The sequence below is a fragment of the Sapajus apella genome, unplaced genomic scaffold (assembly GCF_009761245.1).
Source record: "Sapajus apella isolate SASKATOON/1434 unplaced genomic scaffold, GSC_monkey_1.0 scaffold67, whole genome shotgun sequence".
Classification (NCBI taxonomy): Eukaryota; Metazoa; Chordata; class Mammalia; order Primates; family Cebidae; genus Sapajus; species Sapajus apella.
The window spans coordinates 1,763,512-1,835,600 of NW_022437007.1; the positions used below are offsets into that span (position 1 = coordinate 1,763,512).

Below are 72,089 nucleotides of genomic sequence, written 5' to 3' on the forward strand. Positions count from 1 at the left end.
ATTGCAGTGGGCCGAGATAGCGTTCCTGCACTCCAGCCTGGCAATGGAGCAAGATTCTGTCTCAAAAAAAAAAAAAAAAAGGAACATTCTTTGTAGTCCCCAGGCTAACGTTTGGGCTGGAGGTAAAAGTGAGTTATCTATCAACACTGGTGTTACTAGTAAACTGAGATCGCCTTGAATTTGGTTATTTAAGGAGAAGGAACCAGTGTTGCTTTCTAACTTTAAGATGCCATTTGCCTCTCTTTTCTGAGGAGTGTTATTGCCTTTCCTGAGTTATTCAACTAAGAAAGACTTCGTGTGAGCAGTTGGACAAGGTTTCCAGATGAGTTCCCTTTGTTCTTAAGGACATGAAACAAATGGGTAATGTGTACTTTGGAAGTACAGTGCAAAAGAGTCTTACAAGAGGTGGAGTTTCTGTAAAATTCAGGTCTGGGCCATCCTCTATAACTTGTGATATGATTGGGAGAAATATGTTTTTCACTTGCTCCTCTGGATAAGTTGCACTGGACTGAGTGACTAGGGTAATTTTAGCGTTAACATTGGCTAAATCTTCTAATAATAGAGGTAATACTTCAGCTGACGGTGAGTCTAAAGTACAGATATAACATGAAGTTAGGTTGACTGCCAAGGCTAGGCGCTGAATCTGTTGGGTTATAGGGTTTAGGAGATAACCTGCACTATTAAGTGGAGGAAGAAAAGTTTTAGCAACAAGGCCCTCATATCTGTCTTTTTCCTGTCATTATTAGACCTGCTATAAAGGTGATAGGCAGAATATTAGAGCAAGTAGAATTATTTGTCCGGAATTCCACTGTGCAGGTGCCACAGCATATAGTCCCACTGCAAACAGCAGAGTGAGTATACGAATTCCTACAATTGTAATGTAGTAAATTATTCAAAATTTATTCACCAGGATATAGAATGTCCCCCTGTGAATCTATGAAGCTACATATGTAATCCCACAGACAGTCGAAATCTCCCTGTGAAGAAGGAGAGGCCACAAACAGACCTCTCTAACACTGAACAGGGACAAAGTGTTAATTTATTCGGCCGGGAGCTGTGGCAGGTGAAAATACCTTAACAACTGAGCTCCCCGTCAAAGAAAATCCTTGCCCTTTTAAAGGCTTACAATTCTAGAAATTACGTGTGAAAGCGTCTTGATCCATGAAGTGGGTGAGGGGTACATGACTAGGTGGGGGTTTGATCATGTTTAAGCAAAAACAATGCCTTCCGGAAAGATTCCTCCACTCCATGCCTGCGATCTATAGGAGTGCGATTAAGGGTGGTGCCCAGTCTGCCAGCCTTTACTTCTCCTATTGAAATGTGATTTAGAAGTCTAGGGGGAAGTGGTCTTAGAAGCTTAAGAGGATTAAGGGTCTCCTTCCTCACCTGCAGGTGTGCGTCAAATGGGAGTTCTAATATCTGGTGGCAAATCTCAAAGGGAAAGATGGAAGTAACTGACAGTATCTGGGAGGGCGAAGGAGGGGCTAAGTAGAATGAGTGGTCCTCACTCAGTTAGTTTTGGTGATTCTCAGCTTTAGATCCTTTATTTCTTCACAGCAATATTGAGGGCGTTCTGAGCTGTCAGGGACTTCTTCTTCAGGTCTCCAAGACTTGACTGGATTGTGATGTCTCCAGGTGTCATCTGTAACTTTTACTGTAACTTTTTACTGTCACTGTAATGATTCCTGTAACTTTTAGACAGGGCGGAGAGAAGAACAGGGTAAGGTCCCTCCCAACTTGGGCTTAAAGATGGAGAGAGAGAGGAAAGAGCCTTCATGAGTCCTAAATCTCCTGGGTCAAATAAACGTGGTCCTATTTTCTGGTGTTGGGACCCCGCTAGTTGGTTAATTCCTGTTGGGAGTGAGCTAGGAAGGTTACATACTTAACCAATTCAGAGATTCCTTGGTCTAATAGGAAATCATTTGTAAGGAAAAGTTGTCTATACACCATTTCAAAAGGGCTCAGGCCTGACTTTGAAGGGGTATTTCTTACCTGTAGTAAAGCTATGGGAAGAAAACTGACTCAAGGAAGGTGAGTTTCCTGGGACAGTTTTCTGAGGTGTCTTTTGATAACGTTTTTTCCTCTGCCTTCTCTGAGGACTGGGGGATCCAAGCACAGTGGAGATATACTGTATGCCTAGTGGCCTTTAGAGCCCCTCGGTGACAGCTGTTTTAAATGACGGGCTGTTGTCACTTTGGAGATACTTAGGTAGGCCAAAGCAGGGAGTTATTTCATTAACGAGAACTTTTATTAGCTCAGAGGCTTTTTCTGTACAGCATGGAAATGCTTCTACCCAATTAGTGAAAGCATCTACCCATGTCGGGAGGTTTTGGATGCCCTTTGTCTTTGGCATGTGGGGGAAGTCTATTTGCCAGTCCTCCCCTGGATAGCTTTCTATTCTTTGGGTTTAAGGATGGAGGAGCCGTTTGTTGAGGGAATTATTTTTAAGACAGACTTTTCAAGCATTAGCAACCTGTTTGACTGTTTTCAGTAACTTATCTCCTGAAAACAATCTCTGGGCTGATAGGTTTTATCCTTTCCCAAGTGAAAAGTCTGGTGAAGTGTTTTAATGACTTTTCATTGTCTAGGGCTGACAAGCGGAATTTGCCATCCTCTGGCTGTAGCCATCCTGAAGGCTGGAAAATGTACCCCCAAGAAGTGGCCCACTCTATCTCTTCAGAGGAGTACTGAGGCTTAAAGCATTCCCAGACTAAAGGGGCTTTGAGAGTGTTGATGCCCTGAGGCTTTCTTGCTGCGACTTGGCTGCCTGATTAGCTAACTTGTTTCGGCTGTTTCATCTGTTTCCTTCTAATGGCTTTTACAATGCATCACTGCTGTCTCTCAAGAAAGGAAAATTGAGGATAATAACCTGTTAACTTCGGGATGGTATTTTATAGGGGACCTATTAGCAGTTAGAAAGTGCCTCTCCTTCCAGATGGTAGCATGAGCATGGAGAGAGAACTAAGAAAGCATACTTGTAATCAGTGTAAATGTTGGTTACCTTTCCCTTGATTAATTCAAGTGCTCTTGTAAGAGCTGTCAGCTCAGCTAGTTGAGCGCTTGTGCCTGGAGAGAGATGTGCACTTTCAATAACATTATTCCGAGTGACTACTGCGTATCCTGCCTACTGACTCTGTTCCACAAAGAACTCTCAACCATGAGGAGGGTCCAGTCTGGATTTTCTAGGTGAGTCTCCCTGAGATCCGCCCTGGCTGCATAGCTCTGTACCACAATTTGTTCACCATCATGCTCAGATTCCCCAGTTTCTCCGAGGAGGAAAATAGCTGGATTTAGGCAGGAGCAAGTTCTTAGCTGAGCTGCTGACCCTTCTAACAGCAGAGCCTGATATTTAAGAAGCCGGCTCTCTGTTAGCTAAAGGCTTCCCCTAGAGGACAGCAATCCTGCTACATTATGTGGGGTGTATACAGTTAAGCCATTTCCCAGGGTTAATTTGGTGGCTACCAGTAGGTCAACTGCTGCGAATGCTTGAAGACATGCCGGCCATCCCTGGCTGATAATCAGGCTCCTTACTCAGGTAGCCCACTGGCTGTTGAGCTGGTCCCCCGGCTTGAGTTAATTCTCCCAAGGCCATTCCTTTCTCTGACACATAAAGATTGAGGCCCCTCCCTACAGTAAGGCTGAGGGCTGGTCCTTAAGTAAGGTTTGCTTTAATTGGTTAAAGGCCTTTTGGACTTCAGGTTCCCAGGTTAGAAAGTGAGTTTTAGCTGCTTGTTTCTTTCATGAGATGATATAGAGGTCGGGCTATCTCACCATTTCCAGGTATCCATAGTCCGCAATATCATGCAATGCCTAAAAATCCTATTAGGTGCCTGAGGGTCTTGGGGAGGGGGAAGGAGGAAATGGGCTTAACCCTTTCTTTCTCTAATGCTCTGGTTTCCTCAGACAGCACCAAACCCAGGTACTTTCCTGAAGTCTGGCAAAGCTGGGCCTTAGGTTTTGAAACCTTGTATCCTCTGTCAGCTAAGAAATTAAGAAGGGCTGCATGATATTCCATGGTGTATATGTGCCACATTTTCCCTGTCCAGTCTATCATCGATGGGCATTTGGGTTGGTTCCAGGTCTTTGCTATTGTAAACAGTGCTGCAATGAACATTCGTGTGCTAGGGAGAGATAGCAAGGGGAGAGATGCCAGATGTAGGTGATGGGGAGGAAGGCAGCAAATCACACTGTCACGTGTGTACCTATGCAACAATCTTGCATGTTCTTCACATGTACCCCAAAACCTAAAATGCAATAAAATAAATAAATGGGGGGAAAAAAGGAGAAATGGAAATTGCAGAAAAGTTCAGAGGAAAAAGAAAAAATAAAATAAAAAGAAGGGCTTCAGTGGCTTCTTGGGAATCTTCCTAAATTGGGGCACAGAGCAGAAGGTCATTTACATATTGGTAGACCCTGGCCTGAGGATGGGAAAACTTAGAGAGGTCCTTTGACAGCACCCATCCAAACAGGTGAGGACTGCCTCGAAATCCCTGAGGTAGCCCCATCCAGGTTAACTGGGCAGTTTGGCCGGAGGGATCCTCAAAGGCAAACAGGTATTGGGAGTCAGGCTGTAACGGTGTGGAGAAAAGGGCATCCTTTAAATCTAGGACTGTAAGCCATTTTGTTCCCTCAGGTATTTAGGTTATCAAGGTGTAGGGATTAGGGATTACCAGATGAATCAGGACTGTGGCTTTAATGAGGCAGAGGTCCTGAACTAGTCTTCATTCCCCATTGGGTTTTTGCACTCTTAGCATCGAGGTATTTCAAGGACTGTTACAGGGTTTGAGGAGGCTTTGCGTTTTCAGGTTATTAATAATGGTTTCGAGACCTTTCCTAGCCTCTGGCTTTAGAGGACAGCGTCTCTGTTTAGGAAAAGAAGTGGGATTTTTAAGGTAGATCTAAACCGGCCTAGGAGTTTTAGCTCCACCTATTCTTCCTGAGTTGCTCACACTTCTGGGTTAATATTGGATTCCATTAGGGGAAGACAAAAGGTTTGTCCCGGGCGTGAAGATGATGGTCCCATGGAGGCTAAAATGTCTCTACCTAATAAAAGAGTGGGACTTTCAGGCATGATCAAGAAGTCATGTGTAAATAACAAGTCCCTCCAACTATAACTAAGGGGTTCAAAGAAAAATCCGGTTAGAGTCTTTCCTGAGACACCCACCATGGTTGTGCTATGGGAAGAGGGGAGGCCTGGATTGGAGAGGAGAACAGAAAGACTTGCTCTAGTGTCCAGGAGGAGGTCCACCCTCCTCCCTTCCATTTCCAGAATCACCCGGGGCTCCTGAGCAGTAATGGCAGTTTGAGCTGCTGGAGCCAGGGGTTTGACCTCAGGACCTGTCATTCCTGCCGGACCATCTGTGAGATTGGTTCTGGACTCAGTGACCTCCATCTACGGGGCAGTCCCATCTCCAGTGTTCCCCACCACAGGTTGGACAGGGTTGAGGTGGCTTTCTTTGGTTGTTTGGGCATTCCTCATTAAAATGCCCTAGTTTGCCACACCAGTAGCAGTTAGTGGATGCTCCTCAGGGATCCTAGACTTTGCAAGCCTGCAAGGCAGCCACTAGGGCCCCAGTCTTTCTCTTACGCATTCTCTCTTTCTCCAGGGTCTCCTCCTGGTTCCTACTGTAAAAGACTGAGGTGGCCACATTCAGGAGGTCTTCTAAGGTGCTATCTGGTCCTATAGCCTGTTTCTGTGGTTTCCTTCTAATATCAGAAGCTCCCTGTGTAATAAACTTATCCTTTAGAATGAGCTGTCCCTCAAATGAATCAGGGGACAAAGAAGTATGTTTTACTAGTGCCTCTCTCAGCCTTTCCATGAAAGCTGAGGGATTCTCATCTGGCTTGTGGTCTATCATGGACAACTAAGAGGAATTAAGTGGTTTATCCCTCTTTCTTCTAAGGCCCTCTAATACACACATTCCTTTTCCATCCACCTATAAGGTCACAGGGATTCCAATCAGGATTGTCAAGAGCATAGCCTCTCTTCATACTGGTAATGGTTGTTCTGTTATTTCCTCACCTTCCATACCTCCCCTTTTCCTTTTTGGCCTACTATGAGAGACACGTTGTTCATCTCCGAACTTCTCTGCTGCCTGCAGAGATGCCTCATTTTCAGCTGCAGTGAGGGTTTGGCTTAGAAGCAGCATAACATCCCTCCATGTGAGGTCAAACACTTGAGTTAAATGTTGGAAGACCTCCACATGCCTATCAGGGTCATCAGAAAATTGGCCCAAATCTCCCTTTATTTGCCTAAGGTCCTGCAATGAGAAGGGAACTTACAGCCTAGTGGTGTCCCTTCCATTTGGTGTTTTTCGTAGGGATAAGAGTGAAGGCAGGGCAGTGGAGAGCTTTGGAGATGTCAGAGCTGGAGGAGCTGATGGCACAGTCACAGGGTGCCCCGGATAAGGGAGACAGAAAGAACTCATGGGGCACTTAGAAGTTACCTCCAATGGCTCCTTAAAAACTTGCTTTTCTGACTTAGGGGAACTATTCTCTACAGAGTTGCCCAATACGGCTACCAAGAGGACTTAGTTGATTATGCAAGCTTGCAAAGGTCTGAGTTGTCTTTCTTTGCAAGGCAAAAAAAGCTTGTACATAGGGGACCTTGGACCACTTGCCCTCCCATCTACAAACAAGATCTAATTGTTGGATAAGATTAAAACAAAGACTCCTACAGCCACCCAGGTCTGTTTATTTCCAAGATGGTAAGAAGGCCATGCCCTTGTGCAAAAGAAAATGAGCTGCTTTTCCTTCAGTCTCAAGGTCAAAGAAATTCAAGTGCTTCAGAATGCACTCTGGAGGAGTGCAGGCCAAAGACGGCTTGTTACCCACATAGAAAAGCGACAAGAGGCATCCCTCAGTCTCCCTGTTCTTTTCAGTGTAACGCAGGGTAGAGAAGAAAGACAGTGGGAGCATCCCCCCCAACTGTTCTCCCTCCTTAGTTCTTGGGTCCTGACACCATATGTGCCACCCATGGTTGCAGGTATGATCATCAAACCATGGTACCAGAGGAGCTAAGCAATGGAGCTAGTCATGCTACCCCACGTGACCTTTGTCCTCTGCTTTGTGATTACCCTTTGACCTCTTAGATTTGCGTGATCTGCGTGACTCCTTGATGGATGTGTCTTGGGAGAGACTATGTAACAGTTGCCTTTGGGCAAGGCCTCTTAATGGAGGGAGTATACAGGATTGAGCTTTATAATCTGCTATTATGGACCAGACTAGAGAATTTATTCTTAGGTAGTGGTTCCAGTTAACTTTGAGACACAAAATCCCCGTTCTATTTAGATGCCATTCTAGTTGCTGGCAGAACACGTGTCTCAAGAGAACATACGGGTAAAATGGTGGCCTTCCTAATAATGGAGACAGTATTGAAACTAAAATTTGTTTTGGAGGACATTTTTCTCCTCACTGCTAAAAGCAGAGTTCTCCCACTTACAGAGGGGGCATAAAGTTTTGTCTCTAGCAGAGGGACACAAAAAGGAGAACTGGAAAATCTCCGTCTTTAGAAAGTCACAAAAACAGCAATCCTTTGATCTGCATTCCTGGTTTCTAAGGTGGTTACTAAGCCTCCTAATTGAATTATTTTCCAGGGCTGTAAAAACTCCCGGGCATTGTATACAGAGAGGATGGGAGACATGGTGACTCTGGAAAAAAGAAGGAGGAAAGTATGATTTGCAGTAGGAAAGCTTGGAGATCCTATGAGCCGATACCTAGTTGGGCAGTTGGGGGCTGGGGTCAGCCCAGAAGCTTTTAGATAACACCAGGGTGTAGCCCTGGCCAGAAATTTTCAGTTGCTCCAGGACCTTTTCCAGCTCCACATGATGGCCAGGTTCTCCATGAAAGGAAACAAGTTTGGAACAGGGCCAACATTCCCAGCACCCAAAGGACAGTAGGGAATTGACTAAGTCCTCCCCAGCAAGCCTCTCCTCTGAGTCTTCAAGACCAGCAGCTTGCCCTGGTGGCTCCTTAATCAGCTGTCAGATGCCTGGGTTTTTGATAGTTCTCCTTAATCAGCTGTCAGATGCCTGGGTTTTTGATAATTCTTTGAGAGAATAAAAACTGAGGATGAGAAGCCTCAGAAATGAAAGTATAGAGTCCGCTCCTACTCTCACCCTTCCGATGATTTTACCTTCAAATCCCAACGGGCCCCCAAGTATAAAATGGCCTTGTTGTCTGGGGTAGATACCAAGGTTTGTGGTCTCACAGCTGAGGAAATCAAGAACGTAGATGCACACACACGGTGAGATTGGAGCAGGAGTTTATTAGGCAAAAGAAAAGAACAGTTCTGTGTCACAGAGAGGGGTCCTGAACAGGCTGCTGAGTTGTAGTAAAAAAGGTCAGGGTTTTATAAATGGACTATGAGGAGGGTGTGTCTTATCTTCCTAGGGCCCGAAGAACTGGTTAGAATCAAGTATACTATCTGTATAGAGCAGAGTCCCTATCAGCCCCCACTCCATTGTTTGATCATGTAGGCACACTCTTAGTTTATCTGCTCTGTGCTGTTTTTTGGTGTGTGCTAAAAAGGAGGGAAGAGTTTCTGTGCCTGCTCCCAGGCACCTTCTTGCAGCTACAGGTATCTTCCCTGTGCATACTTCCAGCTTTCCTATCTTAGTGTGCCTAAATGAAAAGGGATGTGCTTATTGAGGCCCACTGTTTTTACTTGGGCCCATCGTACGTGTGTGAAGTTTGGTGATTACCTAGGAAACTCCCTGCTCTGTGCCTGAGTTGCTTATCTGTGTGGTACAGCCTGATCTTCCAGGCTGCTCTTTGTTAGAAAAGAAGTGATTTTTTTCTTAACTGCTTGAGGTTAAAAAGGGAGCTATTTCTGTGCTGCTCTTTGTTAGAAGGAAGTTTTCTGCCAGGGACTCACCCTATCTACCTAAATAATTTCTATCTTCTGTAATACAAAGATACTGGACCAAGTATGCCTAGTTCCTTTTCCCCAGTTCACCAGTCAGATAAGTCACTCTCTTATGAGCTGAGAGGACACTAGATGGCAAGAAGTGCCTAGTCTCTAGTCTATAATTTCTGTCCATACTCTCAAATGAGTCCAGTACAGTACAATGTCAGTCCCTTTTGGACTAAAATAGCACTTATACCTCTCTTTTCCCTACTACATTAGTTTGCAATGCAAAAATATAACCTTAACTTAAATTAGTGCTGCAGGATATATATATAGGAATAGCAACTCATCTAAACAGTCACATAACCTGCTTTTAATGATTTTGTGATATATATCAGAAAATCTCATTTTTTTGGGGGGGACAGAGTCTTACTTTGTCGCAGGCGCCAGGCTGGAGTCCGCCTCCTGGGTTCAAGCGATTCTCCTGTCTCAGCCTCCCGAGTAGCTGGGACTACAGGTGCACGTCATCATGCCCAGCTAATTTTTTTGTGTGTTTTTAGTAGAGACGGGGTTTCACCATGTTGGCCAGGATGGTCACGATCTCTTGACCTCGTGATCCGCCCACCTCAGGCTCCCAAAGTGCTGGTATTACAGGCTTGAGCCACGCGCCCGGCCAAAATCTCATCATTTTTATCTAGCAAGTGCATTGTTAAGTTTCTAGAAATGGAAATATGTCTATTCACGTGTTTTTAAACTTTGAAATAGGCTAAGATCAATCAGCGACATCTATAGAAATATATTTTAGTTTTACAAGCTCCCTTTGAAATGTTAATATACCATTTAACTTGTAATTTAAAAGGTAAATTCTCTCATAATGTTAATAGTGACTCTGTAAGCTACACAGTATTTTAAGTATTTTTTATTATTCAGTCTTAGGTTAAAGATCTCAGGCTAAGTTTAGCAGCTGTTAGAAATAATGCAGTCAAGAGGAAGCCTATGAAAGTAGTTAAATTCAGGACATTTTGAAACAACCACTCAGAAAAATTACCATTTGTGAAACACTGACCTACTTCAAAGCTAGGTATAGGTACCACTATCACTATGTTGAAACACAGATACATTCCCACCACACGATCAAAAAATTTTTATTTAAAAACAGTATCCTTTCTTAGGTATCATAAGATTAATTTAAATTGAAATAACTTAGGTATTATCTGTACCTTTATCTGTTAAGTCATATTCCTTACTCTGACTGTCCCACTGAGCTTTATTATTTCTTTCTTTCATTCATCCATTGAAAAATCCTTATAGGATTTATTATGTTTCCAGGCACTTAGAGAAACAGCTGTGAGTTAGACAAAGATCCTGGGTACCTGAGAATTGCTTGTTTGTTTTTGTTTGAGACGTTGTTTCACTCTTGTTGCCCAGGCCGGAGTGCAATGGTGCCATCTTGGCTCACCACAACCTCCACCTCCCAGATTCGAGACGCCCCTGCCCCAGTCTCCCGAGTAGCTGGGATTACAGGCATGCGCCACCACACCCAGATAATTTTCTGTTTTTAGTAGAGGTGGAGTTTCTCCACGTTGGTCAGGCTGGTCTTGAACTCCTAACCTCAGGTGATCCGCCCGCCTTGGCCTCCCAAAGTGCTGGGATTACAGGCACGAGCCACCGCGCCCAGCCTACCTGAGACTTAATTTTATGGAAAAACAGATAATGAACAGGTAAATATAGTTTCCTGGGAAGATAAATACTATTTAAATAAAAACAGTGATCAATAAGCTAAAAAGTAATTAGCACTGGGGGTACTCTTAGATTGAGTGGTCTGAAAAGGTGTCTCTTAGGTGTAGTGTTTGAGTAGAAACGTAAATGAGTAAAAAAGCCATGTTAATATGATGAGAAGAGAGAACAGCAACGTGAAAATGCCAGATGTGAAGAATTAACATGGTGAGTTGAAGGGAGCTCAAGACCAGTGATCAGGGGCACAAGGGTGAGAAGATGGTAAAAGATAGATACCGGAGAGGTAAGTAGTGGCCAGATCAGGTAGAGTTTTGAAAGCCAAAGCAGGGAGTCTAAATTTTATTCTAAGTGTGCTTACAAATATTTAAGAGTTTTAAGCAGGAAATTACAATGATGTTATTTATTCTCCCCTGTGAAGGTCTCCTATTTTCTCAGATTAACAAATTCATGGTTCTTTTTGAAAGTCCAGCTTAAATACCACATACATTGTAAAGCCTTCTGTGATGTTCATGGGGGGGGTGGTTGAGGGGTCCTGTTTAACCAGCTTTCCTAGGGGTGACTTCTCCCATTCAGTTCTATTCAAGTCAAAGATGAGTCTTAGAGACTGTATGATGCTTAAGTAGCTGATTCTGGCATCACTCTTATAAGATAGTCAGTGGGAAGAGGCTAGGGGCATAGACCAGATACAGTCAGGGCTCAGATGATCAAGAGAGTCTCCAACCAGAGACCATTCTCAGAATTCAGGAGATCCTTCCCCCTTTTTAAAACCTGTATTCAGCTTGGTCAGTTATCAGGTGTTTCTCTCATAAAAGGAGTTGAAGCTATTCTTACGAGGGTAAGCTTTGTTTTATACATCAAAGTTGCGTCTATGCTGAAGCAGCCTTATCTCCTGGAAATCCCTGGGCCAGGGGTGGAAATCTTCAGGGCCAGTTTGTGTCATATTGATAAATACATTTAGTATCAGCCCCTCAAGATACCTGAGTGAGCCTTATGGCCATAATTAATCTTAAAGCCATGATATATCTCTTGTAGTATATTTTCCTTAATTTTCCAAGTATCTTATCTGTTTTAGTTTTCCCATATCATACATTCTTGCCTTTACATGATACATTTCTCTACTATACTTTTTGCTTGTTTTCCAACTTGTCTTTTCTATTGAACTGTTAACTCCTTAAGGGTAAGGACTGTTTATCTCATGTATGCACAGGTTATAATGTAGTGCATACCATATAGTAATGTTAAGAAAATTATTACTGAATGAACAAATGAGTGTTTTGATTATCCCATAACTTATGCTTCTGGTCTTAATATTTCTGTCAAATTCTAGTTTCTTATTTTCAAATACCTATTGATATTTCAATTGTCTAGATTTTCTTCAGCCTCAACTTCACATACTCACATCTCTTTCCAACTTTTCCTTTTTCTTGAGAGGTAGTTTCCTTCTTATTGCCCAAGCTGGAGTGCAATGGCACAATCTCAGTTCACTGCAACCTCTGCCTCCTGGGTGCAAGCTATTCTCCTACCTCAGCCTCCCAAGTAGCTGGGATTACAGGTGGCTGCCACCATAGTCTGCTAATTTTTTGTATATTTAATAGAGATAGGGTTTTGCCATCTTGGCCAGGCTGGTCTCCAACTCCTGGTCTCAGGTGATCTGCCAGCCTTGGCTTCCAAACTGCTGGGATTACAGGTGTGAGGCTCTGTACCTGGCCAACTTCTCCATTTCTATTGGTAATACCAACGTCTTTCTAATTTACTTGGTCAGAAATTTTAGAGTACTTTTATTCTTCTCCTGATACTGGGGACTTCTTTTACTCTATTTCATTGACTTTAACCCTAGTTCAGACTTTTATCACCTAATTCTTGGAAAAATGCAACAAAGTGACTGGCTGGAGAATAATTCTGGCTCAAATGTCTTCCCTTCTCAAATCTGTACTGCATGTCTTTGCAAGATCATTGTCAATGAAATATTTTATTTGTGAGTTCATACATTGTTCCCTTTTCCAAGTATTTTTGCACACTGAATGTATGACATTCCATTCCCTTATATGTAACTTATTTAATGCTTACATGAACTAAATGAGATAGTGTTTTTATCTCCATTTTACAGATAAGGAAATTAAGATTTCGGTTACCTGCCCAAAATCACAGTTACACCAATGACAAAATGGTAGTTAGTATTTTTATTTTACAGATAAGGGAATTAAGATTTAGGTTACCTGTTCAAAGACACAGTTACACCAATGACAGATGGTAGAGCTGAGGGCTGAACACAGGTCTTTTTAGATGAAAACTCTGAGCTCTGCTTAATCATTGTGCTACTAATATCCCAAGTTTAAATTCCTCTTCACTTTGGAGGATTTCCATGGTATAGCCTACCAATCCTACTTAACTTCCCATTTCTGCTGCACTTGGATTTTCTATTTCATATTTCAAATATCTTTCTAGTTATCTCCTGGGCATTGCCCTTCTCTACTTAAAGTAGATTGTAAGCTTCTTAAAACCTTACTCTTACTACACTTGCCTCGCGTTTCTACGAAGATCTACTATTGTAGATGGCACAGTAAATTCTCAGTGAATAATTTCTAAAATCTTTAGCAAAGTCCTTGGCTAAACAAGAACATATGCATGTTTAACAAATGGTACCAATAATAATTATTATTATACAGGTACTGATTCATCATATTGAAGACCTAATTAGGAAACCAGAAAATTCTGATCTCTTCTTCAGTCCTAAGAACTGTTTTTTGCTTGCTCTTTTCACAACTTAGATTAGTGGTTTCCAATATTAAGTGAGTACATTTCAGTCTCATCTCTCCTTTCTACGAAACAGTCCCAAGTATGATATAGACATCACTGTAACATTAACAGCAAAATTTCGTCCATTACTGCTCTCTTTGAGGGTATTTTGGCGAAAGGAAAATGGAATAGTCGTAGTTACAGTTTTTAAATAAATGGTTAATGCGCTACCTATAGCTGGATCTATCGATGGATCAACTTCATTTAACTTTCATGAAGTTACTGGTGTTTGTCAAGACTTCCTGGCTCAAGTTTCTGATGTCCAGAACCTAGCATTCTTCAGGCATCTCCCCTGTTGTATAATCCCTGCTTCATTCTGGCGCTTCGAGCAGATTTGGTTCACATCCAGCAACAGGAAACCCCGGCCTTCAGGCCTTGCATGGTTTATATGACGCCGTGAAAACGGCCGATTCAGGGCCTCCCCTGCACTGCTTGCCGAAGGTCCGGCGCATGCGTCCCGTCCCGGGTGAGCGCCGTCGCGCCACATACGTCACACTCTCCGGAAAGCGCCGCTGCGTAAACGGCGGGGGCGTGTCTTTTGGTCCCTCCGCATGTAGTTACCTGAGAAACGCGGGAAGTTGGGTCGGGGCACTGTTGCTCTGGTAGCCTAAGTTGTTTTATTTCTGGAGAGAGCCGTGAGGTTGTCCTCGGGCCCAAGTCCTTAGGCCGATTCGGCTTTTTGGCGCGGTGCGATGGAGGTAGTGGAGGCCGCTGCCGCTCAGCTGGAAACTCTGAAATTCAATGGCACCGGCTTTGCAGTTGGCGAAGGTCCAGCGGGTGCGTCTCCGGGCTCTACTCCTGCGCCAGGGACACAGCTGCCGCTACAGTCGCGTGAGGGGTCCCCGCACACTGAGCAGACCGTGGAAGTTAAGCCTGCCGGGGAGCAGCCACTGCAGCCCTTTCTGAACGCCGTCCCGGCCGGGACCCTAGCGCCGCAGCCGCAGCCGCCAGCTGAATCGCCGGCCTGCGGGGACTGCGTCACCTCCCCGGGAGCCGCAGAGCCTGCGCGGGTTCCGGACCCCTTGGAGACCTCGGAGTCGGAGTCGGACTCGGACAGGTCGGGTGCCTACAGGACCCGGAGCTGCGGGAGAGGTCTTGTAGGACAGGCGAGGGAAGCCGGGGCCTAGGAGCCTAGAGGTTGCCCGTGTGGGCCCTAGCGGGTGGGCAGGTCGCTGATGCTCCGGGCGCACGTGTTGACGTATTGGCTCTGACTGCCCTTTATTCTCTGCCTCTTTCAGCAGGTCGCGTGGTGAATCTGAGCTTAGTGATCAGTTCTCACTTCTTTCCTAAATGTGGTTACCTGAAGGATCCTATGTATAGATCGTATCAGTTTTAGAAAGTTCGAGGATCTTAGGTTATTTCCGTAACTATTCAGTTTAGGCTGTACTTTTGTGGTTATAATTGAGTTTTATGTCAGATATGATTTTTTTTTCCATCACTTCTCGGCCTTGTTTTTTGAACCAGATACATGGAGAATCAGAAAAAGGATTATTTTGTTTCAGAGCTGACTCTTGATAATTACGTTAATTTATAGAGTCCTTGTAGGTAACACGTGTTCATGAAAGTAGCTAAACAGTGTTATTTAGGAGTATTTTATGCTTTACGTTCTATGAGAGCCTTTTCCTCTTCCCCCACTTCTGTCTTTTAAATACGAGACCTTTGGGTTGGAGAGAACTCCAGCATTTGAGTATTACTAAACCACACTGAACATTGTCCACAAATAGTTGAGTGAGTTGAGTGGGGTACTAAACAGGTTAATAGCAGACACGTGGTGAGGAAGTGAGAAGTTTAGTTTTCAGGAAGGTCTTCAGTGAAGAGGGAGAGTGGAGAAGGCTGAAATATTTGAGTAGAAGGAGAGGGTATGAAGTACACTGGGAGGGGGAAGTAACTGTAAACAAGGCTGGATTTCTTGGCAGTACTAAGATTGCAGTGTGATCATTTTGTGGGATTTCAGAGTTCATTTTACTAGCAAAGAAAAGTAAGTGGTGGACGATTTGGGGATAAGTTTTGAAAGCAGAAGGAATATAGCATCATAATAGGCCAACTTAGTGTCAGGATACCACTAATGACTTTCTTTGTGGGTGATGGCAGAGAATACCAAATATTTGAAAAAATCAAAAGGGATACAACTTTTTGCCTGTTATCAGCAGTGAAATCAAACGGAAGCTGAAGGGGAGAAGCAGGTTTAGTTAGGATCATGCACTTTTCCTTGTATTAACTTGCTGCAAGTGTGGTATGTATAGGACATTCATACAAAGGTGGCCAATAGATTGGGTATGGAGTTCAGAGATGTCCTAGCTGAAGATTCAGGTGTTAATGTCACATGGATGATGATTGAAATCATTAATGTCTATGGGATTATCCATGGAAGTAATGCAGAAAGAGGAGGAAGTCGGAGAACCCCTAAAAATAGTACATAAAAGGGCTTGTAGTGGGGAGCCAACAAACAAAATTTAAACTGAGACAGTGGTTGCTGTTAACGATAATTTCTGTGGAAGATAAGGACCAAGAGAGTTTTCAGAAAATGGAATGGTCCACATAATTTAGTAACTGAGGATTCCCCAAGTTGTCTGTAGATTAAGAAGAAACTCATTGGCAATTAAGCGATCTGGTTATTGGTGCCTAAGTGAGGTGCCATGCCCAGAGTTCGTTCCCTTTTGTTGGTGATTTGTCACATGCTTGCTTATACTCAGACAGGTGTATGATAATGTGAGACTATTGTCATAAGAGGATCTGAGTTATAGCAGAGGTTGGAAAATGTTACTGGTAGACTAAAGACTATTCTCCCAATACCATATCAGCTTTGAGGTGCTAACTTTTGAATTAGAACAGCAATAGTAAAGATATAGTAAAGATGATATTTCTTAGTTGAATAATCTTATTTTAATGTCATTATAATAATACTGTACTATTTTTTTAACTTTTTTCTTCCCTACAGTGAAACAGATTCAGATAGTTCAAGCTCATCATCTTCCTCCTCATCTTCCTCATCATCTTCCTCTTCTTCCTCTTGTGTATCACTTCCTCCAGTGCTGTCAGATGGAGAGGATGATTTACAAGTTGAGAAGGAAAATAAGAATTTTCCTCTTAAAACAAAAGATGAATTACTTCTTAACGTAAGTACTTAGTACTTAGTTGAATGTTTTGAAATATATTCTGGTACCGATACTGATCTAATTTTGCCTATATCTGCTCCATAAATTAGAAGTCCATTCTCAGCTTAATGGGCATGGCTTTTGCCATGTCTTGGCTTTCTTATGTAAAAGAGAGTAGTGATCTGGATAATTCTAAGGTTGCTTCTGACTCTCATATTTGATAATTGTTCTGATTGTGGCATCAACTTCAGCTTTGAACTTTCCATTTTTTTGCATTCTCTAAAGAAGATAGAGTTGCTTTTTTTTGTCTACCAGTCAGAAAATTTATTGATTGCATTTAGAGAAGTAGAAAGTGAAATTCAAAGGGTTGAGCTTGTTAGGATTCCTGTTTACTTGAAGTTTTTGGAGTGTTTTTATTATTACAGTTAATTGTAGAATGGTATTTATTGGCACTTGATAGGTTTCGTTTGCAAAGTTAACTATTAAAGGTTATATCCTCCTGTGCTGTAAACTATCCTTGGGAGGATGATACTAGTCTGACTGAAACCTGTGACCCAAGAGGAAAGGCTTCTCAGAAGAATTTCAGAATGTAGGCTATGTTACCACATTGTTTTTTTTCCACCCCTGCATGTACTTTTAATTATTAATGCTTTAAAAATATTTAATGATCACCAATCACAATTATTATAAAACACTTAAATTGTTGAGATAGCTTAATGCAAGATTTGAAAAAATAAAGCCTACAGGACTCCGGAGCCTTTTGTTATGAATGGATTCTACCAGTGTTAATTATTTGTCTTTTTCTCTACTCATAACAAGAAGTTTTCTGTCTCACTTACGCTTTATATATTGAAAACCTTGGGATTTGTTTGCAACTTCATCACTGGCTCATGTTTTCATGCTACAGATATGTTGGTGTTTCTTAGTGGTCTTTGTATATAAAGGCTCCCAACTTACAGCCATTTTCTGAAAGTAAGAGACTTGTTTGGTCTTATTTGCTTGTCTCTTGATCATCTTTCTACATAAGTTTCTTATTAGAGTACAATAACCAACAAAGAAAAGACCACAGTACTTCTGTAAATGCATACATATGATTGTCTTATCTTACTAGATCTGGAATTCTTACCTTAAGAATTTCTTCAAATTTAAGACGAAGTCTTAGCATATTTGTTTAGGTATTTTTCTAGACAAAATGCCCTCGTTTTCATCAGAAGATCAAAAAAGGATTTGTGGCCACAAAGAGTCCAGGTACAAGTTCTTTGATGATTGAGTTCATATGTGGTCCTTTCAACTCCGATAGCGCCTAGTAGAGTACCTTATAGATAATGGGTTCTCAGGCCAGAGTAATATATGATTATAGAATGAGTGTGTGAATAGGCATTTTATATTTATTCTTTAAGAAATTATTATAGCGCATCTGCCATTTGCCAGGGGCTGTAAACAGGACCAATCCAATTTCTGCTCTCATAGTGACTAATGGAGGGACACAGACAGTAAATCAAGTGGAGACAAATACATTTAGTTGCTAAAGTGCTGTTGAATTGTATAAGTGTATGTTTGCCTCAAAAGACAAAATTTCATGTGAATGTTGTTAGCTTTTCAAACTTGGAGTGGTGGGTTGTGACCATTTCAACAGCTCTTTGGGAATGATGAAGAGGTGATTTATAGTCTTTATTTGGGAAACTTATTAGAAGTCCTTCAGACTACTCTGCTGCTAGAGATAGGTAAAGGAATGGATGAGTTCCCCAGTCTGCCCTAAATCTCTGGCTTGCAGGTCTTGAAGATATTAGGACTTCTTCAGGGTTTCAAATCTTAAGTTTAAGGGAAAAGAATGGCTTTGTCCTAAGTACCAAGGATAGTGTATAGTCACAAGTAGGTAGTGTGTTAGCAGTCTGCCTCTTTGTCCGTTTCTCAGGGCTGGCAGTTTGACTACTGATAGACTTTTGCACGAAAGTGATGGAGATGACTTTTGCGGGCCTGTGGTCTGTTACACAGCCTTGAACAAATCATTGAGGCTAGTGGAATGGGTATTCAGATTGCTTGGCTGTGAGTCACATAGTCACTCCTGTTTGTGTAGGTGAGCGTGTAGGAGAGAGTGAAGAGAGCATGTGTAGGAAAATGAACACTTGAAAGAGCACATGGGCTAGTGAGAGAGAGGGTGGGAGTGCATAAGAGCCAGTTGACAGAAAAGGAGTGTGAATGTGTATGTATTATGAGAAGGATGGGGTGTTGGATGTGATATCAGCCCTATATAAACCACACGGAATGTTTTATCTTTCACCGGAAAGGGAGCTTATATTCATTCCAAAACGGGATGCTGGGCAGACAGTAATAACAGGTTATACTCTATAGAGGGAAAGGGAAATACTTGGAAGTGGTTATCATGTGTGACTTATGTCAGACTCGTTATGGGGAACAGAGACTGGAGGTTTATTTGAAAGCAGCTGGGAACTAAGGCAGCTATGAGGGCTAGTCACACTGTTTCTTTTACATGCCCTCTTGGATAGTCTCACAATTCTCCGTATGTTGTTTTAGTCTTTCATTATTGGCTGGCTTCCTCTGTTTATCTGTAGATTTATCTTTTTGCTTTTTTTTGAGATGGAGTTTTGTTCTTGTTGCCCAGTAGTGTAGTGGTGAGATTTTGGCTCCCTGCAACCTCTGCTTCCTGGGTTCAAGTGATTCTCCTGCCTCAGCCTCCCAGGTAGCTGGAATTATAGGCATGTACCACCACGCCCGGCTAACTTTTTTTGTATTTTTAGTAGAGATGGGGTTTTGCCATGTTGGCCAGGCTTGTCTTGAACTCCTGACCTCAGGTGATCCACCCGCCTCAGCCTCCCAAACTGCTGGGATTACAGGCGTGAGCCTGTACCTGGCCAGATTTATCTTTTTAATTCAGTTTATACATGAATTTCTGTATCTCTGGCTCTAAATATGGCATCTGTTGCTTTTCATATCCTGTGAACTGGCTAATTAGTGTTGTATTTCTCTGCTTACTTTTGGGACAATCCTGTTGTTTAGCTTATCTTTTTTTTTTTTTTTTTAAAGAAAATGACAGTTCACTCTTTCAGGGAACTGTCTCCTCTCCACAACTAGTCCTAGCTGGTGTGGTATGTGCCGTTTTGTTCCGGCCTCCTGATATGTTATTTAGATTCTTAGGCAGCAGAGATTGTGTGTGTCTTAGCTAGATGGATCTTCAAGCTCCATGTGGTCTGTTAATTTAACTATCTATCTAATGAAATTCTGAAGAAAATTAATGAAGTATTCTGTCCATATTGCCTTTGCTAAAAGGTATACACAAATTAAAATTTGCCAAACAGTTAAAACCAATTTTAGAATTTGTGCTGGACCTTCAGAGATCTGGACATAGACATGCCCAATTTAGCGCAATTTAACCCAATTTTATGTCTAACAACTTTCTAAAGTGTTTTCTAGCAGTTTCTTGTCACTCAGGCATTCTTGACTTAACTTTTACCTCCATTTAGTCTGTGCCTCAAGCAGGAATGTCACCTCTCTGGATCTATTCTTTTAACTCTTTGCATTGTGAGTTGTTAGATCTCTGTGATCTATGTACAATGCAGATCTTTAGGTATAAGAGAACTACAGTGAAGTAACTTTATGATTATTCTTAAACCTTAGAAAAGATGTAATTTTTTTAATGGGAGGTTATGGTAAGGGGGAAGAGAATAAAAGAGGAATTAGTGAGCTATAGTGGCAGTGAAAAAGAAGAGTCTTAAGCGGCTCTCTTCATGTGACAATTATGTAAGTTTAACCAGATAAAATTGCTTTTTTAAACATAAACTCTTCTTTAATGCTCAGAAAGTTTATATATAACCTACACAGTCACTGTAATGCAGCATACATATTACAACTTTGGAACTACATTCAGCCACGTAGGATGTAGTCAGTGTTTCAATGAATTGGAAAATTGAGGCTCTTTTTGACAATTTTTTTTTAGCAGTTTATGCCCTGAACTCTTCATTCAAATGTATCAAGTGTAATTAAAAATGTAGAGTCATAAAAACATTTGGGATTATGATTTCTAAGGTTTTAATCAGAAATGAGTTTTATAAATTAGTGCCCATTTTTTTCTGAAAGCCTGAAAGGCTTGACGTAACATTTTAAAATTATAAGCACAATGTTTATGGAGATAAGAAACAGATAACACTTCAATAGGGATAATAATGTGTATCTAGGCATATACTATAGCATGACCAAGAAAAAGAAATTAACACTTGTTGGCAATTTTGGGGGAAATTTAGCCATCATACTTTGGTGACTGCTTATTTTATAAGATAAGTGCATTTGGTAGTTAGGTTGAGTACATTCTATTCTCCTGATTGTAGCAGTGTGAACACGTTCTAAAACGTCCTAACATGCGTATATGGAAATATCTGAACCACCTCAAGTGGTTAGAAGTTGCAGTAGAATATTTCGTGCCTATTTGATCTCCTATCATATATGAAATTGTATTGCATCTTGGTCTACACTCAGTAATTATTGATTGAATATATTGTTTTCAAGGCCTAACTTGGTTTATAAGTTTTGTCCTGAATGAAGGCCTCTTTTAACTTAGGCTTTTATGACTGTAGGTATATTTGGAACTGTTAAATTCTATTTTAGAATACACTTTGCTAGCACTAACATTCTTTCCAAAGTGCTTGTTATTTAAACAATGATTTATATACTTAAAAGATATAATTTTTCATTAATATTCAGTGTTCTTCAAAAATAATACTTGGGTTTTTTTTTTTAAAGTTTTGTATTTCATTTTATAGAATTATTTCAATAAAGCTTACATGAGGCATGAATGATCCGTAAACATGAAATAAGTACTGTTTTATTCAGTAGAGTATCCACATATGTCCTGTATATATACATATATAATTATTATTACACAGAAACATTCAATTTTTTAGAATCCCCCATTCCTCAGTAGTTTTCAATAAGTCAATTCTGCTGATTGCCGTAGAAGATAAAGACAAATGTCTGGAAGAGCAATAGAACTAGAGAGTGAGGATACACAGTTTAGCTGAAAGCAAAGTAACACCAGAGAGTTAATGGCTGAGTGTCAGATAAGTTCTGCACACAAGAAGTGATAGGATTGAGTGGAAGGGGAGGTATACTTGTACTGCAATGGTTAAGGAAGGCGTCGTGGCTTGAACTGAGGTGGAACAATAGATTGGAAAGGAACAATTGTAAACTTTGCCAAGGAAAGGACCAAGCCTGTCACATGACAGTTTTATTTCCCGTATCAGTTAAATAATAAGGATTTCTGAAAAAATCAGGCCAATAATCTATGGCATTTTGCAGTCATTTGCCAGTCCTTTTATCTTAGGGATATATAAAATCAGTGTCTTAAAGTTGATGAAATATGGACTCAATTAACATAAAAGATGCTTAGAATTATATTCATTGCTGGAGATTTTTTCCTTATTGAGATGGATTATAGTTTTCTTTCAGTTTTATATTTACGAAAATCAAATTTTGAAGGTATTCTTATGAACTTTGTTTCTCTAACAGTAATTTTAGAGAAAAACAGGTTGATAATGTATTCATTTAAAAAAAAAGTATCAAGACACTTCAAGGAAGTGTTGACCCTCATTTTTTAATTGGCTTGTCTGAGTCTTAAGTTTACTGTCATACGCAATAGGGTAATGAGGGCACTAACGCTTACTGGTGATAAATAGCTGAGTTCCATGGAAACTTGTAAAATTACTTCTCCTGAAGAAGTTAATGAATTAGACTACATGTTAAGTATGGTCATAGTTGACACAAAGTATACAGACCTAATTCATTTTTTTTTCCAATGTTTTACCAGCTATAGAGAAAAAAAAAATTCAGTCATGGCTCTCAGTACTCCAGAGATTGGATCCTACTTTCCAACCATATCTGTGAAGGCTCACCTAATAGCATCAGGTAATTGGCTGCCACATGCATGTCCTATGTTGGGTAACATGAGAAAAGTGGTTAAAGAATTTCATTCCGCCTTCCTCACTTTTCTCAATTTTCTCCAAATTGACACCAAAAAGGATTAGTTTTCATTTGGAATGTTTGATTCCTTCCCCTACCAACCTCTGCTATCCTTTTGCTATATTTGTGAGTGAAAATCCAACTGAAGGTTCTTTAGATAATTTTGCTTTAGAAAGTCATCAAATTACTGATACTCCTTTTTTTTTTGCTCCATAAGCCTTCACAAATGCTAGAAAAGTCAAGGGTGTTGTAAATTTTAAGTGTTATCTTTTCAGAGGGCCGCTTTTGACATATTACCTCCTTCCATTTTTGCATTGAAAGTTTTAGGCACTCATTTTTTGACTGATAGGTCTATAACTTAATTTTTAATAGGATGGATTTTTGATGTTACTCTTTTGAATATTTTGCTTAGCTGATTAACTTTGTAGGCCGTACAGATGTTAGAGAATTAAAATATAATAATTTTACAACATAGACAATACTTGCTCTTTCATGGATATTCCTGAAGTCTGGTTAGGATCTTCCATTTCTTTAGTGCCATAGTTATGAGTATCTGCTATCACAGAGGACAGTAATTTTTTGTTCAAATCTAGTATGTAATTTATATATTAATGTGTTGTCTTTTTGATTACATGCAACTGGACATTTAAATTGTTATTAACTATTTGTACAACTGTTTAGAACTTTTGCTCAGTTTCCTTACTATTCGTAGATAAGAAAAATGAAACCAGAAAGAAAGAGACTTGTCTGAAGTCATGTAAGTGGGGAGGAGCAGATTCTGAACTATTAATAAGTACATGCTAAACTGCTGTGTTTTTAGTATTTGTGGAGACCTGCATAGCAACATTAGAATCTGGTCATTTGGACCTTCTCATTATTTGGTTCCTGAATAATAATTATGTAACATATTCTCTCAAAGTGAAGGGTAAATGTATCATCTAATGTCAGCTTTTAAAAATTGTATTTGCTTGGATTATATTGGCTCTCAATAAAGGCTTTGACTTGGAACTCTGTAATGTATAGAAAATAAATGATCGAGTTTATTTAATAGGTTGGATTTTAGTGTTCATGTGCCAAGTGCTGTGTTATTTGGGGATTTTTATTTCCATGCAACCTTTTCATTTGCTAATGATGTGAATGAAATAGTTTTTTTCCTTTCCTTTCCTACCCTTTGTTATGTATAGAAGTCTTGAATAAATGGGTACAGAAAAACTTTCTCCTGTTCTTTGATTTTTTTTTTTGTTAGTAAACATTTATGATCATAATTTTATTTGCATGATAAAACAATTATTTCTTACCGCAGGTAACGTACATCCAGAATAGATTTTTGGTTGCATTTTAATTTTGGAAAACAATGAAATTAAAATGTAGATTTATCACAAATCTTCATTTCCTGAGTATTCAGGTTAGCATTAAGACTTTATTAGTAATCTGGTACATGCTATTGAAATGTGGTCTTAAAATTATACCTGTATTAAGGCCAGAAATAAATTGATATTATTAATACCTGGGTATATGTTTTGTAATGGAGGGCTTTTTTGATGTGTGAGAATGTAAAGCAGTGCTGTGTAACAGAGCTTTCTCCAGTAATGGAAATGTCTGTATTGTGCTGTCTTGAAATGTCGCTAGTGTGACTGAAGACTGAGTGTTAAATTTTATTTAATTTTAATCAATTAAATTTGAATTTGTAGCTAATATTGAGTAAATAAAATAAAAAGTCTTTCCTGTCTACTCACCATTCTTTTAACAAGGATTGTGGGGTAATAATCCAGGCTGATAAATTAATCTGCACTAAATCGCTTTGTCTTTTATTTTTAGGACCCTTGGTCTGTGTTGAAGAATGTCTTTCTATCCCAGGCCTCTTTTATCACCTCTACCTTCAGTTTTTTCAGTTTATTAGTATGCCTTTTACTTCTGATTCTTTGTATCTTTTGTGCACTGCCAAAATGGTAATGTCTCACAGTATGTTTTCTTGCCATATTTTCCCCCTTATTGGATTGTGTTAGTGTGTTTCTCTTTTCTGTCACACATATACATCCTTCCCTGATACGTGGAAAAGCAAAGTGATTGATTTTTTTATTCCCCAAAGGAGATTATGTATCTGAGATTTAGTCATTATCATAGGAGGAGCAGCAGCTGTGTTATCAGGGAATCAAGTGTTAATCTATAATTGTATTAGTGTTCACTGCTGCAACCCAGAGGTATCTATGCATCAATCCTAGGCAGTTAAGCTTCCTTGGAAGCCTGGCTTTTAAATTTTATTTTTGAGATTAGGTTCAGGTCTTTCTCATTATTTGAGGATTCTATATCAGGTTATATTTTCATTAGCTGATTTCTGCTCAGACTAAAAAAGACTGACTTCTGAGATTTTTGTTAAAGTTGAACTGATGAGGTAGATGAGTTCATTTAATAAATATAGATTAATACTAAATGCCTGCTATGCGTTAGCCATCTTTTGGGTACTATAGCAATGAGCAAGACTAAGTAGTTCTTAGTTATGTTTAGGACTAAAAAGGTCCTAGTTGTGGTTGGTTTTATTGTCTAGTTAGAGAAATGGACATGAAGTAAATATAGAAATGTTAGACAACAATGTGTTTAGAAAAAAGCAAAGCAGCAGGATAGTTTGATAAAGGATGACTAGGCTTAGTAATGATACAGTACATTAAATCTGCTAGTTGAGAAAGAGATGATGACATTTGGCATTCATACATCAAGACAAAAATCTTCTATTACCTTGTCTGACATGTTCCAAAGGAAATTGCTTTTAGAACCTTTCAGAGATCTGTCCATTTCAAACCTTTTTAAGTTCTCTGAACCTGCCAACATTTTTCATGGAAAGCACGTCTCTTGGGTGCCTTCTTGTTTGAGTTTGGTTTTTTTTTTCTCTTTGTCCTCCTCTTAGCTTGCTAATTTAAAAGAAACAAATAGATCTGGTTTCCCTTAATTCAGTGCCTTTCTCAAAATGAATATATATGGCTTCATTTAACTGGACTTTCAAAGGCAGACTCTTTAACAGACTCTTAATCTGGAATTGTACAAGGTGGGTTTACTTATCTCTTACATGTTTTGTATATACTATGTACTTTTTATATACCTTTTATGTTTTGTGGAGTATTTGGGGTGAGATTTCATTGGTCTTTTTTTTTTTTTTTTTGGAGACAGAGTTTTGTTCTTGTCACCCAGGCTGGAGTGCAGTGGTGCAGTCTTGGCTCACTGTAACCTCCACCTCCTGGGTTCAGATCCTGTCTCAGCCTCCCGAGTAGCTGGGATTACAGGTGCTTGCCACCCTTTTTTAGTAATTACCCTTTTTTAGTAATGCTCAGGAAACTGTACATTCCCATATTACAGAGTACTAGGATCACTGAACACGTATTGGAAATACAGTGGTGATTACAGAGAACAGTGTTTGTTTGTTTTCCCCTAAGTTTGATTCTACACAAAAGCAGAGAACCTTCCCCTTTGTGGGCAAAAGTTTTCATTCTTCTGGTACATAGGTTGGAAACACAGTACAGCAACAGGAACTAAGAGGACCTGCCAGACACTGTTTTTGACCAAAATTGTGAGTCCCTGCCACACTACAAATAATCTGGCTTTATATATTTTCCCTTATTTTCCTCATACTGGATGTCTCCTAGTATTCCTTAGAGCAGAACATCAGGACTTCATTAGACCCTGTAGACTGAACTGCTCAACGTACAAAAAATTATGTTACAATGATCTCAAAATAATGAAAGAGCATTTGATAAAACTCAATTTATTTCTGATTTCAAGAATTTTATTAGAATTGGAATAGATGGATGCTTTCTTAACTCGTTAAAAAGAAAGTTCCAATAAAAGTGCATCATTATGCATAGGATTTGGAACATTCCTATTAGATATGTCCACTGTCATCACAATTGTTTCATATTTGAGATGCTGGAATTGTCAACCAATATCATCTGAAAAATGAAAGCCATGTTGTACTAATATTAAAAAGAAGGACAACTTACTCTTTGAAAATATGGTTGTATAATAAATATACAAGAAAATTACTAAAAGTAAATTTCAGCATGATATTTACGTTCAGGCAATACTCAGGTTTATTTGCAATAGCAGAAAAATATATTCAGTAACTAGGAATTTATTATATCAAGTAATATGTAAAGTAGAGTGAAATAAGCCTAAGCACTATGTAGGACCCTTCATAAAGGCAGCTGTAATTAAATGTGATCTCAGTCAATGACACCAGTATGACAAAATAGTTCTGGAAGTTTAGCAAGATTAACATGTGAGAACAGTTAAAAATACTAAGAGGAAAAATATTTTAGCGTGAGTAAAGAAAGTAGCCTGCCGTCGCAATTGAAATGTTTTATGAAAACCACAGTTGTTAAAATAGTTTAGTACTGACACTGAACTAGATCAGTGAAAATGAATGGAGATTCAGTAAAAAACCCAACTACATAAGTGTACTTAGTATATGTTAAAGTTTGTTTTTCAAATTATTAAGAGGAAAGATGGATTATTCTACAGCATGTCAGGATAACTGGCTAGTAGTTTGTTAAAGATAAAGTCAATCACTGCTTCACTTTTATACAAGAGTAAAATTGTCAATGGACCAAATACCCAAATATTTAAAAAATGAAACTAGAAGAAAACAATAGTGAATTTTAAGTGATTTTCGGATAGGGAGGACCTTTCTAAATGTGACACAAGTTTCAAAAGCCAAAAAAAAAAAAAATACTTGACTACGTAAAAATTAAAATGCCAAAGGTTGACTAGACAACCAAAATTATTTAGTTTAAATCATTTAGCTAAAAAACATTCTGGGGCGTAAGAGAGTGGATATTTGCAACATATTTGATAAAAGACAAATGTTCTTAAAAATCAAATTTTTAAAAAATAAATTAATAAAAGATAAGCCCTCCAAAAATGTGTCACATTATACAAGAAACAATTCATAACACACATAAAAATGGCCAGGATACATGCAAGGATATTCACTCTTTATGAATGAAGAAATTCCTGTCAAAGCAAGATACTATCGTATACTCATAAAACTGTCAAAGATTTAAAGTGTACTTATCAATAATGGCAAGGGTGTAGGGAAACCTCTGATACATTGTGGAAATGTGAATTGATGTGACATTTTTAAGAAGAAATTCAGCAGTATCTGTCAAAATTTTAAACATTCGTATGTTTTAATCTATCAGGACCACTTTAATTTATCACAGGAGTTACACAAAGATATATGTTGAAGAATGTTTGATGTATCATTGTGTGTAGTGGCAAAAATTCTAAAAGGGCAGATACATGTTGTGTCAGGTGGCTAGTGTAGTATAGTACCACTGATACAGTGGAATACATTCATAACTGTTAAAATTAGTTATATGTTTATGTTTTGGTATAGAAAGATGTGGAGGGTATGATAGGTAAAAAGGGTACCTTGTATTAAAATATGGATTTTTAAAAATTATTGTATTTTAAGTCCTGAGATACATGTGCAGAATGTGCAGGTTTGGCACATAAGTATACACTTGCTATGGTGGTTTGCTGTACCCATCAACCCATCGTTTACATTAGATATTTATCTTAATGGTAACTCTGCCCTAGTCCCCTGCCCCTGACAGGCCTCAGTGTGTGATCTTTGCTTTTCTGTGTCCATGTGTTCTCATTGTTCAACTCCCATTTATGAGTGAGAAAATGCAGTGGTTGGTTTTTTGTTCTTGTGATAGTTTGCTGAAAATGATGGCTTCCACCGTTATCTATGTCTCTGCAAAGGACGTGAACTCATCTTTTTATATGGGTGCATAGTATTCCATGGTGTATATGTGCCACGTTTTCTTTATCCAGTCTCACTGATGGGCATTTGAGTTGGTACCAAGTCTTTGCTATTGTGAACGGTGCCACAATAAACATGTGTGTACATGTGTCTTTATAATAGAATGACTTATAATCCTTTGGTTATGTACCCAGTAATAGGATTACTGGGTCAAATGGTATTTCTGGTTCTAGATCCTTGAGGAATTGCCACAGTGTCTTCCACAATGGTTTAACTAATTACAATCCCACCAACAGTGTAAAAGCATTCCTATTTCTCCACATCCTCTTCAGCATCTGTTGTTTCCTGACTTTTTAATGATTGCCATTCTAACTGGTATGAAATGATATGTCATTGCGGGATTGATTTGCCTTTCTCTAATGACCAGTGATGGTGAGCTTTTTTTCATATGTTTGTTGGCTGTGTAATTGTCTTCTTTTCCGAAGTGTCGGTTCATATCCTTTGCCCACTTTTTTTATAAATTTATTTAAAGTTCTTTATAGATTCTGGATATTAGCCCTTTGTCAGATGGATAGATTGCAAAATTTTTCTCCCATTCTGTAGATTGCCTGTTTACTCTGATGATAGTTTGTTTTGCTGTGCAGAAGCTCTTTAGTTTAATTAGGTCCCATTTGTCAGTTTTGGCTTTTGTTGACATTGCTTTTGGTGTTTGAATCATGAAGTGTTTGCCCATGCCTATGTCCTGAATGGTATTGCCTAGGTTTTCTTCTAGAGTTTTTATGGTTTTAGGTCTTACATTACATTAAAGTCTTTAATCCATCTTGAATTAATTTTTGTATAAGGTGTGGGAAAAGGGTCCAGTTTCAGTTTTCTGTATATGGCTAGCAGGTTTCCCCAGCACCACTTATTAGAGAATCCTTTCCCCATTGCTTGTTTCTGCTATGTTTGTCAAAGATCGGATGGCTGTAGATGTGTGGTGGTATTTCTGAGACCTCTATTCTGTTTCACTTGTTTATATGTCTGTTTTGGTACCAGTACCATGCTGTTTTGGTTACTGTAACCTTGTAGTATAGTTTGAAGTCGGGTAGCATGATACCTCCAGCTTTGTTCTTTTTGCTTAGGATTGTCTTGGCTATATGAGCTTTTTTTTTTGTTCCATTAAAATGTGGATATTTTATTTAAGTGAAAAATACTTTGAAGTTAGAATTAAAATTTATATCTACATGGTAAATGTATTTGAAAGATAACATTAGCTATCTATGTGGCTTGGAATTGGGTAGTTGAAAGGAATAGAGTTGAGGAATTTTTGCCTTTTACTTTGTATCCTTCCATACTGCTTGAGTTTTTCCTTTTTTCAAAATAGGAACATGTTTTACTTTTATACTTTAAACAAACCACAACAGAAGCAAAACAGTATCAGTTTAGACTTACATGAAAGAATAAATATTACATTACATGGGCCTTTATTCCTCATAATAGAAAATACAAAACCAGGAGCCTTTCATGCTGGTTAAATAGTGCTTGTTTATTTGAGAATATTTAACCAGTAGGCTTCATCCCAATCCAAAAGTAATGAAATTTTTGTTCTATATCTTATAATTTGGCTAGGCAATGGGACACATTTTATCACTGTACTTCTGGATTAGCCAGTGACATTTGCCACTTTACAAGAGGTACCACTCCCAGAACCAGAATTTGTGTGAGACTCCTCTCACAGTTGCCCTCTAAAATATCGTTAAAGCTCTCTACTCTGCAGTCCCCCAAAATTATAATTATCCAGTTTTGTGTTTAACAAGGTCTGAGATTTCTTTAGCTAAGAACTTCTGTGAAAAGGCTATTCAGTGTCTCGTTTGTTCTAACAACTAAACTCCCTTCTCCATTCTGATTTACACATGAACCACTTTCAAACCATGCTCTTCCCAAGATTAGGCTTTCTACATTTAATATAATGAAAAGAGAAGTGGTTGTTCTCTCCTTAAAAGTACTCAGAAAATTTCTGATGGATGAAACAAAATAATTTCCTCTAACACCAGGGAGACTAACCATACAAAGGCACGTTGCTGACTTTCTTCTGCATCGGTTGGTTGAGACCCATAGTGTTGCTCTCCATAAGTTATCCTTTATCGGAAAATAGCATATTCCAGATGCAGTGTATTTTAGATGTCTGCTTATCAACTCTGGTAAGAACCTAGTTTAAGTTTCCATAGGGGTAATATGATTACTCAAGATTTCATCTGCACTACACTGCGTATTATGTAGATTTTTCCATCTTTTCCAACATTTCTCTAAAAGTTACCCTTCACTCAGTTTAACTCTTAAAATGCCATTGGTAGGGTCTTTGCACTTCAAGCCTTCTTGAGGAGAAGCTTTCTTCTGAGAGTTAATATCATTTAGCAAGGGTCAAGAACAGAAAGTTCTGTTTTTAATGTAAAGGCTAAGGCAGATGTATTCTTAGACATCTCTTCAACCTCATCTGTACTTCAGTATCTAGTTTCCATAGCAACTGAGATGCAGTTTGCAGCTGGATAAGAAAAGATAAATCTTTAGGTGTAAAGAAATTTATTTTTTAACCTAGAGAAAGACGGTATCTAGCAATACCGTCACAGTTTTTATAGGCTAAAGCCTACATTCTTTTTTTCAGGACTTTAGTATTTCACTAATAGGTATCCTTTTCTTTTTCCTGAAGAGGCCAGTCGTTCAACTCTTCTCCACACAGTCCCAGCAAGGATTGCTGCTTCTTTGTTCTACTGTTTAATCACAGTCAAACTAATTAATTAACCAATTTAACACGACCGATAAAAGAACTTTTCTACAGAAATTGTAGTTACCAGTAGAATTACTTCTTTTCAAATGGAATGTCTCTGACTTATAATAGCCTTTTTTTTAATAGGAAGCAGAGAGTCTCTTGTTCAAATGTGATTGAAAGAATCTAGAACAGTACTTATGTCTGTGTTCTTAATATAACTGAATTTGGGGTTTGTACTTAAGACATGTGGAGTCACTTAGGTGGAGAAGTGTTGGAGTGAGAGAAGTGCTGTCACAAGTCTTTGCAACCACTGGAAGGATAACATTAAAGAGATGCTCTAAGCACTTAATGTTACATCTTCCTATAGGTGTAGCACTTTAAATGGAAAATTTATCTTATCTTTTTTAAGTTGTTGAAGCTGGAGGAAGATTAATGCTTTTTTTTTTTTTTTCTTTTTAATTGTAGGAACTGCCTTCTGTTGAAGAACTCACTATTATTCTGCCTGAAGATATTGAATTAAAGCCTCTTGGGATGGTTTCAAGTATTATTGAACAACTAGGTATGTAAAGAATTTTATTAATAAAAAGAATCTTATTAAAATATTAATTATATCTGAACACACACTAATAATTGAATCAGTGGCTTTCTGACTAGTAAATTGTTTTTTAAATATGTAATTAACACGTCATAGTTTGAAGGGATAAAATTCAGTTTTCATGTACTAAAATTATACATAAATAGAGTTTCTTCATAGAAATTTAAATGTCTGGCTTTACTGACGTACTTCCTCCAGAATTTTCTTTTAATTTGATATATTAGTTTTCTAATGTATCTCTACCAAATTACTGCAAACATAGTGCCTTAAAACAGCACAGATTTATCATACAGTTCTCATGTGGGGCTCAGTGGGCTAAAATCAAATGTGTTAACCGGGCTGAGTTATTTTCTGTAGATACTAGCAGAGAATCTTATTTCTTTGCTCTGCTTGGCTTCTTGAGCCTGCCCACATTCCTTGGCTTTTGGTTCTCTTTCTTCATCCTGAAAGCCAGTAATGGAGTGTCTGTCTCTGAGCCTTCTTCCAGTGTCTCACCTCACTCTAACCACATCTGGAAAGGTTCTTTGCTTTCAGAGACTTTTTAGATTGAGTATCTGCATAATCCAGGATAATCTCCCCTATCTCAAGGTCCTCAACTTTAGTCACATCTGCAAAGGCTCTTAAAAATGTAATGTATTTACAGATTCAGGTATTAGAGTGTGGATATCTCTGGGGGTGCCATTCTGCTCACCATCTTTGATTTTGTCTTAAGAACATGTAAGTTAGAAAGTTTAGTGGTTTAATACTGATATATTAATGGCACAAAATATGAAACTGCTATATAAGAGAACTTAATATTTTAGATTTCTTTAGCCCCAACATGTGAGGTTGGTATGTGAGATTTTGTTAATGTAGGTACTATTAACTCACAGTAGGGTACGCCTGAGAATAGAACTTAGCACTGACAAAGTATTAGGATTTTGGAACTGTGAAGAGGGCCTAGACTGCCCACCAGCCTCCACAGAACCTAAGGACATAGAAAAATTCAAGGTAGTTGCTCTTGGGACCAGCTGTATAATGAGTCAGTGGTTGAAATGGGACTTTTGACTTTTTTCTGTGTCTGTATCAATGTTTAAAAATAAATACTTACATAATTTTATACTTTTTCATTTTATTAATAAAAATATATTAAAGTGAACCCTTTTTTCAAAAATAATAATTAAAACTCCATGATTCTGGAATCATTACATTTACTAGTTTTAGAGTTATCTTATGGTATTTAATAATATGTGAAGATAAACAGGCAACTAATTTCTTATATAGTATGATTTAAACATTTATTAGACTTGTTGTATACAGATTTTTTTTTTTTTTTTTTTGAGATGGAGTTTTATTCTTGTTGCCCAGGCTGGAGTGCAATGGTGTGACCTCGGCTCACTGCAACCTCCGCCTCCTGGGTTCAAGTGATTCTCCTGCCTCAGCCTCCAGAGTAGCTGGGATTACAAGTGCACACCACCATGCCTGACTAATTTTGCATTTTTAGTAGAGTTGGGTTTTCTCCATGTTGGTCAGGCAGGCCTTGAACTCCCGACCTCAGGTGATCCACCCACTTCGGCCTTGCAAAGTGCTGGAATTATGCCACCATACTGGGCCTATACAGAAAAATTTTAGGTCATAATGTTGGTCCTCAAAAAAATAAATGTAAACTCTATGACATGCATGGAATGATGCATGTCATTTTCGCTTTTTGTTTTTTTGAGACGGAGTCTTGCTCTGTTGCCCAGGCTGGAGTGCAATGGCATACTCTTGGCTCACTGCAACCTCTGCCTCCCATGTTCAAGCAGTTCTCCTGCCTCAGCCTCCCGAGTAGCTGGGATTATAGGTGCCTGGCACCATGCCTGGCAATTTTTTTGTATTTTTAGTAGAGACAGGGTTTCATCATGTTTGTCAGGCTGGTCTCGAACTCCTGACCTCATGATCTGCCTACCTCAGCCTCCCAAAGTGCTGGGATTACAGACATGAGCCACTGCACCTGGCCCATTTTTTGCATTTTTAGCAATTCTATTTTAACTAACATAGACTAAAAAAAATTCTCAAACTAATGGGAATAAAGAGAAAATGAGTCAAAATCAGCACATGCCACTGTTGCCTACTCTGTTTTGAAAGCCTAAAATATCTAATATTATTTGAAACAAATTACACAAAAAGAAAAAATAAGTAGTAGTAGGCAAAAATAATCTATGAATTCAAAGAACCTAAAGATGAAAAGAGGGAATTTGGGTTTGCATTCTGTAGCCCTACAAACTATGCCTTTTTTATTTTGTTTTAATTTGGAAAAAACCATGGGACTAATTAGATATTATTCTTATAGGTAGAAGCGGAGAGATGTCATGAAATTAGTGATCTTGTGCTAGTTCATTCTTTCAGAGTGTTAGTTTTAAAATATGAAAATGTTTATTAATATGGTACAAACCTATGAGTTAATTTGTATCCATCTACCTGAAATTGCCTGCTGCTCAGAATCATTGTAATAAGAGAATGGGTCTTATTACAACTCAGTTGTGTTGCAGAAAGAGCATAGGAACTAGGTCAAGGTTCTGGTGATAATGGAATTGGCCTTGCCTTAATTGTTACAAAGGACTTTCTTAAATCTTTATTTTCTTATCTTTCTATAAGATGAGGGCATTGGATTAGATGGTTTTTAGTTTTCCTGTAATTAATTTGACTCTTCTGCAACGCCTTGCAGAAGAAATGATGATTAGGAAGAAACGATGACTGAAAATGAATTCTGTTAGTGCTCAGTGTAGTTATCAATCCATATTTCATCATTATTCCAGAAGCAGATTTAATTCAAAAAATGTTGCCCCATGATCTGTTGGTTATGTGTATATTTGGAATTCAGAAGTACTGACTTTTTTGTTTTTTTAATAGAGACGAGGTCTTGCTATATTGCCCAGGCTGGTCTCAAACTCCTGGGCTCCAGCCATTCTTCCTAGTCAACCTCCCAAAGTGCTGCAGGCGTGAACCGCTGCATCTGGCCTGAAGTTAAAATTAGTTGGAATACAAAAGAAATTATTTGAATTAATTTTAATAACCTGAGCTAATATATTTTATTCCCTAAGTGGACGTGGCATTACCTATGTAATGTAACAGAATGTTCTTACTTGTGGCTCTGATTTTCTAAAAATTTATTGAGCGAGTGAGTGAGTGAGAGCGAGAGAGACAGACACAAAGTGTGTGTGTGTGTTTGTGTGTGTGTGTGTGTGTGTGTGTGTGTGTGTGTGTGTGTATTTTCTCTTTGTTATGGTAGATCAATTTTTTAACATTTTTGTCATTTAAAAGAATTAGAGATTTGGAAATTATGCTTCTGCTTTTTGAGGAGGGAATTTTCATGTAATGATAAAAATTACTGTGAGCTGTAACACTTTTACTTCTTCTGTTCTTAAGAAGATGCTTTTGTGAAGCTTTTATGTAACTTTTTCGTATACCTGTAACTTAACAATGCTTTGTAGAAAAGAATTTAAGAGTGAGAAAGGAGACAAATTTCTTTTAAAACAGGAGTTTTAGGACTAAATATGATTACACTATTTTGGTAAAATTTACTTGAGAATATGTACATAGCTTGAATTTGTTGACTCTTTAGTGAATGATTCAGATTTTCTGTGCGATTTGTATTTTACTTTTTTTCTTAGAATTGTAGCTTTTTGTATTAAAAATAGTTATAAAACATTTCCCAGCGCTGTTTGGTAATAAGATTTTGTTTACTGAAGAGAAATAGTTAATGAGGTAACTAATCCCATTTTCAATTTTATTATAAATTATATTGGAATTAAAGCTTAGATTTGTATTAAATTCTATATTCTCTTGTAAGTAAATCTTAATCTATTTTATTTTTCAGTAATAATTGAATCTATGACTAACCTACCTCCAGTTAATGAGGAGACTGTAATTTTTAAAAGTGATCGACAAGCAGCAGGAAAGGTTTGTAAAAAATTTCAATTCTTACAAATTATTCTATTTCTTGGTTGGTTTTTCTGACTTTCCCTATCAGCTCTCAGAAAGTGTATTGATTTTAATTGATGGACAATCTAGACCTCTCAAGTTTCAGTACGTTCTTGATTTTCTTCAATACTTTATGTCTGCCTGTAATTGGTTAATACTGATTATTACTCTTCGCTGCATGAGTTATTAAATGTACGTGTGTAGAATTCCTTCCTAGTGTTTGTCAGGTAATTTGCTAGGCAGTGAGTCTAAATAATGAATAACACATCGTTTCCTACCCTCCAGATACTCAGCTGAGTGAAGATTTCCCATAGCATAGTAGCCCTTAACCATTTTTGGCTTTTGAGTCCCTTTGAAGAGTGGCTCTGAGACTTTCAGACTTTGACTTCCACGGAAGTTCGCTGTGGAATCTTAGTTCTAAGTGGAAAAATATTTCACTTCAGCAGTGAATTGTCACTGTAAGCATATACTGGGGAATTACAAATATGTGCACTCTAGTAATTACTGTATGAGTTGGTCCCTTTTAACGTCTTTCTAATGGAACAACCCTGCATGTCCACCTTAATATAGAACACTGTGCACTTTACCCAGCAAGTAGGCAATTCTGACTGGTCGGCTGAAGACATAAAACCTTCTAAAATCAAGAATATAAATACCAAGTAAGTATGTATTTCTTGGCAATAGGGACAGTTTTATTCACCTTGATATTCCCCATTGTACCTAGTGCAGTTCTTTATAAATTATTTGTGCCAAGTAAGTATATATTGAGTTGAATACAACAAATAAGATGAGCTATTTGTGATTTTCATGACAGTTGTCTTTTTTTCTTAGTACCTGGCTTAGAAATTTTCACCTGAAAATACTCAACACTTTGCTAAACTAAAACCTCTAAACAGATATTTTTTTTATTTCCCACTACATTTGAATTTCTAGACCTGTAAATGTGGCTAATAATATTTAACTGTCATTTAGCTTTGAAAGAAGTCAGATAAAAATACAACATTTACAACTCTTAACTTTAGTTATATATAAGCCTGTTGGCAAAAAATCTATTTCTAAATTTTACATAGAATGCTTTATAAATGCTTTTGAAAGACTTTGTGACAAGTCTTTCAAAAATACTTGATTATAAATCTGAGTACCTTGAAATGATTCCCCAAAATAGTAGTGAGAGTAGAGAAGATTAGAAAGTATCTGTTAAACAAACCAATAACCAGAATATGAAACTGAATACCTTTTAGTTTATTAACATGTGTTATCTAAATACTAAATTAGTTTTACCTTCAGTAGTGAGCCATTGAACATCTTTTCCCTGTATTCTTTAGTAACACAATAGTAATCAGCCACAGTGGTATTTATGTTGTTTAACTTTTTAAGTTCACTGAAACCCTGAAAGGAAGTAGAATTACCTTTATTTTAAAACTTAGGAAACCTTGCTAAAAAGTCACAAATCTGAAATGGATGAGATTGCCAACCCAGGTTCATTTCCCTTCCGCCTCCCTTTGCTTTCCCTACTGATTTAGGGAGGACGGTCTCAGATGTTTATTCCTACCTTTGCCCTTTAATCCTAATAATTGCTAGTTCTTAATAACTAGTGTAATCTGTTTCCTTCTCATATATCACTGAGTAGGGAATTTTTACTGATTTCTTTTTAAAAGATTGTCTTGTTTGGTAGGATATGATGATTTTTCTAGAGGACTCTGTATTGATGCAGTGTTCCCCACTGCCTTAGTTCTCATGACATATTTCAAGGTAACTTGGGATACAGTAATATACACAGTGATTGAAATAATTAGTTTACCTAACTAATGGATTAGAATGTTGTATTCGTCTGTATTTTCTTCATTTTTGTTAATGGAAAGTGAAAAAGTACAAAGTGATTGATAAAAGACCATGTTGGATAGTTGTAAAGGTTCATTTCCTCATTTCCTTTCCCCTTTGGCAGTTTAGCCCAAAGCTGGCTCACCTGGAGAGACAGTCTTTGAGGGCTGCTTCCAGGTGGTAGCATGCAGATCTTGGCCCTTCATGCAGGCTGGCACAGCCTGCCAGCATTGTTCCTGGGCCTGGAGATTCCTTGATGTATTTCTTGTTACTTAGAGAAACTGGGAGTTACCTAGTCCCCCCGTAGGTAATAGAGAAACTGGAAGTTACCTAGTCCCCTCTAGATAACTCGTAAGTTTGTGACGTGGTGTGTGTGTGGAGAGGAGGTGGTGAATACAGCTCATTCTCCATTTTGGAATATTGTCTGTGCACGTCCAGCCTGCTGGCTCAAACAGGTCTTCCACGCTGCTGAAACTTTTGCCGTGGTTCTCACAGAACATTTAAGCCCAGCCTATAGTGGGATGGAATTTGAGGAACTGCATGCACTCTATATCTTCTTTGCTTGTCAGTTATTTTTCCCAACAGACCCTATATTATATCTGTACCGTGGTGTTGTCATGGTGTTTGTTAACCTCTGTGTGTGATAGGAATCCTTGGAGATCTTGTAGCAAAAATATAATGACTTTGAGTAAAAAATGATGAGTATTATCTGCTAGAGCCAAGTGAAAGGATACTTAGAAAACCTCTTCTCAGTGGCAGGGCAAGTATAAAGCATCAGTTGGATTAAATTTTTATGTGAACATTTCTACAGAATAATTCCATTTTTAAAGATAAAAAGAAAGCTGCTTGTCTATCTCATAGTGTAGGTCTCAGCTGCTACTTTTCCAAATTCAGTTTCTTATACTCTCCTTACAAACTATTACTTCCTTTGCTTTTATCTTGAATCAGGTAGTATGGAAGTCACAAAATCCCCTAAGTTGGGTGGACTGACTGAGCAGGGACACAGGTGCCTCATATGGAGCTGTATGAGGAGAAGTGGGCTGGCCTGATCTTTGCTGTGTCTTAAGTTGCTCTTTACAGTTTAGCTCTCAGGTATTAGTCAATCTAAACTCTACACTCGGAGGCTAATAGTTATTTAAAATATTGTTAAATTCTTCTTTTCTACTCTGAAGTAGCTAAATTGCTTATGTGAACTCGGTCAAGTTTTCCTGTAACGTAGCTATTGTTAGTGGCTCAAGCCGCATACTGTATTTTATGGCTTCCTGTTACCTACTGTCTGTGGTGTTATTTTACTTAAAACTTTATAATGATTTCATTGTAGTTATAGCTCATAAACACTTCAGGTCTTAGTAACAGGCAACTAAAAAATTATGCTTTTCTTTTGTCCAAGAATTTTGAATATCACTTATATTTTAGTTTAAACCATACTGCATAGACCTGAAATTTGCAAGGAATTTTTCTACTGGCATCATTTTTCACACTTAGGAAATGGATTCGTGCTATCTAGGAAACAAATCCCTGGGAAACAGTCAGTGTACCAGGCTGCAAACAGTGATTATTTTACCTTCTATTAATGGATACATAGGAAACTTTTTAAAAGGTATTATTAAGTCTCTGTGCAAACAAAGAATTGGGTTTGTCTATATTCGAGGGACTTAAATTTGTGAATTGTTTTAAAGACAATTCTAAGTGAAAGTAAGATTACTCTCATGTCATGTAGGCCGATAAGAGTGGTGCTGCAGTGCAGCTCTTCCGTCCTTCACAGCTTTCACTGGACGAGGTCTACTGTATTTATCTAAACCTCTCAAAGCAAATGTCTTGCTATTTTCTTAAATATTTTTGCTTTTAAATTTATTTAATGTCTTAAATTTGTGATGCTATTAGTGTTATTTCATAATACATTTTAATTGTTTTTAATGTCACTACTTGTTTTTAGAGTATACATACCTTCAGAATGGTGGTGCCCTGCTAGGTGAGCTGTTTTATGCCTTAGTGAAAACTAATAAAAGCTTTGGTGCTCTACTAAAGATCATAAAATGTAAAGAATATTTATTATCAAAAATCAAGAACTGAGGATGTGATAAAACAGCCACTTTTAATGCAGTTGGTATAAATTGGTCCAAGCTATTTAAAAAGCTATTTAGTATTTCCATTAAAACTTTTATACCTTAGTGTTAATTATCATACTTTCAGCTTCAATACTTCTACTCCTTAAAAATCAATTTTTAGGAAATCTGAAGTATAGACATTGATATATAAGATATTTATCATGGCATCATATATTATGTTGAATAAATTGGAAACTACCTAAATGTCCTACAAAAAAAAGTTAAATAAGTTGTGCTGGATCTGTAAAGGGGTATTTTATAATTGCTAAAATTTTACTTACAAGGAATGTAACATGGAACAACTTTAGGTTTTAAAAGGGGGCAGTATATAAAAGTACAACATAGTCTTAAAGAAAAAAATATGTATTACAGAAAAAAGACTGGAAAAATCTATATGGGCCATGGCCTTATCTCTATAATACACATATGTTATCAGAAAACATATTTTTTAATTCAGGTAATTTTGAGAAGAAAATAAAGTTTGAAACCAAGAGGCTTCCTTTCATCATTGATAAAATGCTTTCAGAAATAACATAGGTAGTTCTGCTGAAAATAGTTATTTTAGTTAAATGTTAAAGGCCGCACCATCTTTTGTTTTGTGGAGATAAGTAACTTCTCTATTATTTGTTAAATTAGAAAAAGTCTTTAATATTACAAAATTTCTAACACTATGTAAACAGCAAAAGTGATTTTAACACCTATTGAAGTCAGAAGCTTGTCTTTATATTTCCCATCTGATGATTCCAAATGCATACAATGTGTTATTTCTCAAAAGTTACCAATCATAATCCTTTTCTTTGTACTTTACAACTTAAATGAGCAATAATTTTTAAAAATCAAAATTATAATTTGCATCTAGTTGGTACCACCAAATGATTTGAATTTGTGAGGAACAAACTTGTTACAGTTGTTTTAAATTAATAGATTGGGAATCTGGAATGAGCTAATGCATTTTAATTAGTATATGAAGACTGAATATGTAAAAATGACAAACATAAATTATTTTGTTGCCCTATCACTGACAAAATTACGTTGTTCTAGCAATTATCAGTGGCATTTTAAAAAGAAAACATTGCTACCTTTTCAATACATGTTAAAAGAGGCCTTTATGTTTCTGTTATAGATATTTGAGATATTTGGACCTGTTGCACATCCATTTTATGTCTTACGGTTTAATTCTTCAGATCACATTGAAAGTAAAGGTATTAAAATAAAGGAGACTATGTATTTTGCTCCATCAATGAAAGATTTCACCCAATATATATTCACAGAAAAACTTAAACAGTAAGTACTTTACTGGCATGTTGTTCTTCGCTTACCTAATGTTTATATTTTAAGAATAATTCCCGGCCGGGCGCGGTGGCTCACGCCTGTAATCCCAGCACTTTGGGAGGCCGAGGCGGGTGGATCACGAGGTCAAGAGATCGAGACCATCCTGGTCAACATGGTGAAACCCTGTCTCTACTAAAAATACAAAAATTAGCTGGGCATGGTGGCGCACGCCTGTAGTCCCAGCTACTCGGGAGGCTGAGGCAGGAGAATTGCCTGAACCCAGGAGGCGGAGGTTGTGGTGAGCCGAGATCGCGCCATTGCACTCCAGCCTGGGTAACAAGAGCGAAACTCCGTCTCAAAAAAAAAAAAAAAAGAATAATTCTCTGTGATAGTAATTCCGTATAGTTATATTGTGTCTGTCTTCCAAAGAGTTCACTTATCTTCCCAGTAACATCTCTGAAGCCTACAATTTATTATCACTTTTGTAGGGTAGAACTCATATCTTTTGCAGAAAATGAAATGATGAGCCGTTAAAAGAACGTTTGAGCCATGTGCATTTTCTGATTTTAGTTCAGTATTTTTTTTCATTATATACTTTCTTTAATATACTTGCTATTTTAGTATTAGTATTTAATATTATTACCATTTCTTAACAATGGTTTTCACTTGAGTAAAATTCTCTTTGGATGTAAAGTGTAAAATTCTTTTTGGTTGTAAAGTGTAAAACTCTCCACCAAAAATTGTTGATTTTTCAGCTGCTATTACACATTTCACATATGCCGGTCATTACGTTGTCCTTTAGAATCTTTAAAGCAGCCCCTCTTCCTCTTCCTCAAATTATTCATAGTTAGCCTTTATTTGACCCTCTCTGCTTTGAGAATCAGTGTTGGAATAAACCTTGGTTACTCATGGAGGATTGTTGATACTCTTCAGGTAAACTGAGGAGAAAAGAATTCATTTTGTTATCTCTACCATTAAACTTGTAAAATATTTGAAAAGGTAATGCCCTATAGTCATTTTTGTGTCCTTCGTACCTGAGACAACTTCCAATTACAGTTGGTGTGAAATAAGCATTTTTTTAAACTAAGTTTTATGAAAACTGCGAATATCATGAAAATCAGAACTGCCCATCTCCTTTCCTCTGCGCACCATAGCCTTGGCTTTTCATTCCAGTTCCCTAATCCTAATATTTATATTTGCCCAACTTTTGTTTTTCTTATGAGCTTCCCATATCTTTTGAAAAGACAACATAAGTGTATTGCAAAATTAAAGGTTGAATTCGTGTCCTTTACTTTTTACTTTCTGTACTTTTAAGTTATAAGCAGAATTGTGATAAATACTTTTTTGATTCCCTACCCCACCCCACCCAGGGATAAGGGATCAGATGCATCTTGGAAGAATGATCAGGAACCACCACCAGAGGTAAGTGTGAGTTTCTTTATGCAATATTTTAGAAAGTAGGGCAGGACTTAATCTTATAAATATGTTAGGGAGGTCATTAATACTGGTCAGCAGCCATACTGCCTTATCCTGTCCTAGCTTTTGTATTCTCTCACCCTCCTAGGTGGACTGTTGTGTACCTTTCAATGAAAGGTTTTTTCATTTAGGAAAAAAAAACTTTTTTCGGTTACATTTAGCTGTATTTTAATAATTACCTTCTAATCATTTACATTATATTTTGCTATTTTTGTCAACTTTGATAAAGGCAGGATGTCATTATTTTAAAAAATTTTAATTCAGTTTATTAAATACACCATACGGGGCATAAAGACATGGTGCTTTTAATAGTAAGCTGCCCTTCTTTTGGAAGTACAGAATTATTGGAAGCTACCTACCTCTCTGTTTTTTTACAATATAATTACCTTTCTAAAAAGAGATCTTGATTTTCTTTGTGCATCTATGTCAGCAAAACAGTAGTTTTATGATCCAAGATGACTTGATAATCTAGTCTTCCTAGAGATGTGAAGTAAATTTAAGAATAACATGTAAATGAGTTAATGATTTAATAGAATTACTTGGTTAACATTCCATGACAGTATTTAAGCAGATTATCTTGAGTTTTTTTTGAAGTTATTAAAATACAAATATTACAACAATGAATATATTCATTTCTTAAAAATAGCATGTATTTATACAATATAAAATAAAAATGTATTTAAACAGCTTTATAAGTAAAAATTATGCATGAGACTTTTTAAAACTTGGTCAGCAGTTCTGATGAAGTTTTCTCAATATTATAGTTTTTCTTTTTTTTTTTTTTTTAAACAAATATACACATGGGAGTCTCACTATGTTGCCCAGGCTGGTCTTAAACTCTTGGCCTAGTGATCCTCCTGCCCTCAAGCAGTCTTCTTGCCTCAGCTTCCCAAAGTACTGGGATTACAGTCTTGAGCCACCTTGCCCAGCTAGTATTACATATTTTTGATATATATATTTTTTCTCATCTGGTAGACAGAGGTAGGATTCTGATATTTACACATTTAACCTTGGTCATTTTAGATGCTTAAAGCAATGCTAAATCATGATCTGTGTTAGTTTCTAATTATACTGAGGTATGAGTCAGGTTTATGCCGACTTAAAGGGTTTTATACAGGTATGAATCACTTAACCAGAGAATGATCCTTGCTTAGTATCTGAATTGAAATGGAATTATGTAAATTAAAGTTATGTATTTATGTGATTCCAGTTAAGGCTCTGAATATTCACTTAATGTTCTGAATTATGTTTAGCTCATCTGGAGCATATTATTACTGAAATTAAATGTTTTAAAAGTGTTTGAACATTTATAAAGATCTCAAAACATGTTTCTTGTAAAATCCAGATAATCTTCTTTTATTTTTTTGAGATGGAGTTTCGCTCTTTTTGCCCAGGCTGGAGTGCCAATCTCGGCTCACTGCAACCTCCACCTCCTGGATTCAAGTGATTCTCCTGCCTCAGCCACCTGAGTAGCTGGGATTACAGGTGCGGACCACCATGCCTGGCTAATTTTGTATTTTTAGTAGAGATGGGGTTTCACCATGTTGGCCAGGCTCGTCTTAAACTCCTGACCTCCAGTAATTCACCTGTCTCTGCCTCCCAAAGTGCTGGGATTGCAGGTGTCAGCCACCGTGCCCGACCAATATCTAGATATTCTAATGAATCCCTGTTGTTTCTAACCTAAGCATTAAGTTTACCAATTACGGCAATGTGAGTTATTTGTAAAATTGGTTTGACTAGGTTACTTGTAAAATTATATCTCACGTAGCTCATGTTGTTTGTTTTTTCCAGGTAGCTTGACTGGATTGTTAATTATGTTGGGATTTAATTTTGTAATATTTGTTGATGAAACTTGTAGTCTAGAATTATTGCCTAACTGATCATAGATAAAAATTATAAGTTTGTTTGGTTTAAACTTAAAGAAAAAAGAGAAATATCATGTGCTGTGAAAATAGAAAGCTTGCATAAAGAAAATAAGAGAAAGTATGTGCTGTGAAATGTTGGGCTGTGCAAAGGACCTAAAAATTACCTTGGGTTGTATCATATTTATCTTCATAGCCATTTTTAATACAACAACATGTACATTACGGTAGAATAAGTGTGTTTAATGAATGGAGATTTGAATTAATTCGCATATAAGAAACATACATTTTTCTCTGATTTTAGGAGGTGATAGCAAAGTACTACCAGAGTAATCTCTCTGAAATAAACTATTCCCAATTAAAATTCTTAGTCCTCCCTCCTGCTCTTAAAATGATTATTTCAGTTATTTCAAACGGCACTGTAAGGTTTCTTATTAGCTTCTCCAATTTTATCTTTTCTGTTTTTGCTGTGTAAGAAGCGGCTTTCACTGCCGTTCAGCACCATTTTTCTTTTCTGTATATACCATGTTCTATCATGCCTCTGTTTTGCTGTGTAAGAAGCTTTCACTTTGCCTTTCATTCCCATTTTTCTTTTCCGTGTATACCATGTTCTGTTATACCTCTGTGTGTATCGTTCCCATGCCCTGAAAATTTTCTTTATTTTCATAGCTAACCCAATCAGGTATTTATATTGGGTTATCCATACCAAGAAGTCTTCCTTTTCCTTTTTTCTCTTTATCCAGCACTGTAATAGTGCATTAAGTTGTGGCACTCATTCATTGTACATATAATCTTTTTTCTCAGAAGGAGTCTTCCCTCTGATCTCCATACTTCCTAGTGTCTGTCAGATACCAGATTTAACCTGAATTTAAAAATCTTATCACATTAAGATCAGTAATAAGAACTTGTGCATTTTGAAGGCATACAATTAGTTGATGTTTTCGAATTAGATTTTAGACTCTGAAGTGTATGAATTTCTGGTTCATGGAGGATTTGATCTAGAATGTATTCCAGCAAAGCCATACTGAAAATTACATACAAAGATGTTCATATACATTTTATTTCTTCTTTTTAAATGTGTATCCCTGCATACATAATGGGCCTGCTTTAATATATTTTTTATATGAAACATAATAATAAAAGTTTTCTGGTGTTAATAGAATAATAAAATGCCTGACTATTGCAGCCCATAGCAGTCATAATATATATAGCTCATAAATCTTGGTTTTCTTGGTGGACTGTAACAATGAATCCTGATTCTTAGTTACATGTGAATTGTACCGCATTTAATTTTTAAATAATTTCCTTTTAGGAGTTGGGTCATTTATGTATCTGCTTATAAAAGCCTTTGCCTATGGTCTTACCTAAATAGCATCCCCATGATTTGTATACCCTTATTTTGCCTTAATATCTATTTATAGCCCTTGCTATATACCTAAAATTATATTTAAAAAGAAAGTAAACCTATAAAGAATGAACCTGTGAAGGTTTAGAACAGTGCTTGGGTGTGTATTTTGAATGAATGAATTGCGGAGCATTGTCTTCCATTGTTGTTGGCTCTTACAAAGTGTATAATTTGCTTAGTCCTTGATCTTTTGCATCTGACACTATGATGAATCTTAAGTCTAAACTGGAAGTCAGACTCATATCTGAGGGCCGATTACTGGCCTGTGTTAATTAAGAGTCATTAAGCATTTATCAAAAAATAGTTTATTTTTCTACCATGTCTAATTCAGATATAGAAAATATTAAGTATCAAAAAGGCAACTTTTTTTTAAGAGTCAGTGGTTAATAATAGGCTTATTTTCTTCACCTCCAAGTATATACTGTTGAATTGGCAAATCCATGTAACATAAACCTATTACATACCTTTCTCTGCAAGGCCTTAGATTTCAGTGATGATGAAAAAGAAAAAGAAGCCAAACAGAGGAAAAAATCTCAGATTCAAGGCCGGAAAAAACTCAAATCTGAATTTAATGAGCCAGGTGAGTGAATACAATATGTATAGTCATTTCTTTATCTTCATTTACATCTATATAAGTTTATCAGTAATAAAACTGAAGGAAACATATGTTCTCTCTTACCCCCTAGCATTCTACTAACATTTAGAGTGGTTACATAGCAGGAGGTATGGTAGTTTTATGAGCTTAAGCATATAAAAATGGCTTCCTGGGGTAACAGACAGACTAAATCTTATTACTTGTGCTTCTCAGCACTTTTTTCTTAAGATATCCATTTGCTTCCATTTTTAGAAATTTTATGATCTAGTACATGATGAACCTATTAATAATTTGAAACTATCAATAATAGTTTGTTCCTCTTCATTACAGCGTAACATTTCAGGTATGAATTTATCAGATTACCTGACCATTCATCCATTGAAGCACATCTAGGTTGTTTCCATTTTGGGGTGATTAGGACAAAAGCAGCTATCAATATTTGTTACAAGTTTTTTGTGAAAATAGATTTTTATTTCTCTGGAATAAATGCCCAAAAGTGCATTTTCTTGGTTGTATAATAATTGCATTACGTGTTTAGTTTCCTAAGAAATTGCTGTACTGTTTTTCAACGTGGCTGTAACATTTTACATTTCCATCAGCAGTATATGAGTGACAATTTCTTTGCATTTTCTCTAGCATTTGGTGTTATCACTATTTTTAATTTTAGCCATTCTGCTAGGTATGTAGTGCTAATATAATTGTGGTTTCAATTTGCATTTTCCTAATGGCTAATGATGTCGAACATCTTTACATGTGCTCATTTACTATCTGTATCTTCAGTGATGTGTCAATCCATATCTTTTGCCCATTTTTAAATAGTATTTCTGGATTTTTACTGTCAAGTTTTGAGAATTTAAAAATGTATATTTTAGATATACTAGCTTTCTGTCAGAAAATAACGTGGGTTGTTCATAATTTGTTCTAGTCTATAATCTTTTCCCCCTTTTAAGAGGTCCTCTTGCAAGACTAAAGGTTTTAGTTTGGAGGAAAATTAATTTATCAGTTTTGTTTATGGAATCTGAGAACTTCCTGCTTAGCTTTAGATCCTAATGATTTTCTTCTATTTTTTTCCCTAAAAGTTTTGTAGTCTTCTGTTTTACATTTTACACTTGCAATTCATTTTGAGGTAAATTTTGTGTAGAAAGTGAAGTTAGTCTTGAAATTGCTTAGAGTGGTAACTGCTACTTTATTTCTGTTGTTAAAAATTATTAGCGATATTCTAGGTCTTTTACCTTTCAGTATAAATTTTAGAATGTTCCGTACATCAGCAAATGTCTTGTTGAGGTTTTTTGTTTTTGTTTGCCTGTTTTTTGAGGCTCACGCTCTGTTGTCCAGGTTAGAATGCAGTGGTACAATCATAGCTCACTGTAACCTTGAACTCTTGAGCTTTTTTCTTTCATTTTCCTGACTGACAGAATCTTTTGTGTAGCAAAATTTTTAAGTTTAATGAAATTCAGCAAATCGATTCTTTCTTTCATGGATCGTGCCTTTGGTGTCCTATCTAGAAAGTCAGTATCAACTCAAGGTCATCTATATTTTCTTCTCTGTTATCTTTTAGGAATTTTGTAATTCTGCATTTTACATTGAGGTCTGTGATTCATTTTGAATTCTTATGAATGGTGTAAGGCTATTGTGTAGATTTAGTTTTTGGATATGGATGTCCTGGTGTTCCGGCCCCATTTGTTGAAAAGACTACTTTTGCTCTGTTGTATTGCTTTTGCTCTTTTGTTAAATCAGTTGATTATGTTTTATGGGTTTGTTTTTGTACTTTCTGTTTTGTCCTATTGATTTGTCTCTTCTTTCACCAGTACCTCACGCTGTGATATCTGAAGCTTTATAATACGTCTTGAAGTTGGATAGTTTCAGTCCTCCAGCTTTATTGTTCTCCTTCAATATCGTTCCATTGTTTTTTTTTTATTTTGGTTATTGTAATGCTCATTTCTAAAATTTCAGGTTTTTTTTAAATATCTTCTTTTTTTTGCTAAAGCTTTGCAATTTTAATTTTTTAGAACATTTATAATATCTTGTTGAAACATTTTTATGACTGCTTTACTATCTTTCATAATTCTAACATCTTTGTGATGCCCTTGGTTGATTTTTTTTTTTAATTGAATGAAATCTCCCTGGCTTTTTTTGTAATGAGCACTTTTTTTTTTAATTGAAACTTGGATATATTGAGTAATATATTACAAGACCATGGATCTTATGTAAATCTTCTCTTTTAGCTGGGTTTGTTGTTACATTTTCTTTGTTTTGTTTTTTAAAATACTACTCTGGCAGTGAAAGAACAGGGTAGATTGAAGTCTAGGTATTCCTCTTATCCTCTGTTGACACCTTTGGCTAAGGAGTGCTTTGTTACTGCTGGATGAGGGTAGAAGTTCTGACATCCCATAGTGTCTTTTCTTATTCCTGGAGGGACAGGAGTACTTGGTCACTACTCCCCATATGGCGTGCAGTGACACCAGTGGAGGATGGCCTTGTTATCACTGGGTGGGGACAAAATCTTAACTCTACTCAGTCTTCTCTGACATTACCCCAGTGTAAAAGATGGAAGAACACTGTGTTGCTGCCAATAGAGGTGGAAGTTCGGGTTCCCCATGTGATGTTTACTGTCATTGTGAGGAGGCCTTACTACCCACACCGTGTTCAGCTTGTTCCTGATGCTACTGTGGTGGAAGGGTTGGAGTAGCTCATTACTGCCTGTCAGGGATAGAAGTCTAAGATCTGTACTCAGCCTTTGAGAGTGTAGAGATGGTGCCACATTTTCTTCTGTGGTGTTTGGCTGGAGTAGAATAGTTATTGTCTAAGTGTTTTCTGTCTTGCTAGGTTCTCTTTCTTTGGCATTAGGTTTTGTCTTTTCAGTTCCTTTAAAATTGATTATTTTAAGACATACTCTTTTAATTGCCATAAGATATACTAGATAAAGAAAAAGGATAATTGAAATTTCAAACAGTACTTTTTGATATATTAAACTTATTTTCATTTTTGTGTTTTCCCTCCCCTCACTCAAAGGTGAAGATTTTGCTGAAGTACATCAGAATTGGAATGCTCATAGCTCTGCTTCAGAACATTCAAAAGGATATCGCAACAGAGAATTCACACGAGGATTTTCCAGAAGCAGATACCCTCGATCTTGCCATGGCAGGCCTCCACCTCAGCAGTTCTATAACTCAGAACATATGGTACCTCAGGAGACTTCAGGATTTCCTTCCCAGAGACAAGATAATCCCATTATGCCACAATACCCCTTTCCCCCTCCAATGTTTGATATGCATAATTTTTCACTCTGCCCACCACCTCCACCCCCACCCCCACCTGTAAACATGCGTTGGGCTACCCCAAACATGGCAGCTCATCCATTACTTAACTTGCCATACTCCCTACCCCCACCTCCTCCCCCTCCACCGCTGCCTCCTCCACCCTCTTCTGGAGATAGTAATTCTCATTTTGGACCTTACTATTAGGTGACTATGCATTTCCAGAGAAATGTGGACTTGTCATATTATGTAGTAAGGATTTTTTTTTTTTTTAAAGAAAAAGTGATTATGGAGCTAGATTTTTAAAAACACTGTAAAATACTAAATGATTCCTTCTGTTGTAAGTTGATATATATTTGTAGCCTTTGTGAAATTGTATTCATATGAAAATGTCAGCTCAGATTGTTGGGAGAACATTAAATTATGTAATATTTAAAATTTTGAATTCATGCCTTCTCCCACCCAAACCCACCCAGTTAAACTATATATATATAATAATTGGTATGGAATAAGTTTCATCATGGGTAAAATATATGGAGCACATTGATTTTCTTGCTATAATCTGAAAATAAGATGAAGTCCTTTTGAGAGTCTTTATTTTTATAAATGTATACTTTAGAAATCAGTTTTAATTATAAACATAATTTGCAAATAAATTTAAATGACCATAATTTTTCTTTTTAAAGCAGTTGAAGGGTGTGTGTAGAGGAGGAAATTCTTAGATATTGGTAGAAGCTCTGATTATAGCTAAAGTAAATATTATGCATAGGCAAGCTTCTGTTATCTGTGCGATTTCCTTTATTTAGGCACCTGTTGAGAAGGCTTTACTGTTTAACCTCCTAAAAGGGATACAAAGATTATTCACAATAAGATCTATTCAGGGATTTCATCTTCCATATTTGTTTCCCAGATACTCACGTGCAGACTAGGTTCAATAAATAACAAGTATTTATTGAATATCACAATTTAGAGTTTTTAATTAAATGAGTAATGACTACTGCTTTATATTATGAAGTGTCAATGTAAGGGAAATTATGGGTTTTAGAACTAGAAGAGGCCATTGAAATACTCTAGTTTTCATTTAATAAATGAGGAGCCCAAGTGTCCCAAAGAGGTTAATTTAACTAAGATCACTCAGCTAGTGAGTTGATGAAGAGTTGAACCTACATCTCCTGGTTTTCTGATTAGCATTTTCCACTAATTAGATGCTTCCCAGTCTTTCATTCCTTAACACACTTTTGTATGGCACATTGGAATAAACTAGATAACACACCACTTAGCAGAAACCCATTTACTCTGGTTGCACTGAGGCCCCACTTTTTTTCCCCATTAGCTGAGGGGACTCTTTGCAGCATTCCTAGTACACAAGTTGAGAGGCTCTGCCTTGGTATATATTAACTTTATCATGCGAGTACTTTCCTCATTATCTTTTGAAATGTTTTTGGAACTTTTAAGTTACCTTCTCAGGTTAGCACAGCCTTTTAATTATTTGGTAGAATACTGTAAGAGTTTATGAGATTGTATCTAAAAGCACTAAAAGAAAAATGCAAAACCCTTTTCCACAAGAATGGGAACAGTAACATGTTATTATTAGACATCAAGCTGTTCTGATCATCATGGCCTTTAAAAACCTGTCCATTTCTGTACCTCAGGTACAGGTTTACCTCATAGATACTGTGGCTTCAGATGCAGATCACTACAGTCAGGTCAGTCACACAAAGTTTTGGTTTCCAAATGGATATAAAAGTTAACGTTTGTGCTCTACTGTAGTTTATTAAGTGTGCAATAGCATTGTGCCTACAAAAACCAAATGTGTTTATCTCAATTGAAGAATATTTTACTGTTAAAAAGTAATAATGACCTTCAGAGCTTGCAGTGAGTTGTAATCTTTTTAACTGGTGGAGGATCTGGCCTCAGTGTTCATGGTCGCTGACTGATCAGGGTGGTGGTTGCTGAAGGTGGCAGTTTCTCCTAATAGATAGCAGTGAAGTTTGCTGCATTAATTGGCTCTTCGTTTCACCAAAGATTTCTGTGTAGCATGTGATGCTACTTGATAGCGTTTTACTCTCTAAAACTTTGAAATTTGGGATCGGTTCTTAAACCCTGCCACTGCTTTATCAACTAAGAAGTTTATGTAATATTCTAAGTCCTTTGTTACCATTTCAATAATGTACTTGGCATCTTCACCATGAATAGCCTTTACTTGAGAAGCCTCATTTTTTCTCATCCATAAGAGGTAACTCCTCATCTATTCAAGTTTTTTCATGAGATTGCAGCAATTCAGTCACATTTTCAGGTTCCACTTCTAATTCTAGTTTTCTTCCTATTTCTACCACTTCTGCAGTTAATTTCCTTCACTGAAGCTTTAAACACCTCAAAATTATTCATGAGGGTTGGAATCAACTACTCCCAAACTCCTGTTAATATTGGTATTTTGACCTTATCTCATGAATCATGAATGTTCTTGACATCTTAAATGGTAAATCCTTTCCAGAAGGTTTCCAATTTACTTTGCCCCAATCCATCAGAGAAATGGCAATCTATGACAGCTATAACCTTACAAAAAGTATTCTTATATAATAATACTTGAAAATCAAAACTATTCCTTGATCCATGGGATATGGAATGGATGTGTTAGTAGTCATTAAAAAAATACCTCCTTGTATATCTCCATCAGAGTTCTTGGGTATGACCGGGTGCATTGTTAATAATCAGTCACATTTCAAAAGAAATCTTTTTTTGAATGGTGGACTTAAAATCTTTAGCAAACCATGATATAAAAAGATGTGCTGTCATCCAAGCATTGTTTTTTATTTATAAAGCACAAAATTCCTAAGGACCCTAGGATTCTTGGAACTGTAAATGAGCATTGGCTTCAACTTAGTCACCAGCTACAGTATCTCTAACAAGATAGCCTGTCCCTTGAAGTTTGGAAACTAGGCATTGATTCCCACTCTGTAGCTATGAATGTCCTAGGTGGGTGCTTTTTTCAATAGAAGACTATTTTGTACACATTGAAAATCTGTTGTTTAGTGTTTAGTGTATCCATCTTAGCTAGACCTGGATAACTTGTAGCTTCATCTTGCACTTGTATGTTGAGATGGCTTCTTTCCTTAAGCCTCATGAGCCAACCTTTGCTAGCTTCCCACTTGTCTTCTACAGTTTCTCTCAGCCATCATAGAATGGAAGAGAGTTAGGGCCCTGCTCTGGATTAGGCTTTGGCTTTAAGGGAGTGTTGTAGTTGGTTTGATCTTACATCCAGACCACTTAAACTTATTCCATATCTGCTGTGAAGCTGTTTTGCTTTCTTATTCCTATGTTCACTGGAGTAGTATTTTTAATTTCCTTTAAGAAGTTTTTCTGTGCATTCACAACTTGGCTGTTTGGCACAAAAGTCCTAGCTTTTTAGCTTGTCTCAAAGCCTCAGCTCAACATGCTGTCTTCACTAAGCTTAATCATTTCTAATTTTTGATGTGCGGTGAAAGATGTACAACTCTTCCATTCACTTGAACACTTAGGGTCATTGTAGGGCTAGTAATTGGTTTAATTTCAATATTGTTTCATGAAATAGGAAGGCCTGAGGAGAGAGAGAAAGAGATACAGCACATCTGTGAAGCAGTCGGAACATACACATGTATCCATTAAGTTCACTATATTATATGGGCATAGTTTGTGGTGCCTCCAAAACAATAGTAACATCAAAGATCACTGACGTGAGATCACTATAACACAAATAACAATTATGAAAACGTTCAAAATACTGAGAGAATTACCAGAATGTGACAGAATACATGAAGTGAGCATATGCTGTTGGGAAAATGGAGTTGATATACTCGCTAGGTGCAGGATTGCTTCAAACCTTCAATTTGTAAAAAATGCACTATAAAGTACAGTACAGTGAGGTGGAATAAAACAGTGTATGCCTGTAGTACTATCTGACTGGATATTTAATATCAACAGTAGCATCTGAATTATACCATTGGATCTTCGCTTCAATTAAGTTGGTATCGTAACCACTTAGGTCCAATCGCCTCTCTCTATATACAGTCCTCTGTGTCTGTGGATTCTGCATCTGTGGTTCAACCAATTGTGGATCAAAAATATTTAGAAAACAATAAAATGTATGGTTGCACCTGTACTGACATGGCAGACTTTTTTTCCTTGTAATTATTCTCTAAACAATAGCATATAACTATTTTTATAAAGTTTATATTATATTGGTCATCATAAATAATGTAGAGAAATTGTTTAATAGGTATTGGGAAGTGATTAAGTCATGAGGGCTCTACACTTTATGGACTAGTGCCTTATAAAAGGGGCTGCAAGGAACTGGCTTAGATCCTTTTACTCTTCAGTCTCATCCACCATGTAAAGATGACTCAATATTTCTCCCTCAGGAGGATGTAGCAACAGGGTGCCATCTTGTAAGCAGAGAGCAACCCTTACCAGACACCAAACCTGCTAATGCCTTCATCTTGACTTCCCAGCATCTAAACTGTAAGGCTTAATTATTTATATATATATATTTATTTATTTTAGAGACAGCGTCTTGCTGTGTTGTCTTACCTGGTCTTGAACACCTGGCCTTAAGCAATGCCTCTCTCTCAGCCTTTAGAGTAGCTGAGATTACAGGCACAAGCCACCATGCCCAGCATACATTTCTGTTGTTTTTATACATGACTCAGCCTGTGGTATTTTGTTGCAGTGGTTGGTTACAAGTCACCAACTGTCTCTTATTTGGAAGAGAGAAATAATGCAGTTGTCATCATCCTCATCTTAATCTTACAGTGTTTCTTTTAAAATTGTGTCCCTAGATCTTTAAACTGATGTAAAGGCAAGTACCTAAAATGTTCTACTCACATAGTTTCTCACTTTCTATGGAGAATTCTTTATATTAGCCTTTTACTGTATAGTAAGGTAGGCTGACATTCACATGATTGGGTATGGATAACCTGTTTGCATGTCTACAGTTGCAGATATAGAATGAAATTAAAATCATTGCCTAAGCTAATACATTTGTTTTATTAAGATGAGTAGCTGTAGGCCAGGTAGGGTGGCTCACACCTACAATCCCAATAACTTTGGGAGGCTGAGGCAAGAGGATTGCTAGAGCCCAGCAGTTGAAGACGAACCTGGGCAACATGGTGAAACCTCGTCTACAAAAAATACAGAAATTATTAGACAGGCATAGTTGTGTATGCCTGTAGTCTCAGCTACTCCAGTGGCTGAGGCAGGAAGATCACTTGAGCCCAAGAGGTTGAGGCTACAATGAGCTGTGATTACAGCATGGTAATTGGATGACTTGTGTACTTATTGGAAATAGATATTGAAAGAACTGCGTTGAGACTGTGATATAGTTTGGACCTTTGTCCCCTTCAAATCTTGTTTTGAAATGTTACCCTGGAGGTGTTTGGGTCATGGGATAGAACCCTCGTGAATGGTTTAGTGCCCTCCCCATAGTAATATGTGAGTTCTCACTCCAATAGTTCTCCCACGAGCGGACTGGTAAAAAGAGCATGACATCTCTTGCTCACATTCTCACCATATGACATACTGCTCCCACTTCACCTTCCCTGTGGTTGAAAGCTTCCTGAGGCTCTCACCAGAAACAGATGTTGTTGTCATGTTTTAGAGTCTGAAGAACTGTAAGCTGAATAAACCTCTTTTTTAAATACATTACCCAGCCTCAGGCATTTCTTCTTTATAACAATGTAAAACAGACTATTACAGACCGTCTAGGGGAAACCTGGAATAGAGTGCCAATTCATAGCTTACCAAAGGACATGTCATAGTCTTGTATTGTTGTAACAATTTAATGTATAATGAACAGCAATTTATTGGCTCACAGTTCTGGAGTCTGGGAGGTCCAATATCAAGGCATGGCATCTTGTGAGGGCCTTCTTGCTGTGTTATCACATGGTGAAGGCAAGAGGGTAAGACAGGACAAGAGGTGGGTGAACGAACTCTTACAATGGTACAGATCTCCCAGTGAGGGTGGAGCCCTCATGGTCTACTCACCTGTTACAGGTCCCATCTCTTAATACTGTTAACAGCGGCAACTAAATTGTAATGAGTTTTGGAGGGGACAGACGTTCAAACCATAGCAGGACACTTCTTTTTTTTTTTTTTTTTTTTTTTTTGAGACAGAGTCTTGGTCTGTCGCCAGGCACTAGGCTGGAGTGCAGTGGCGTGATCTTGGCTCACTGCAACCTCCCCCTCCCTGGTTCAAGCAATTCTCTTACCTCAGCCTCCTGAGTAGCTGGGACTACAGATGTGCACCACCATGCCCAGCTAATTTTTATATTTTAGTAGAGACGGGATTTCACTGTTGGCCAGGATGGTCTAGATCTCTTGACCTCGTGATCCACCCGCCTCGGCCACCCAAAGTGCTGGGATTACAGGCTTGAAGGACGCTTCTTACAAGCCATATAGTTAAGTCATATAGTTAAATTCCAAAATGTATCAATTTCTTCTGTGTAGGTAAGTGACTAGTAAGGGACACTAAATTATTAATATGTACGAGTGGGACATAGGGAAGTTGTAAGTAGTTGGCATGGTGCCTGTGTACAGGTCTCCACTTTTCGGGGCAATGAATATAGAATGCTTTCTCATTCTCTTTTTTCCCCACCAAATTGTGATTTGTCACTCCCTCCCCAACCTCTTTTTGTTCTACATTTTTTTGTTAATTGTTTAGAGCTGGTAAACAGCAAGTACATTAAAAAAAATCAAGGCCAATTTGATAAAGAAGAAATGAGAATCTGAATTTCAGTTTGCTACAATTTAAAGCTATTTATTAAATATAAAGAAGCTGTATTTCAAATTCCCAGGTAGTAAAAATCTTACTGTATGTTTTAAGGAACAGTTTCTTAAGGTACCAATCATATTGAATTGGGAAGACAGAGTCTCAAATATAATGTGTCATTTATATGTATTTTCTTTCAATAACAGTGTTTGTTTGGCATTTGGATTTGAGTTTATGAATTTATATTATAAATTTTTAGGCACTATGTTAAACTGATTCATTGCTTTCTACTAGTTCTATACAACTTCCCATTATTGAGTTATTTTCTGTTGCAGAAAAGGCAATCTCTTTCACCTTTGGATGACTCAAATCAAGGAAAATAAGCAAAAGAAGATAAACAATTCTGTGTGTGTCTTTACTTTTCAGCCTTTCCCAGTCTGGCTGAGGCACATAAAGTAGACTTGAGGAAATTCTTTACTTAGGACACTGTCTTAACCTACTCAGGGTATTTAGAATTTTTTGAAATAAGTAGTCATATACTTCTATAATTAGGTGCTAAGGAAAGTAAATTAGTGTATTATTAAATATTAGATCTTAAAAAAATTAACTAGTTTGTAAATTCATGTTCACACAATATGCATTCATAAAATATTCATTCTGACGTTTCATGTTGGACACCAATGATAATAAGCTCTGAGGTCTAAATGTTTAAAAAATAGATAATTTTAGTAATGCAAGCTGGAAAATATTAAAAATGATGAACAGCATTATTCACAGTTATTCATTTTCAGGTTATGTTGCACTTACACTGTTTATGATTTAGTGCATTCAGGATACAAAAGAAAAAAAAATACATGTATTTGTGTTCTTTTCTGCAGATGAATTGCCAATATTTTAAAAGTTTTTTTTAACTTCTCTTTTTGTGACCCAGTCCAATCCTAAATTTATATGGATATAAATTAGGATATGGATAATATCCTGTATGGAAGTGGATTACATGCAATTATGTTCCAGAAAACTAAGGAACTATTTTCTATGGTGTGGCTGAAATTAAAGTTGAAAAGTATTTCCTTAATGTCTATCAGGCTGGGCGTGATGGCTCACGCTTCTAATCCCAGCAGTTTGGGAGGCTGAAGCCGGCGGATCACTTGAAGTCAGTAGTTAGAGACCAGCCTGGCCAGCATGGTGAAACCCCATCTCTACTAAAACACAAATATCTGTGTGTGGTGGTACATGCCTGTAATCCCAGCTACTTGGGAGGCTGAGGCAGGAAAATGGCTTGAACCCAGAAGGTGGAGGTTGCAGTGAGCCTAGATCGCTCCACTGCCCTCCAGCCGGGGTGACAAATCGAGACTGTCTCAAAAAAAAAAAGTCAGACCAAAGTACTTGTTTTGAGCTACTAGCAGCAATGAAATTACATCCCATTTTTTACTCTAAGTGCAATGATAAATTGCTGTCATTGGCAGACTAGATATATGCAATTAGTGTCCTGAAAACAAAGTACAAATTTGTGTATCAAATGGTAAAATACTTAATAATGAAAATATGTCATGAAGAAAAACATCTAATATTCTCTTCTGTGCATTCTATAGAAAGCATACATATACATTATATGTATAATTATATATGTATTTCTTTGGAGGCTGGTGCAGAAAGCCTAATTGTTATGCATATTTTAGTTGAGTACCTTTCATTTCTACTCATATAAAAGTGAAATGGGCATAAATTTTACATTGCATATCTTGTAGTTAGTTCCATTACTCCATCTTTCAAACAGAACAAACTGACCTTGTTTATGTGGTAAAAGCTTTTTATTTATATTGAGAATAGATGGGCCAAACATTGTTTCTAACAAGAGATATGACCCAAATAGTAAAATAGAGCAAATGGAAAGGGATAAAATTTTAGTATAGAATTCCTACTGAGAGGTAATAAATAGATTATGGTGGTGTGTAGTGTTTGGATGATAGATATGAAATTCTAAAATGTTCTCAGTAGCCACTACAGTGTGCAAAACCTATTATTGTAGCTCTTTAAACCTTTTATTATTGCAGCTCTTCAAGTGTTTTATTGTATACTCCCATGACATGGGAGTACTGGGAAACATTTGCACTCTCCCCCAACCTGCAGCTCTTGCAAATATCTGTTTGATTATGTATCATGCAGTGTCTCATCTCAGACATGATTTGGCACTGTCAGACTCAATTATGTAAGCTGTCTTAATAGCTGATTTATTCAAAGCAAGTGATTAATTTTCTTTAACATCAGTTTGGTTTTTGTTTTTGTCTAAGTATAATTGCTCATATATTTGTTGGCAGCCACATAAGTTCAGATGAATTCTGCTTACCAAGATTATGGGCAGAAAAATATTTAAGGGCAGAAGAAAATAGCTGTAGGGATTAATTTTATTAATTCATTCAAATCCTATTAGTTTAAACTATATCAAATTGCTGTTGTGTAGGCAATCTGATATATGGACTGTGGAATATATTACTTCCTGTATTTATTTTTCTTCATAGAACGTCACCCTGTACCGTTATTCCCCAGAACACACTGGGAAGTGCTGTCATAGAAGATAGCTGGAAGACATTCATGGTAGTGCACATTTCTTGGAGATGTGTCTAGTCTTGATAAGAAGACAATTATTAGAAGATCATGGGACCCAGAAGAAATCTTAAATCTCTCACATTAGGTTAGGAAACTGCTGTTCATTAGTGTGGGCTCTGTGGTTCCTGGTGTTCCAGAACTCACTGAAAGTCTGTAAGATGTACATTTTTCTCTGAGGGAGATTTCATGAAAGCCATTTTCAAAGTAATGTCTGAAGACAGAGAAAGAGAGTGCCTGGAGACAGAGTCCCTCCTTTAGGATATAAACAGAAAATCATTCTTACATTAAAAGAAGGGACACTGTATTCAGCTTAACAAATTTAATGGTTTGCCTCTGTTTTATAAAGCTCATTCCGGGCATGTTGTGATAAACAGTGAAATCTGATTAAGTCCACACAAATTCTAAGGACATTCTACAAGTACTTCAAAAATGCTCATATGCATCAACAACAGAAAAGGAAGAGATCCAAATGGAACATCGAAAATCATTCGGAAAAGTCTCTGGAAGGAGAGAAATGGAGACAAGACCAGAATGAGACCATTTTCATGGCCCTAATAGGCTAAGGTGTCTCCATTTACTTAGAGTAGAGGACCTGGAAGTTTGTATATAACACTTACAGTTGCATAACTGATTTTTGTCATAGAAAAGCAAAATATATAAATTGCCCTTAAAAGAAATTAGATTCAATCATGCTAGTTAATATTTTTGTTAGTTCTCATAGAGTTCTAGTCAAAGGACCCATCCAGGTTCTTTTACATATAGCTACATGGACTGGATAGACATGTCATGGCAGTTCCTAATGTGGGCAAGTAGCAATGACCCTTACAAATGCTGATTTAAAATAAGTTGTATTTCTTTTGTTTGTTGTTGAGACAGCGTCTCGCTCTGTTGCCCAGCCTGGAGTGCCATAGTGTGATCTTGGCTCACTGCAGCCTCTACCTCCTGGGTTCAAGTGATTCTTGTGCCTCAGCCTCCCAAGTAGCTGGGACTACAGGCATGTGCCACCATGCCCAGCTAATTTTTTTATTTTTAGTAGAGATGGGGTTTCACCATATTGGCCAGGCTGGTCTCGAACTACTGACCTCAGGTGATCCTCCTGCCTTGGCTTCCCAAAGTGCTGGGATTACATACAGGCCTAAGCTACCACGCCCAGCCAAAATAAGTTTGTTTCTGTCTGAATGTAACATGAGATGTGAGAATAGACTTCAGTTCCCATACAGTGCTCCCCTTCCATTGTCATAATACTCATGACACTTTATTGTAATTGATCGCTTAAATGATCTTTTCTGTTACTGTCTTTCTGAGGGCCAGCACTGTTTTATCATACCTATCCCTACTCTAGCACAGAGAAGCTACATAAGACACAGTAACTGAAACCTTGTTTCTAGATATCACTTACTGACTCATCACCCTGGGGATTCTCCTTTGTGTTTCTAGAGTATAGTGGTTTATATGTGTTGATTCAAGATGATTGCCACAAGCATTAGTGAGGATTCTTTTTAATTAATGACTTGAAAGTATTTCACAGGGTGTGATAAACCTGATTTAGCACAGATTTCCAGGCCGGTTGTTCCTCAAAAATGGCTTTGGAAAGATAAATGGAAAATGAATTCTCTTTTTCTTGGCACTGGGTTTGAGGGGGCCCCAATCATCTCTAATTTGGAAATCACAGCATTTTAGAAAAATTACTATTTTTTTTTCCCTAGGATAATAAAATTTGCTTAAAAAATTCAACTTTAAATGATGCTAAAATTTGGCTACCAAATGATTAAGGATAATCAATCTGCTGAAAGGTTAATCCCAATATGATCATTCAGTAAGATTGTATCCATGCTCTTCTGTCCATAAATATACCAGAATGCTGACCTTTATAGATTGCAACGAATAATGGATGATGTATGCATGTGTGTGTGTGTTTGTGTGTATGTGTGTGTGTAAGTAATGTTTCTAGGGAGTTTAAAAATAAAGAATAAGAGAAGACTTAGTATCCTAGGAAACATTTGCTTTTTCTTTCTGGTTTTCTCTACTTTGTAAAATAGCTTCAGGATGAGAAAGATGAGAAAGCCATTTGAGGCCACACACTTAGACTTACTTGAAAATATGGAAAAAGGAATAGACGCACAAACCTGTAAATCTCTTGGAGCAACAAGTGAGGAAATGCATATATGTTGCTATTAATATTTCTTTTAATGAACCAACATAGTGAAAGTAGGTTCAGAGAGCCATTGAAATTTAATATATTCATTTATTCAATGAACATTTGTTTTGTGCTTATTATTGGTTAGTCATTTCATCCTGGAAATGCAATGCTGAGTGCAACAGTAGAAAATTGATAGATAAGGACACAAGTATATGTTTGTACAGTGTATAGTGGGAACACAGGTGAGAGAAGTCTATTCCACCTTGGGTAAGGATGGGAAGAGGAGGAAGGTAGGGAATAATACACAGAAAACATGATCTCAGGGCTGAATCTTACAAAAGGAGAGATAAACCTCAGAAAAGCCATAGAAACTATAAAACAGCTAGGTATGTTTTGAAACCAGCAGATAGCTAGGTATGACGGGTATGAACAGGGCACAAAGATGGAATAGAGGAAAACAATTCCTAGAGCTAGAAAGCAACTGGAAGTCAGATGACAAGAGACCACTGTGGCCTTACTAAGGAGTTTGGATTTTATCCTGGAAGTAATGGGACATGAATTGACAGGACTTGCAAGGTTAGGGAGCGTGCTGCAGAAGGAAGGTGTCTGGAATACTCTCAGCTTTGTTTATGGTTTGAGTGGCTAGGTTGGGTGGTGGTCCCTGAAAAAAAGGATATATTTTGCATCTTTTATATGTTTACAGCTTCCCAACAATTTTATGAGGTAGTAAACATTATCATTTTATAAAGAAGACAAGTGAGGACTTGTATAGTTTAAAGATTTTGTTTGATTTTTTGCAGCTAGTACTTGATGAAATCTTATAGAACACAAGAGTTGTCTGATCCCAGGATCTGAGCTTGTAGCCACCATTGTAGTCTTCCTCAAAAGCACTAGTAAACCGTAAGATTTTCAAAAGTTGGAATTGAGGAAGAGAAGAAATGTTATAACAAAGACTTAAGGAAAAAAAAAAAAACTGTTATGTATTTATTTAAGGAGACACTAGTGCTGAGAAATTCTGCTAGAAACTACTCAGCATACATTTAATACCCACATATGCCTAATACAGATCTCTCTCTCTCTCACACATACGCACACACACACGAACAAAAATAATTCAAAGTTAACTCAATGACATATTTTTCTATTCCTCCAATTATAATTGTCTCAGAATTCCATAATAAGGATATTTGTGGTAGCAGTTACATAATTAAACTACACATATTTTTTAAATTGTACTTTAGGTTCTGGGGTACATGTGCAGATCACGCAGAGTTGTTGCATACGTACATACATGGCAAGGTGGTTTGCTGCCTCCATTCCCCCATCTATATTTGGCATTTCTCCCCACATTATCTGTCTCCACCTCCTGCTGTCCCTTCCTTGGCTCTCCCCCACAACTGACCCCAGAGTGTGACGCTCCCCTACCTGTGTCCACGTGTTCTCATTGTTCAACACCCGCCTATGAGTGTGAACATGTGGTAAACTACACATTTTCAAGAGTTTTATTTATGTATACACCATTGGCTTAAAACTTCATAACATTTTGGCACCTATTAGTCGGAAACTGGATTGTTGTTAAAGTTAGTCACAAATCAGTTGTTTTAAAAATTGATGTAATCAATAAGAAACTAGATTGTTTTCTAAATTTGTATATACATTTCAAGTTATTAATTCAATATCAATCAAAAACTGATGATGTATCATCATCAGATTGCCATAGTGTGTCAATTTTAGGAATTTATTTAAGTTTAGCAAGAATTTAGACTTCTAAAATCTTGAATGCACCTGTTGCATCTTTATTGGTTTATTAAAGAAATCAATTTTGCTTCAAGAGGCAATTTAGTGTCATAATGATGATACTAGTATACATGATAATTTGGCAATCATGTAGTTTTATGTTTTACTTTGAAAATTGTGCATAGAAATAGATCTCTACAAATACAGTTGATAGGGAAGAGTTATGCAAAAGAGCTGCAAGATTTTGTTGCATTCGTACACATTGTAAAGGTGCAACTTGTATTTTCAGTAGGAAAGAATATTGCTTCCTATTAGTAACACTTGTCAGTGGTCACATTGAAAGAACTTGACTTTTTTTTTGTTTGTAGATTTTGTCTGTTTAATCATTTAAATCAAAATGTAACCCACAGGATGTGTCAGCCAAGTCACAGCAACAACAAAAAACCTACCAATAAAAATTTGCAAAAATATTGCCCAACCTTCCAAATAAACTTAAAGATAAAATTAATAAAAATAATTATTTTGAGTATATCAAATTGGCAAAAAAAAATAGAAATATGATTATCATACTGAGTATGGCAATGGCTTCAAAAAAATTATTCTAAACCACTGATAGCATCAAACTTTATTGAGAGAAGCTTAGAAAAAATGTACAAAGAGTCTCATGTCCTTGGTCCTAATAATCCTAGTTTTTGAAATTTATTTACAATGGCATTATGAAGAAAGTCTGGTTGACTGTTATATTTTTATAGGTAAAATAACTGTCATAAAAATAGGACAATTTTATGAATAACTTTATGCCAATAAAAATTTAAAATGTAAATGAAATAGCCAAATATCTAGAAAAATAAACTTATGAAAATGGATACAAGAAGGAATAAATTATCAGGTAGTCCTCTATTAAGTAGAAAACATGAAAAAAAAAAATCTTCCCACAGCAAATACCCTAGGCCCAGATATCTTTACCAGTGAATTTTTCTAAATATTTTAGGAGAAAATATATAATTTTATATAAACTATAGCAGAAAATAGAAACATAAGAAACAATGTCACCCATTTGTGAGGACAACATAAACTTGATGCCAGAATCTGACAAGGACATTATAAAAAAGAAAAATTGCAGGCAGATCTCACTTATAAATGTAGATATAAAAGTACTACTCACAAAGTGAATTAACAACATCACTACCAAGTAGGACTCATTCCAGGAATACAAGATTGGTTTAACACATGATTACCCATCAGTGTTGTTCATCACATGAATAGAATATTCTGAATTTATCAACTTGACACTCCCACTTCTGTGTAAGCCTTGGAAATATATTTTCTGGAATCCTGTGTTGAGCACAATTCTGGATTCGAGTTAATCAAGAAGGCACTCACAAGATTGGACAGGTAGAGGCAAAGGAGGAGTAAATACCAGGAGGAAGCTCCAGCTCTCAGATACAGTGACAGACACAGGTAGCTCTACCTTCTTGTTCTGCCCAGCTCCTGGACCTGCTGACCCCTAAATGCTTTATTGCTATTTCCTCAGAGGTGGTAGATTCCACACACCCCTCCACAGACACAGGCTTTGTGGTCCTACTTCAGTGACCACATAAGTTTCCTGAATTTGACCTCATGCTCCTGAGGGAATGTAATCCCTTCCCAGGTCCACGAGGGGGCGTAGTTTCAAAGGCAAGAACTTCCCAGCGCCATACCTCCACCCATGTCTCCATCCGGGAGATTAGTGGTCTTTGTTTAACTTTCACATGTGAGGGAAAGTAATCAAAACTCAGTCACTCCGGCGGGAATTTAAAGGAACTCCTTTCATAGTGAGGAAATGTGTGCTTTTTCCGGGTCCATGAGGGGGCACAGTTTTTTTTGTTTTGTTTTGTTTTTTGAGACGGAGTTTCGCTCTTGTTACCCAGGCTGGAGTGCAATGGCGCGATCTCGGCTCACCGCAACCTCCGCCTCCTGGGTTCAGGCAATTCTCCTGCCTCAGCCTCCTGAGTAGCTGGGATTACAGGCACGCGCCACCACGCCCAGCTAATTTTTTTTTTGTATTATTAATAGAGACGGGGTTTCACCATGTTGACCAGGATGGTCTCGATCTCTTGACCTCGTGATCCACCCGCCTCGGCCTCCCAAAGCGCTGGGATTACAGGCTTGAGGCACCGCGCCCGGCCTGAGGGGGCATAGTTTTAAGGGCAAGAATTTCCCAGCACATGCCCTCATCCCATCTCTCTCCATCCGTTAGATTTAACGGTTTATGTTTGGGTTTCGTGGGCGTGGGAAGAAACTAAAAGTCAATCACTCCAGCGGAAGTTTAAAGGAAGTCCTTTCAAGGGACAGAAAAATTGAAAGGGGTGGGAATTACTCCCAGGTTAAAAGCCCCCTTCCCCCACATCAGTGTGGACTCCATTTCTGCATCTTCCCACCTTATGGGAGCTGCTCTCTATCTATTTCTCCTTTTTCTCTCTCTGCCTAAATAAATCACTTTCTGCAAAACTCTTTGGGGTCTGATATTTACTTATGAGCCCACTGCACCTGTCGGGGTCCTCTCCCCTATTCTTGGGTGAGAACACATCCTATCCAGGAGCTGAGCCTCCGCCTCATCCCGGAACTGGTCTCACTCCTACATACCCACCACTGCCCTAATAGTGACACTGTTATTTCTCCATTCTCTTCCAGTCGTTCCTTTTCCAGTTTCCCACACATTGCTGTATGCCCTAATTCCTGTGATAAACCACCTTTTCACATGCTACTTTTAGTGGCTTTGCTTTTCTGACAAAATCTTAGCTAATACAGTTCTCGATAATGGAAGTGAATTAGAGTAGAAGCAATAGAATTTTAAGGATGAGAATCTGACTAGATTTAAAGGCATTAGTGACCTTATTGCCATGGTAAATGAAACACAAGTAGTCTATGGCATGCAGTAACTAAACACATTCCTAGGGTCTAGAGAAGACAACTTTTAAGTGATCGAGAAGATACTGCAATGAACATTATTATGGGAATAAATAATAAAGGCTTTTGCATTAATTCGATTTCTACTAAGTGTACTGGGGAATGTTGAGGAAGGAAAAGATGGGCTCATGGCTTTAAATCCTAATCCACAACCTGGGTATGGATCCAGGAAACTTCTGTAATTGTCCTGGAAAACACAGACAAACAGAACTATCTACTGTAGCTGCAGGGTTAAAATTTCTGAAAACCGAGGTTGAAGTCTGATCCTGTGGGTGGCTGAACTTACAAATGCGACAATGTGGATGAATCTCAAAAACATCATGGAGAGCAAAACTGTCAGACACAAAAAGGCTATATGATTTAATTCCATTTCTGAAAAGATGAAAAAATAAAACTAACCTTATAAGTTTTGATGGCATAACTATTTTTAAAAACCCAAACAAACAAGAAACGGATTACCATACATGTTAGGAGAAAAATTATGAAAGTGGAGAAGGAATAGTAATCGGGAGAGGGCCAGAGAGGACTGTCTTTGTGCTGGCCATACTCTCTTTCTCGGCCTAAGGTAACAAGCGTGATCGCTTTGTGATGGTTTTTTGAGCTGCACGCTTACGGTGTCTGCAATTTTCTATATATGTATTATTTCTCAAAACTAAAAGGATTAGATGGAACCTTAAAGGGCTTGTTATCTAACTGGGAAACAAGACAAGATCCTTTAAATGGCCAACAAGTCTAAATAATTTAGCTCCCTGCTAATTAATAGTTTGATTTCTCAACTTTTCTTCCTCTCTCCCCCTCTGCTCCTGCATCAACACATATACAGTTGAACATGACTGGAGGACACCCATGCTGTCTGGTATCACTTGAGATTCATAACTACCAAACCTAAAAGGGAGGCGTAAAGCTGCGATATTATTTTTCTAGTCCATTCACTTATCACTTACTTAGGTGACAATTTCATAACTCTCCTCTATCTTCATTCTTCAAGCCCTCCACTCCCTGATTTCACTGTCCCTCGTCACTCGCCGGTAGCAGTTTTGCTTTCCTCTTTGTACTGAGAAAAGGGAAACACAATTCTATTGGGTGGACACAGAGCTGTATCATCCACCTCCCTTTTCACAAAAAGAGCCTTATACCACAGCTGCTGGGGTCAGCAGATGTCTTCCAGCATTCAGCAACTATAAAGTCCATCTCACTTATGGAGAGCCCAGAGTGCACCAATGTCCAAATCCAATGTCCATTTCCAGAAGTAGTGGTTGAGGGCAGCATAAAGGCGGGAGGGACAAATCGAGAGCTCTCTTTGGGGTGGTTATGCTTTGCCAGGCATGTACTGTGGTTTGAATTTCTCCTCAGTCCATTTGTTTCCTCTCTCTCCCTTCCCTAGGTGTTGATCCCTAACACATAGCAGTTTTCCAAACTCCATCTCGGTATTTGCTTCCAATGAATGCAACCTGTGATACCGCAAACACATTCAGATTTCCATCACCATGTTCCCCTACCAACCTGCTTTTTTCCCCGATATCCTGACTGCCTTCTTTAGAGTGCTTTTACTTAAAGCTAATCACTTCATTTGTGTACTGCCTTTGCTTGCTGAGAGAGAGAATTCTAGCAATTCTTTCTCCCCTCCTATCATTTTTTCCGTTTTGTAAAATTGTTATTATCTCTCCCATCTTATTTTATTTTTAATCCTTGCCTTGGCCCACTTCACCAGCTACTGTGCTGTTCTGCTTTCTTTTGCAAAATTATTAATAATGTCAGACTCCCAATTCCTCTTCTCTCATTTTCTCTGCAGCGTATTTCCGCCATTAGTGGAAACTGCTCTTTACAAAGTCATCAATGGCTTTTATAATGCAAACTATAATGGTCTGAACTCAGTCTTGGTCATACTTAATTTTTTTTTGCATGATTGATAAAATTTTCTACTCCCTAAAATGTTTCCCACTTGGCTCCTAGGACATCAGGCTTTACTTTTTTCTCCTAGTTCGTGGCTCACTCTCAGGTGGGCCACCTAGCGCACAATTCCAGGAAATGCCATTTACCTAGAACAAAACACTAGTGTGGCTCTGCTTCTCAGTCTCCTTTTCTAGTTGATTATCTTTTCCCTGTGTCTTAAGGTAGGCGGGTCACAGAGTTCATGCTTGGTCCGTTTATGTTTTCTGTGTACGCATCTCTCTTCCAGACATTACTCTGACTCAGAAATGCATAAACTCTCTGAGGTCTTTATTTAAATGACTAATAGATATGTTAACACATCCAAGTGAATTCCAAACTCACCTCAAACTTGCACCATTGGACTGCTCCGTCAGTTTATGACAACTCCATCCTTCCAGTTGCTCAAGCCCATTCTATTTCATTTTATTTTGCATTTCAAAACAAAACAAAATAGAAGAACAATAAGGATTGCATATTACTTTTACTTTATCCTCAGAGGCGGGAGGGAATAGTGGTGGTTAAAGAATTAACCTACCGGCCAGGTGAGGTGGCTCATACCTGTAATCCCAGCACTTTGGGAGGCCGAGGTGGGCGGATCACAAGGTCAGGAGATCAAGACCATCCTGGCTAACACGGTGAAATCCCATCTCTACTAAAAATACAAAAAAATTAGCTGGGCGTGGTGGCACACACCTGTAGTCTCAGCTACTCGGGAGGCTGAGGCAGGAGAATCACTTGAACCTCGGAGGTGGAGGTTGCAGTGAGCTGAGATCACATCACTGCATTCCAGCCTGGGCGACAGAGCAAGACTCTCAATTAAAAAAAGAAAAAAAGAATTAACTTACTTTCCAGTTTTCTAGGGATAGCACTCTGAATTTAAATGTTTCAAATGGGTTGACAACCACCAAAGACATTTTCCCCTCTGCTTCCTCCCTCTCCTGTGGTATTCAATTCCTTCCTCACTTGACTTATGTTCACCTATTTCTTTAACACCAAATCAATGCTTCAGTTTTATATCTAGAAGTATATATTCAGCACTTGTCCCTTTGAAATAAAACGTAGTTACGCAATAGCTGGAGTTATGTCCAAAAATCTACAAAAGAAAATATTTGATAAGGAGTTTTCTGAGGAGGCTTCCAAAAGCGATTTTTGGGGTTTACCTTTTTAAAAATGTTTCTGTGTTTCATATGTGAAAAGGAATACAATTTTTAGTTATTATAGAGGGAGAAACAAAACTCAAGCAGCACTATCAGTTTTTTTTTTTGTTGGCCTTTAACCCATTTTTAAAATATATAAATAAATTCCTAGAGATTATGTTTCCAGATCCCTAAGACTAAAAATGTAAGCAACTATACTATAAAGTGCTAGAGCTCATCAATTGTGAGTTACAGAAATCCATAATAGAATTTAACTTGCTGGAAACAAAAATAAGAAAACCAAAAACAAAACCAAAAGTCAGCTTAAAATCTACCTCTAGTTTCTTTCCTCTTTCAGTGGAAATGTACTGAAACAAACAAACATCACTTTTGCTTGACCATAGATTTCCAGTGCGGCAAGAGGATATATAAAACATTCAGTTACTGTGCAAGTTAAAACTCTCAAAGTTAAGATGATGATACAGCAGGTCCTTCTGAGCCTTGAGAAATATGTTCCAAGACCACTAGTGGATGCCTGAAATCAGAAATGGTAGGGAACCCTGTATATACCATGATTTTTCCAATACTTACATATCTATGATAAGTTTAATTTAGCAAATAAGCACAGTAGCAGAGTAAGAACAATAATAAAATAGGACAATTATGACAATATTGTGATCAGAGTGATGTGAATGTGTTCTCTCTGTCTCTCAAAATATCTGATTTTACCTCACTCACCTATTTTCAGATCATGGTTGACTGAAGGTAACTGAAATCACAAAAAGTGAAACCGCAGATGAGGGGACAACACTGTATCTGCAAATGATGCTGTGGCTGGTGATGGTAACAGAAGCCTACCAGCCTAGTCAGGCATTCTTACCCATGGAAGAGTTGCCATGGGAACCTCTTGGCAACCCACGGATTTCAAGCACTGTATGTTCTGCCAAAATAAATAATGAAAAGTTATCTTCTTTCTCCTTTAATGATCTCTATATCTGCATACTTAATAAGGCAGGATGCTACCTCTAATATCATTTGCAGCAAACAAAGGTACAAATGAGAGACATACTAAAGTAATATAAGGATTACCTCTCTGCATTTTAAAAGCACATCCCGTGTTAAGTAATTATGTTTTCAGAAGTTCATTCTGGATCAGAAGATCAGACACATAATATTGCTCATTCAGACCTCATCTGATACTATTTATAGGGTCCTCTCAAACTCACTGAAGATGGCAGTAATCTCTAAATGTATGCAGAGCGTGAGGCCGTTCTGGGAGACACCCTTCTACTCAAAATGTCAGGTACTACCTCCCCATTGAGGAGCTCTCTCCTTGCCACTTGGGGATCTCACAGAAACAAGTCACACATTCTTTTCATTTTTTGGCTGTGAGGTAGCTTTAGGTCATCCTCACTTTTCGGTTACCACTTGTATCTTTTCTATATACGCTTTTTAAATTCACTAACTGATAGAAAAATGCTTTGAATAAATTATTAACGTCACAGTAAGAGGATGTTTTTTTCTTCCTAGACATATTGAAATGTTTTAGACACTAGAAAATAAAGGATTTTTAATAAATGCAGTATAACTATTTAAAACGTTTTTCTTCTTTCCCCAAAGTGAATAAATAACAATTGTAGGCTAATGTTTCAGATTAGCATAGGCAGATAAAATAATTTCATGATATAAAAACTAATATTAAGTGCTCCATTTGAGAGAATTTATGAAATTGTATTTGATAAGAAGTATAGAGGTGGAAGGTAATGAAGAGAGAGAAGAAATAAGTATTCTTGAGTTGTCTGTGAAAGTAGTAATTTAATCTAAGTTGTATTCACTTAACCCTGCAAGATTAAGTTTCTACATGGAAAAAAAAAAGCTGAGCAGGAGAGCACCAAAACCTTACATGCCTGGAGTTGATTTAATGAAAAGCTTGTTTCTGCTCCTCATTGAAGTGCCTTGGAATATGATAAGTACAGTCAGAGTGTTTTCAATATTTACTGTCAACGTATAGTAAAGATTTAGGAAGAGAAAGGAAAAAATAGGGAACCCCGTTTGCCGGAGCCTAATTTCATTAAGAAACTTAACAAAGGGAAAAGACACTAAACCCTTTTCTTGTGAAAAAACTCACCTGAAAAGGGAAGGGATCCAAATATGAATAAGAACAATGACTTAGCACCGCCTTCTTAAGAGGATATGTTTCCTGCGGCACAGAACGCCTGGCAAACAGTGGGCCCAGAGTGAGTATTCACTGAATGAGGGAATGGATGATAGAATACATTATGGAGTGTATTTTTGCCTGCATTACTTTCATTAAATACATTTTAAGAGTAACATATTCCTCTTTGAAATCCCCATATTCTATTAGTTGTATAAATCATAATGAAAGAAAACATCAATGAAACATCTTACATTTTAATTGTAAATATTTCTTGCTTTATCAATTAATGGGAAGGAGGACATTTTAACTAAGTGAAAAAACAGGTTAGTGTAAATCTTAGCAATTATTACCTTAAACTATGACTGGCTTTCTCATGTTGAATTCAGTGCTCAACATTTTGGATATTACCTTCTTTTCATAATTGAAGTTGGGAGAGTAAGAGATTTTCTTCAGGTGTCAACTATTGCCTTAGGAGGGTTCAAAGAGACATGAGCAAGCTATTGGCTTATGGATTTGAATTAATGGTTATTGGAAAGTTAAAAATGTACCATATGTCATTATCCAGGTATCTACAGCCATTTCTGTGTTCTTTCTCCATGTCCTTGTCTGTCACTCTTCCACAGTTCTTCCCTGCCTATAAGCAGTTACAGTGAAAAATGCCGGAGTAGAATGACATAAAATCTTTAAGGTCAAGGGCCTCTGATTTCAGATACTGTGACTTCTCAGAAAGCCCAAATAAGTTATTCCCTTACCAATCTATTGATGTGTGCAAATTATGATGCATGCAGGAAGAAAAACATATTTTCTTAATTTCCACACTGAAGCAAGCTAAATGCTTTGAAATATACTTGACAATGTTCTGCAATAGTGAAAGTAGTACCTATTTCTGATGTTTCAGTTCCTGTATGTCAAGCATTATCAAAGAGGGCAATATGGCCACAAGGGAATAAAAATTCATTATTGGAAGGTGAAAAAAAATCTTATTTTTTAATGTACAATATTAAGTACAGACTTATATACAGTAATTACAGATACAGCATTTCTGGGGTATCATAATTTCATGGTGGGGGATTAGGGAAAAAATGTCGTAAAAAGGCTCCTTGGCAAGCAGGGCAGGGCGGGCAGGGGGATAACCAAAAAAACTTAAGAAACACTATTGTACATTGTGCTTTTCATTTTTAAAAAAATCTTATCCGCTCCCAGATTCTGGCTAATGGAAAAAATGATAGAGAACTAATAGCCCTATGGGAACCATTTTTAAAAAATAGTCAAGCCAGTGTAGGACCCTCAGGTAAAAGCTTCTTTATAGACTGTGCTTAGAGCTGGGACTGAAGTGAGGTCCCTATTGTTTGAATTGTAGTCGAGTCATTCTAACGAGACAATCTAAACCTGAAACAGAAAGAGA

General features: G+C 37.4%; 1 protein-coding gene and 1 long non-coding RNA gene across 2 annotated transcripts; both read left to right on the plus strand.

Annotated features, from left to right (window-relative positions):
* The first annotated feature begins 13,869 nt into the window (after nt 1-13,869).
* Nucleotides 13,870-53,425, plus strand: NAF1 (nuclear assembly factor 1 ribonucleoprotein). Its single transcript, XM_032248525.1, has 8 exons — nt 13,870-14,438; nt 16,320-16,497; nt 31,416-31,509; nt 35,384-35,466; nt 40,540-40,700; nt 42,059-42,110; nt 45,909-46,011; nt 49,039-53,425. The coding sequence occupies exons 1-8, from the start codon at nt 14,074-14,076 to the stop codon at nt 49,488-49,490; spliced, it is 1,488 nt and encodes a 495-aa protein (XP_032104416.1). The 5' UTR covers nt 13,870-14,073; the 3' UTR covers nt 49,491-53,425.
* A 14,803-nt stretch (nt 53,426-68,228) lies between these two features.
* Nucleotides 68,229-69,492, plus strand: LOC116530455. The gene is made up of 2 exons (XR_004260009.1): nt 68,229-69,076; nt 69,275-69,492. It is a non-coding gene; the product is annotated as an uncharacterized LOC116530455 (long non-coding RNA).
* The last annotated feature ends 2,597 nt before the right edge of the window (nt 69,493-72,089 follow it).

Bases quoted from the DNA above. Each gene is read 5' to 3' on its own strand.
- NAF1 (XM_032248525.1), top strand. From the start codon at position 14,074: ATGGAGGTAGTGGAGGCCGCTGCCGCTCAGCTGGAAACTCTGAAATTC. The intron at 16,498-31,415 runs GTAAGTACTTAG...TTTTAATTGTAG, and splicing joins AAGATGAATTACTTCTTAAC to GAACTGCCTTCTGTTGAAGA. The intron at 31,510-35,383 runs GTATGTAAAGAA...TTTATTTTTCAG, and splicing joins AAGTATTATTGAACAACTAG to TAATAATTGAATCTATGACT.